The sequence below is a fragment of the Oryctolagus cuniculus genome, chromosome 1 (genome assembly GCF_964237555.1).
Source record: "Oryctolagus cuniculus chromosome 1, mOryCun1.1, whole genome shotgun sequence".
Classification (NCBI taxonomy): domain Eukaryota; kingdom Metazoa; phylum Chordata; class Mammalia; order Lagomorpha; family Leporidae; genus Oryctolagus; species Oryctolagus cuniculus.
In genome coordinates, this window is record NC_091432.1 from 117706403 (window position 1) to 117778491 (window position 72089).

At 39.7% G+C, this 72089-nt stretch overlaps 2 protein-coding genes and 1 pseudogene across 2 annotated transcripts; 2 read left to right on the forward strand and 1 right to left on the reverse strand.

Annotated features, from left to right (window-relative positions):
• Nucleotides 1–38414: 38414 nt before the first annotated feature.
• Nucleotides 38415–43549, reverse strand: LOC100359103 (olfactory receptor 8B12-like). Its single transcript, XM_002708776.3, has one exon. It carries the CDS (start codon nt 41771–41773, stop codon nt 40739–40741), a length of 1035 nt encoding a protein of 344 aa, XP_002708822.3. The 5' UTR covers nt 41774–43549; the 3' UTR covers nt 38415–40738.
• Nucleotides 43550–58157: 14608 nt separating this feature from the next.
• On the forward strand, nt 58158–59115 carry LOC100356261 (olfactory receptor 8A1). The gene has a single exon (XM_070065398.1). It carries the CDS (start codon nt 58158–58160, stop codon nt 59085–59087), a length of 930 nt encoding a protein of 309 aa, XP_069921499.1. The 3' UTR covers nt 59088–59115.
• Nucleotides 59116–71574: 12459 nt separating this feature from the next.
• LOC138847264 (ribosome biogenesis protein BRX1 homolog pseudogene) overlaps nt 71575–72089 on the forward strand; it is a 997-nt pseudogene continuing 482 nt past the window's right edge.

The following is a 72089-nucleotide window of genomic DNA, read 5'->3' on the forward strand; positions in this document are numbered from 1 at the left end:
AAATATGACGTAAATTGAATGATGGTGCAATTTTTTTCTAGAGTTCAATTTCTTCACTAATGCTACATATTTCTCTCTCTCTCTCTCTCTCTCTCTCTCTCTCTCTCTCTCTCTCTTCCTCTTTCCCTCCCTCCTGCCTCCCTTTCAAATAAATAAATATTTTTAAAACAGAATATTTCATAAAGGGAATCACACATTATTTAATCTTTGTGATTGGCTTTTTTTCATGCAGCATAATTCTCTTGAGATTTACCTAAGTTATTGTATGTACCCAAATTGTGTTCCTTTATGGAGGAAAGAGGTGTGGCTATAAAAAAAGTAATAAGCGGCCGGCGCCGTGGCTCAATAGGCTAATCCTCCACCTTGCAGCGCCAGCACACCGGGTTCTAGTCCCGGTCGGGGTGCCGGATTCTGTCCCGGTTGCCCCTCTTCCAGGCCAGCTCTCTGCTATGGCCAGGGAGTGCAGAGGAGGATGGCCCAGGTGCTTGGGCCCTACACCCCATGGGAGACCAGGAAAAGCACCTGGATCCTGGCTCCTGCCATCGGATCAGCGCGGTGCGCCGGCTGCAGCGGCGGCCATTGGAGGGTGAACCAACGGCAAAGGAAGACCTTTCTCTCTCTGTCTCTCTCTCACTGTCCACTCTGCCTGTCAAAAATAAAAAAATAAAAAAAATAAAAAATAAAAAATAAAAAAAAAGTAATAAGCAACATGAAAAATCTTTGTGGTAATTAAACTCTTCTTCATCTTGACTCTGTCAATGCCCATATTTTGGTTTTGGTAGTTTGCCATAGTTTTGTAAGATATTTACCAATGGAAAAAACTAGCTAATGGATACATAGGATCTGTGTATTGTTTCTTACAACTACCCGTGAATCTTTATATCAAAATAAAAAGTGTAGGGGTGTGCTTGGGACACTCTCATTCCACATTAGAATGCCTTGAGTCCTGGCTGCTCTGCTTTCTGATCCAGCTTCCTACTAATGTGCATCCTGGGGGCCAGTGGCATAGTAGGTTAAGCCTCTGACTACAGTACCAGCATTCCATATGGGTGCTGGTTCAAGTCCCCGCTGCTCCTCTTCTGATCCAGCTCTCTGCTAATGGCTTGGGAAAGCAGTGGAAGATGTCCAAGTACTTGGGCCTCTGCACCCACATGGGAGACCTGGAAGAAGCTCCAGGCTCCTGGCCATTGCAGCCATTTGGGGAGTGAACCAGCAGATGCAAGACCTCTTTCTCTGTGTCTCTCCCTTTCTCTGTCTGTAATTCTGTCTCTCAAATAAATAAATAAATCTTTTTTTAAAAAAATGTACACCATAGGAGGCACCAGTGATGGCTCAAGGGCCTGGTCCCTGTCAACCACATGGAAGGCTCAGATGGAGTTCCAGGCTCCTAGCTTCGGACTAGACCAGTCCTGGCTGTGGCAGGCATTCAGGGAGTGGACCAGCAGATGGGAGATCTCTCTGTCTCTTTGTCTCTTCTCTCTCACTCTCACTTTCACTCTCTCTACCCTTCAAATGAGTAAAAATAAAAACTAAAATTAATATATATATATAGAAAGTTTAACTAAAGATAAATAAATTCAACAAAACAGAGTGATTCCTTCTATCTGGTGGCCCCATGCCTAAACGTCAGGACCATGACCGAGCCACAAACACAGAAGCCAAACCTCCAGCTCAAAGATGCCTTGAACATCAGACATGAAATCTCCAATACCACAGAAAAAGCAGATTTTGAAATCAAGTCCATTTGATACCGGAATACAAAAGGAACATGAGCAAGATGTAAGTGTAACATACAGAAAAACAGCTGTGAGACTGACTGCACACCTGGGAAGCACTGGTCTCTTCTTTTGTAAAGAAAAGGAGGAAGGGAGAAGAAGTACCAAAAGAAATTTTTAAAGCTAAACATAGTTTGCATAGGTTTTTGAGATAAAAGAGCCCAAAAATATGGAGATATTAGGAGTCTGGGAAAAATGAAATGTTAAGGGGTAAATCCCAAAGAAAATGAAAAGAATCTACCAAAATTCAACAGCTATTCATGATTTTTAAATCTTTATTGAATCCAGAATAATGGATACTCCATTAAGATGACAAAAGATACAAATCTCAGCCCCAAAGCCAGAAACTAAAGTTGAAAACACTAGTCATTCCTAAATAGAACTTACGATTTCTAAAGTCTCTACTGTGATTTAGCATTGTATTAAAGACACAGAAAATGCCTTTAAATGGGAAAGAGATAAAAGGCAAAAGAATCAAAAAGATAAAAGTCAAGTTTTCTCCACTTATAGAAGACTTTATTATGTATTTGGAAATTTGAAATAATCAATAGAAAAAAATCTCTAGAAATCATAATAGTTACATAAAGATATACAGTAATCAATAGAATTCATATATTTAAAAAATCAGAAGATCTAATGAAAGATGTCATTTTAGTACAAAAATAAAATAAAATTCCCAAGCATAAATCTAATAAGAAATATGCAAAGCATAGATGAGGAAAATAATAATACACTCCCACATGATACTAAAGTAGACATGAAAAAAAAATCACTTCTTGTTCAGAAGACTCAAGATGAAAAGATGCTGATTCCCTCAAAATCTACTTACAAATTTAATATGCAATATTAAATGCATCTATGCAGTGAATATGTCATCAGATTTTTTTCTTGGATCTAGAAAGATTGATTATGAAGTTATAGTTAAACACGAATGATCAGAAAAAACCCTGAAAAAGAAGAACAACATGTAGGAAGTTACTCTCATGATAGGAAAACATATTGGAGCCTCCACAGTTAAAGCAGTGCCATTGGCTTCTGGATAGACTGATAGACCAATGGAGCAGAATGGAGAGAACAGAAATAGACCAGCTGCTCAAAGACATTTAGCATGTGATGCAGGAAGGCGTTCAAAAGCAGGGAAAAGACAGGCCTTGTTATACATGGTGATAGAACAACTTGATAGCCATATGGGGAAAGATAAAGTTGGATCCATTCCTCACACCATACATTGTTACAATTTCTAAATTAATCAGGCATCCAAAAGTAAAAGAATGAAGTCATTCAAGCGTTATGAAAAAATGAGTGAATTTCTTCATAACATAAGAGGAATTAAAACGCTTTTAACTATGAAAGACACTTAAAAGCTTCCATGGAAATGTGTATTATGAAAACACTAGGCATGGATTTCAAAATTTTTTGCAAAATTTTTCTCAAAGTCAACATATTTTAATTACATTTCTCAAGAAGCTTTTTGAAGTACTTTTGTATGATTAAAACGCCAGAAATTGGGGGCGGGGGGTCAGGAACATGACCTGCTGGTTAAGACGACAGTAAAGGCACCCACATCCTACACTGAGGTGCCTATACTCAATTCCAAGCTCCAGCTTCACGTTGGCGTTAACCCTGGCTGAAGTGGTTGGATCACTGCCTCCCACTTCAGACATGTGGATTGAATGGTTCCTAGTTTCTCTCTTCGCCCCATGCCATCCTGGCCATTGCAGGAATTTGAGGAACAAATCAGTTAAAGGAAGTGCTCTTTCTCTCTCTCTCTCCCCTCCTTTCTCTCTCACTGCCTCTCCAATAAAATAAGTAAATAAATAAAAATAAAGCATAAGAAATAATAAAAAAGTAAACTTAATTTAAAATAAATACACTTAAAATCATAAAAAAGTCAATGGAAAAATTACAAACAGGAAAATATATGCAACCTGTACTTCAGACAAAAACCCAATTTCTTGGGGCCAGCGCTGTGGCACAGTGGGTTAATGCCCTGGCCTGAAGCGCCAGCATCCCATATGGGTGCCGGTTCTAGTCTAGGCTGCTCCTCTTCCCATCCAGCTCTCTGCTATGGCCTGAGAAAGCAGTAGGAAGATCGCCCAAGTCCTTGGGCCCCTGCACCCGCGTGGGAGACCCAGAAGAAGCTCCCGGCTCCTGGCTTCAGATCGGCGCAGCTCTGACCTTTGTGGCCAATTGGGGAGTGAACCATCAGATGGAAGACATCTCTCTCTCTCCCTCTCTCTGCCTCTCCTCTCTCTGTGTAACTCTGACTTTCAAATAAATAAATAAATCTTTAAAAAAAAACAATTTCTTAAAATTCTCCTAGTAACTTAGAACATCAAAATTCCAACAAAAAAGATATGGAAACCAGTCCATATAAGAATGTCAATAGCCACTAAATACCTGAAAACATCCCTACTCTTTCTTGTAATCAGAAAAATGCCAAATAAAACAACACCCAAAGTATTTCTCATTTATCATTTTATAAAAATTTTTTAAAATTTTAGAATATGCTATGGTGGAGAGTGTAAGAAAGCAGGCACTCCGATTTTTCGCTCAGGGGATACAAATGTCTAGTCTTCCTCCAAAATCCACAGATTCAAGACAATTCCAGTTAAAATCCCAGCCAGGTTTTTACCAGGAATTTATGGGTTAACTAAAAATTAATATAGAAATCCAAAGAATCTAAAATAGTTTAAAAGACTTAGTAAAAGGTGAATGAAGGTAGAGAATTTACACGAACTGATTTCAGCAATTATTCTAAAGCTAACCTTAACTGGTGTTGCTGCCATCAAGATAGACAAAGAGATCAGATGAACAGAACAGAGATAACAAACAGACATACACAAATAAGATCAACTGACTTTTGAGAAGAGGAAACAATCCCTGGAAAGCTATGTGCAAAAATAAATAAATAAAAAGACCCAAAAACCCACTAACTTTTGTCCATACACACACAATGCACACACAAAATTAATTCACAATGTAATGTAGACCCAAATGTAAAAATGTATAAAACTTCTAGAACAATATATAGGGGAACATCTCTGTGATCTTTTCTAAGAAAAAGTTTTTGAATATGACAACAAAATTATAACTCATGAAAGAAATAAGTGATAAATTGGACTTCACTAAAATTAAGAATCTGTCAGCAGGCCGGCGCCGCAGCTCAAAAGGCTAATCCTCCGCCTTGCGGCGCCGGCACACTGGGTTCTAGTCCCGGTCGGGGCGCCATATTCTGTCCCGGTTGCCCCTCTTCCAGGCCAGCTCTCTGCTATGGCCCAGGAGTGCAGTAGAGGATGGCCCAAGTGCTTGGGCCCTGCACCCCATGGGAGACCAGGAGAAGCACCTGGCTCCTGCCTTCGGATCAGCGCGATGCGCCGGTAGCGGCGCGCCGGCCGCGGCAGCCATTGGAGGGTGAACCAACGGCAAAGGAAGACCTTTCTCTCTGTCTCTCTCTCTCACTGTCCACTCTGCCTGTCAAAAAAAAAAAAAAAAAAAAAAAAAAGTGGACCATGCCAAGTATTGATGAAGATGAACTGAAAATTTCAAATACTATTCCAGGAAGTGTAAAATGCTACAATCACTTTTGGAAACAATTTGGCAGTTCCTTAAAAATGTTAAAAAAAGAAAGAAAGAAAACATAAACACTTAAGAAATGATTGAACCATCCATTTCTTTGTTTCACTCAAGAGAAGTGAAAAGATATGTCTATACAAAAGCTTGTAAATACATGTTCATAGTAATTTTGTATGTAGTAGCCAAAAACTGGAAACAATCCAAATGTCCAACAAGTGAATGAATAAACTAATTTTTGGAATATCCACACAGTAGATTATTACTTAGCAATGGAAAATGATCAATGAGTGATACATTTGTTAGAACCTCAAATACTTACAACAAGTGACAGGAAACAACAGTTTTGATTCCAGATTCCTGCCACTGTACACACTTGTAAAAAGCAGGTGATAGCTCAAGTACTGGGGTCCCTGCAATCCACAAAGGGAACCTGGATTAAGTCCCCAGCACTCATATTCAGTCTGACCCAGATCTGCCTGTTGCAGTCATTTGGCAAGTGAACCATCGGATAATCAATCTCTCTGTGTCTGTCTCTCTATGTTTCTTTGCCTTTCAAATACTCCTTATACCCAAAACAAAACAAAAAAAACACCTCAAATCCTATCTTCTCGGTTTTCTGAAGACAAATTTACAGTACATTAACATTACAGTCTTTTTTTTTTTTTTTTTGACAGGCAGAGTGGACAGTTAGAGAGAGAGACAGAGAGAAAGGTCTTCCTTTGCCGTTGGTTCACCCTCCAATGGCCGCGGCGGCCGCAGCGCTGCAACCGGCGCACCGTGCTGATCCGAAGGCAGGAGCCAGGTGCTTCTCCTGGTCTCCCATGGGGTGCAGGGCCCAAGCACTTGGGCCATCCTCCACTGCACTCCCTGGCCATAGCAGAGAGCTGGCGTGGAAGAGGGGCAACCGGGACAGAATCCGGTGCCCCAACCGGGACTAGAACCCGGTGTGCTGGCGCTGCAAGGTGGAGGATTAGCCTAGTGAGCCGCGGCGCCTGCCAAGATTACAGTCTTAATGTGCAACAGAACCCCAGAACTTCTTACTGCTATATACCTGTAACTCAGTGCCCATTAATCAACCTCTCCTATTCCTTCTTCCCCTCTTCCCTCCTTAGCCTCTGGCAACCACCATTAGACATTTAAGTTCTGTGAGATAACCTTTTTGTTTAGACCCCTCTTATGAAGGGACTTAAAAAATGTTTACATCAAAATAAACTTACTTTTTAATTCCACTTTCTTTGAAAGTTTTGCAGTACCATCATACATAAAAAGATATATGTATGTAATGCATGAATATATAGTATAAATATATATTTTCATCAAATATTGTGTATCCTACAATTCTCCAAATCAGTAGGGAAAAAATAGCACCCTTATTTTTATATAGTTACTTTTCATACAATGTCCAAACAGCCAACAATGATGGTGAATAATGGATATTCTACATCATTACTCATCAGCAAGATGAAAATTAAAACAGGAAAACATTACATTTCTTACAACAGGATGACTATAATAAAAATACCAAGAGTTAATGAAGATACAGAGTAACTGGATCTTTCAGACATTGTTGATGGCGATGCAAATTAAATCAAATATTTAAAAAATAACTGTTGACGGTATTTATAAAATAAACATATGCAACATATGCTTACCCTATTTTCCAGCAAATTAACATCTGGTTATATACCTAAAAGAAATGTTTTCATAGTTCAACCAAAATAATGCTCAAACTCTTCATGTAGGGATGTTTAACCTATCAGTTGAGACACCTGTGTTCCAAATTGGAGGGCCTGGATTCAGTTCCCAGGTCTAGACTCCAGTTTCTCACCAAGCAGAACCTGGGGGCCAGCAGTAATAACTCAAGTTATTGGGTTTCTGCCTCCATGTGGGAGCCCTAGAATGAATTTCAGTTCTGGTTTGGCCCTGACCCCACCCTGGCCATTGTGCGTATTAGGGGAATAAACTAGCACATGGGGACTCTCTCATCCTTTCTCTCTTTCAAATTTAAAATGTTTCCTAGATTTGTACTAACAATGGGAAAAAATGGGAAAATTTCTGTTTATTAACAGGATAAAAAATGCATACTCATACAACTGACTACACAGCAATAAAAAATTAAACAATAATATCCTCACATATAGATGAACAATATAGGCTGTATGTTGGCCAAAGAATCCAGAGAAGATACAGTCATATGCACAGTGGCTGGCTCTGGGGGTGGGAAGTTGATAAAAGGCAGAATTTACTGAAAAGAAGCAGGAGAAAACCTAGAGTGGATGGAAATGCCTTGCATCTTGATCTAGGTTATGGTTACATAGACACATGCATATGAATAAGTTTGTTGACATACATACTTAATATCTGTGTACTTTGCTACTAGAGTACAAAATTTTTAAACAAGTACCCATCACATTCCCAAATTCTAGGTCCCCTGAATTCAGTTATCTATTCCATTTCAGCCACAAAACACCTCCCCCCACCATCATATGCTTATTGTTTTCACTTCATCTGTATTGGGAAAAATCATTCAAACTGGGAAACTAAACATTCATCCACACTTCACTTATTTCCCAATAGAAGAGGACTTTACTGTGGAAAGTTTCAAGACTAAATATAGCCACACTTCACTTTTCATTGTTTCTCAAAGAGATTTTACCACTAATCATGGGTTTAATCAAAAAGTTGTTCTGGGGGCCAGCGCTGTGGTGTAGCAGGTGAAGCACCAGCATCCCATATGGGCGCCAGTTGGAGTCTGCTGCTCCACTTCCAATCCAGCTCTCTGTTATGGCTTGGGAAAGCAGTAGAAGATGTCCCAAGTCCTTGGGCCCCTGCACCCACACGGGAGACCATGAAGAAGAAGCTCTTGGCTCCTGACTTCGGATCAGCACAGTTCTGGCCGTTGTAGTCAGTTGGGGAGTGAACCATCGGATGGAAGATCTCTCTCTCTCTCTCTCTCTCTCTCTCTGCTTCTCTTCTCTGTGTGTAACTCTGACTTTCAAATAAATAAACAAATCTTTAAAAAAAAAGTTGTTCTGATCATTTGTATAAAACTTTATTTCCCTTTACTCTATAGTGTGGATTTATTGACTTATCGAGAGATCACTATCACCTCACCATAAGTCCCATATCATGGTCATCTGCAATGCCTGAAAATTATGTAGTAATTGCATCTCCTAGCAAGCAATTGCCTGGTGTGGTGCTGTCCAAAACTATCTCCACTCTGTTATTTTCTCTAGACAAGTGTCATCCAAGAGAAACATTATTCAAGTCACATAGGTAATTTTAAATTTTCTACCAGATATTTTTTAAAACTAAACAGGGAGGAGTAGGTATTGTGGTACAGTGAATTAAATCACTGCCTGGAAGCCCGCATCTTGTATCAGAGTGCTATTTCCAGTTTTGGCTACTCCAAAACCACATCCTGGGGAATAGCAGATGATGGCTCACGGACTTGGCCCCGCCACCCATGTTGGAGACTCACACAGAATTTAGGGATGTTGGCTTCCACCTGTCCTAGCCCTGACTATTGCAGGCTTTTGGTGAACCAGTGGATGTAACATCTTCCTGTCTTTCTCTTTTGCTCTTTCTCTGAAGACATAAAGATAAATGAATAATATATTTAAAATTAAACGATGAATTAATTTTCATATTTCATTTGACATAATAAATCCAAAATGTTTTCAATGTAATATTTCACATTATTTTTACATTAAGTCTTCAAAAATTCAGTGTGTGTTGTACACTAACATTGTGCACTAACAGTGTATCTTGATAGGAATGTCCTCATTTTAAGTTCCCAAAGGCAGTCATGGTTGGTGACTACCATACTGGATACTGTAGCTTCCAGTCACCTTGAACCACTTACTTTCACATCAGACCTCTAACATCAAGTTAACCCTTGATCTGAAACTCCAAATTCTTTCTCTGTTAGTCTTGAAATATCTCCATCCATTATCTTTGTACCTTTGAAATTTTATGTCACTCTCTTGAGAGTTCTAATCAACTAGACTTTGTCCCTAGGGTTCCACTTACCAGGTCAGTAGGCATCATGCTTGCTTCTATATGAAAGCTAACATATTTCCCACATATACACTATAAAATTCATCAAACACTGATCTTGTCCTTTTGCCAAGACCAGCTTAACAAAATGTTTCACCTCCTACATTCTTGCAAAGTGTGATATATTATAATTGTCCTGTGAAAAATAGCATGAAACTGTTGTGAATATATTCATAACTTAAATGTGTTAGTTCAAGTTACATGTGAAATGAAATCTTTCAAGAAAAAGATGAGACCAGAAAACACGGCATAAAGAAAAACAAAGTGGATTGGGATTTAAGCTGGGATTCAGTTCCAGCTCCGGCACCAGGTAGCTTTACATTCCTGGGTAACTTATAAATATTTCCTAATCTCCAGAGTAAGAGGTATTAAGTATTAGGTAAGAGAGGGCTGGATATAATGGTTTCTAAGCCCCATTTAAAATTGAGTATTCGACATTATAGAAATTATTTTCACAAAATAAAGAAGGGCTAGGCATGAGGGTGTAGGAGAATAAATCCATTTGGAAAAACACCCACTACATATAAGGATAGAAACTGCAAAAACTTGGGTTCCTTTTGAAAAGATAATGGTAATGAAAACACCTAATAAAAATCATTGAATCTCTTTTCTCAATTTATAAATACTTTTTTAAAGGTTATTTGGGATCAAGTTTTCTACAGAGTAAGTTTGACATCCTTACTCCTTAGGCTACAAATTAATGGATTGAACATGGGCACAATAATGGTGTGGAATAGGTAGGACACTTTCCCGTGGTCAAGCTGGTCTGAGGTACATATAAGTTTCCAACCCAAAGGAAAGAGAAACTACAATTACATGTAGACAGCAAGTAGCAAAGGCTCTGAACCTGCCCTCAGTGGAACTAACCTGCAGAATGCTGGAAATAATGAAACCATCGGTAATAAAAATAACAATGAGAATTCTAGTACCAGTGAACACAATGATAAAGACCACCAGCAAAGTTATAAAAGATAATTTGTAGGGCAGCTCAATGAGGGGAATGATGTCATAGACACAGAGATGCACAAGGTAGTCTGCATAAAGGTCAGAAAAATCATGTTTTCTTAATGGGCCACAGTCCCCAAACCATTATCCTGTACACATCCCACAATGTTTTACAGACAGCAACAAAGCAGTCACATGCCATGGATGACAGGAGGGACTCAGAAAAGACAAACATACGAGATAGGAATATCACAGAGAGACATGGATCCAAAAGTTCATGTTTGAGACACTTAATAAACTTTAAGAAACACCTGAGAATACAGGCAAAAGGTGTTCCAAAGAATTAAGGCGCCTTTAATAAAAGCTCCAACATTAGGAATCCCTAAGCAAGCCATTCATAGAAAGATCCTCTTCAGATCAGTTGCAGCTTAAATGGAAGGGACCCTCCCAGGTGCTACTGTGCACAACTACCCCAGTAAAATTAGCGTTAAACTTCTACCTCGTTAAGTCTTCACAGGTGAACTTAAAAGACGCGCCTGATTATTCCTGTAAGCCAATCAGAGATCTTAAGACCCTGTTCAAAGCAAAAAGATCAGTAAAGCTTTTTCTTTCATCACATCAAGACTGCTGCACCTTAAGACAGACGTACTGTGCCTGCCTCCTTTTTTGATTCTCTCTGGGAACTGTTATTGACAATAAAACTCTTAACGGGTTCTTCTATTATAATTCTCTATGCTCAAGCTAAATAGGTTTATAATTTACATAAGGGTAGCCTATCACCACCCACTATCTGGGAATCTGTAAGATATGTTCTTTCCTTCTTAAGGGGCACACCACTCACAATTGGTTTTGTTCCAGTTTAGCTTATGCTAATTAACAAACTTAAATGTTTCACAACTCAAAAACTTCTGGGAATAACTGACCATACAGGGGACATAGCTGCTGGTGGTGACTGAGACTACTACAGCTCATAAAGTGAATTCATTAGATGAGATAGGTAGAGACTTCCAGACCCAGGACAGGCAGGGCCTGTGCTACGCCCCCAATAAGCAGGAAGCGGCTATAGAAGATATGATCATTCTACGCCCTTCAACATCCCTTAGGATAAAGGGACTGGAGTCTCTGAAGGGAGAATGATGTAGGCAGGCAGATAGGATAAATTCATTAGGTGTGTGAGCTGGAAGACCACACCTTCACCACGCCCCTGTGTGATCTCATGCCCCTGTCTGATCCCACCTGTAAGCCCACCTGCCAATCAGCCTATGTAACCACGCCCCTTTGGAAGTAGATAAAAGGTTTGGAGCACGGTGGGCCCCTCCCTCACTGCACTTGCTGCCCATGCCTTCGGGGCACATGGCCTTCAGGCCGCCCACTCCCTGCTTTCCTGCCTGTACACTTACCCCACATGGCTCCTGGCCCACTCTCAGCTTTGTATGGACCCAACTTAGCCTCTAGACTTTTCTTTCTCCCCTGAATAAAGCCCTTATTCTCATGCACATTTCTCTCCGAATAAAAAAGCTTAAAAGCTAAAAAAAGAAGAAGGAGAAGAAGGAAAAGAAGAAGAAGAAGGAGAAGAAGAAAAGACAAACAGAGCTGAGTCACATACCCTGCACAGGAAATTATGTTTTTGGTGGTTTTGTTTTTTTTTGTTTTGTTTTTTGTTTTTTGTTTTTTTTGGACAGGCAGAGTGGACAGTGAGAGAGAGAGAGAGACAGGGAGAAAGGTCTTCCTTTTCCGTTGGATCACCCCCAAAATGGCCGCTGCAGCCGGCGCACTGTGCTGATCCGAAGCCAGGAGCCAGGTGCTTCTCCTAGTCTCCCATGCGGGTGCAGGGCCCAAGCACGTGGGCCATCCTCCACTGAACTCCCCGGGCCACAGCAGAGAGCTGGACAGGAAGAGGAGCAACTGGGACAGAATCCGGGGCCCCGACCGGAGCTAGAACCCGGTGTGCCGGGGCCGCAGGCAGAGGATTAGCCTAGTGAGCCACGGCGCCAGCCGGAAATTATGTTCTTCTTGGAGATAAAACCAATTAGAATCTGGGGGACAGCAGTATTAAAATCTGTAAAGGACAAGGTGAAGAGGAAAAAGTGAAGAATTAGGCTCAGTCAATGCTATTAAGTCCGAGTTTCCCAGCAAGGTGATAATATAGAAACCTAGAAACAGAAAGAAGAGAAAGATCCAGAGCCCAGCTGGTCAGATGAACCTGGGAGGATGATCTGCCATGGAGGAGAAGTACTCTGCAGCTGTCCTTGTCTGTGAGAAGCAGAGATTTGAAAGAAGAGAGACTGAAAAACACAGAAGGCTACACATCGTGATAGGGAAGGAGATAGAAGGGGAAGAAAAGAGAAACCTTTACTCGGCACTAACCATGGGAAAGGCACTATTTTAACTCCTGGGTTGATACTATAAATATCCATATTTCACAGATGAAGACTCTGGGTCTAGTAATTTACACAAAGTCCCAATGCTACTGAGTTGCAGCAACAGAAGAACGCAAACTGCCTGACTTCTCACTTTGAGCAGGACACAGCAGGTCAGGCAGTCACTTACCTCTCCACCTTGGAGTCACAGCACTACTGCCTGTCATCCATATCTTTCACGGAGACACAAATGGCCCTAGGGAAAAGCAGGGGAGACTTTGGAGCTCAGACCTCTCTGCTTCTGCACGTTCAGGATCAAAACCTCCAGTTTGGGGGCCGGCGCTGTGGCACAGCAGGTTAACACCCTGGCCTGAAGCGCCAGCATCCCATATGGACACTGGTTCTAGTCCCAGCTGCTCCACTTCCAATCCAGCTCTCCGCTATGTCCTGGGAAAGCAGTAGAAGATGGCCCCTGCACCCACGTGGGAGACCCGGAAGAAGCTCCTGGCTTCTGGCTTCAGATTGGCCAGCTCCAGCCATTGCTGTCATCTAGGGAGTGAACCAGCAGATGGAAGATCTTTCTCTATCTCTACCTCTCTCTGTAACTCTGTCTTTCAAATAAATAAAATAAATCTTTTAAAAAAATTATGTCTGATTATAGCTTTGCCTTGAGGCACCTTTGAGCTTTCAGGAATGGGATTTTCTCCTTTCCTTAAACGTAAGATAATAGGAAGCCAAAGAGTTTTTATTTTGGATAGAGATCTCATTGCACTAGTTCTAGAGAATTCTGAAGGACCATTACCCACAAACCACTTTTCCCCAAGGAAAGATAAATGCTCATTTACATCATTGATAATTCTTCATGTGGCTTTTAATAAATCTGTTCTTTCATGTTACATCTTTGTAAGCAGAATCAAGAGCAGATATGGGGGGGGAGGAATCTTGTTACCTTGTACTGAGCACTCACTGTGTACCACAGAGTCTGACCACCCCCAACCCCATACAGACATCGAAGATTCAAAAGTAATGTACAAATGGTTTTGCCACAGCTATTACTCATAACAGCCTCATAGATTGGATCTGTAACTGTCCTGATTCCATTCTTGAGTAATCTTCGGTGTCCCCCACTCCACTATGCAGAGTCTTAATCACAGGCTCTCCCACCACCTTGGGAGTGATAATGGTGTTCCTGAAGCACCATTTTTACTGACAAGGACCTCAAGAGACTACTCAAATACAAAAACAAGGAATTCTAAAGACATATAAAAGGTGTCAGAGCCAAGAAAGGTCAAATTAAGGGATGTCAGCAATGACTCAAAAGAGCCTTCAAAGCATTGCTCAATTAGAACAATTTTCTGCGAAGCCTCTGGGTCTTCAGATATTAACACAGTGTTGTGGGGAAGACGCCCAGCTAGACTTAGTCCATTGTCTTGTCTCCACCCATGAAAGAGTTCAAGGAGGAGATATAGATCAAGATGAGCAGGAAAGCAAGACTTATTTAAAGGGAAAGGGAGAGTATCACTCGAAAGTGTGGGCAACCTCATTGGTTACCTCACTGCAATTTATAAGATCTGGGGTCCCCATTTTACAGGCGAGGGGTGATGCCCAGAGCAGGCCTTGACTGAATATTCAAATCAGGTGAGTTTTGGATGGGATTTGTGTCTTGCCCATTTCCATGCCCTGTTTTGGAAATCTTGGCAGTGTGCTAGTGTTTGGTGCACAATGGGGAGTGAGTGTGTGGGAACTGCAGCCATGTTAGATATTTCTAGCCAGCACAACTCAGTTTTCAAGGAGAGGGTGGGGTTTTTGCTGCTGCACAGGGGGCTGCAACACCTGTGAGGGCAGTCCTCATCTTCTCCTTGTTACCTCGCTGCCTACATCAAGAGTATCCCTCTAAGTCACCACATTTATCTCCCTCACATGAAATGCAGTACCTTGAACCAGATTACAGGCTCTAAGTGAGAAAATGCTGAATGAAGTAACAGAAAATAAGAGATCTGGCTGAGGATTTAGGCAATCTCGAGTCACACAATGTAGGTTATTGACAGAGATTAACACTAAGATTAATAAACCTTTGAATAGCAACTTGCATTCCACACCGCTTACCAGAGTTGTATTTTTTTAAATATATTTAAGGTAAAAAATTTCAATAAATTAGTCTATATTGGGGGAAATTTCAGCTCCAGTTAGCAAATGGGTCAGAGTTAAGGGCTAGAGTCCTCTAGGAGAGGTTGTAGATTCATAACACAAAAGGGCAGAAGTCCATCTTCCCCCAGGCAAACCCAACTAAAATCACTGTAGCCAGGTCTGTGTGTGTTGGTGCTGTCCCAGTGATTGACGTAGACTTAGAACTGTCCACATCCCACAGCATATCTAACGAATCTTAACCTCTATTCTCTATCCCACTGCACAAAGTTACAAATGGAGAAAAACAGTTCATTAAAACAAGCCCATGAGGCAATCTCTCCCTGAGATCTAAGTGCAAGGGAGACTTTGGAGGTGCACTGGATGCTCCAAAGGGAATTTGTCTGTTACTTTAGAGACAGTTGCCATGGCAACTTCATTTCCAGACACATTCTTAAGCAGAGCTTCTCTAAAGCCACGTTGCCTGATGACTTGTTCCAGTACAACGAGCAAAAAAAAAAAAAAATTATTTTGATTTCTTCCTATTTGGTACAGTACTGTCAACTTCCAAAACTCTGAATGTTTGAAAAATGGCTTCTCACTTGTATTTATTTCTAATTTAAACTATGCATTCTACATATAACATTATGGAGGATGTGGAAATTTACACAGAATAAAATTTCTGGGACTGGTGCTGTGGTGCAGTGGGGTTAAGCCACTGCCTGAGATGCCAATATCCCATATGAGCACTGGTTCAAGTCCTGGCTGCTTCTGACCTAGATCCCCGCTAAAACATGGCCAAAGAGAGAAGACATGGCTGTTGAATGGTCTTCATTAAAATAGTTTCAATTAGTGCCTGGGAAGGTAGACAGGTTACTCTATCAGCAGTCTGCATGATATTTAATGTTAAATTAATTTTAATAAGCATACATACTGAATAACGTAATATAACAGGTCATGCACATAAAAGGCATGATCCATGCCAGAGTCTAATAGAGGTATATCCCATTTTTGCTCGTCTTCCCACCTCTTCTCCTGTGTGTTTCACATTTACCAAGGTTCAGCTCTTAACCTTCCATGCTTTCACTGTTTCCTTAAAATTGTGTTGAGCTCATGTGTTTTATGGCTTCAGCAATCCCTCTTTACAGATGACTCCAAAACTTGGGTTGTTGTTCTCAAACGTCTTTTAAGCCCCTCTCCTGTGTATCCAATACATTTTCTGGATATTATCCCAAAAAAGCTGTTCTAGGGTCATCCTCGAACTTGTATACAAAGATGACATATCTGTTTTTCTCAAAAAGTAGATGTCCTCTCTTTACTTGGGATAATCAAGGGAGAGGAAGTAGGTTGCAGAATTCATCAAGTTGTGTAAGTCCTGTTTTTCCTGTGGCAGTTCCAGTGTATGCTTATCATCTCAGAAAAATTACTAACAACTCCCATTTCACTCTGAATGGTGTCCTCATTGAACACAATTTGTGTTCAGAGCATGAACTTTGGAATCTGGCAGACCTCAGCACAAAGCCAGCTTGGCCATATACTAACTCTGTGGTCTTGGGAAATTTGTTTCACGTTTCTATGAGTTTCTAATTTTTTATTGTAAAATGATGACTAAATAACTAAAATTCAAATGATTATTTTAATGAATAAATGATGCACTTTTTAGCAAAAGAAGACACAAAAAGCAGTTATGAACTATTATTCATATTAGTATACAAATAACAATATATGTCTTAAGTATATTACTCTTATTTTTTAATTAAATAAATTAAATATATTCCTAATTAGAATAATAATAATAGCTATACCTTTGGATAAAAGTAGTTTCAGGGACTGAACCAGGAAGATGTTGACGGGAGGGAAATCAGTTCAAAGGTTTTAGACAAGCAGTAGAAATAAAAAATGAGGAACAGTGAAATTATTGATGATATTATGAGAAACAAAGTAGGATTTACTATCCGTGGTTTTTATATGGGTCTAGGTATCTTAATGTTAAGTCCAGACTCTTTTGCCCTCACAGAGATAAGAATTCAAGGTGGAGGATTTTATGTATCGTGTACAAGTTAGAGCAGAATTTATTTAAAGGAGAGAGAAAGAACATAAATTCACACATCAGTGTGGGTCACCCCCATGGAGAGATACCTGTCTTGAGTGGGGCAGAAAGTTGGAGAGAAAGTGAGAGGAGGAGATACAAGAAGGCTCTCCAAGAATAGTCAAGAGCAAAAGAAGACCTCTTCCCCCATGATCAGTTTCTTTTATGAGGTAGGAGTTGTGCCGTATTTGAATAGACAGAGTGTGGTCTTGGCCACGTGCAAAGCTTTCTGGGATTTTTATGGACCCTTACATGGGGTTTAACCTCCATGAGGCTTTCATAATGTCTCCTTCCTGATACCGGATGAGACACAAGTGCATCCTTCAAATATAGGCATATCAGACTGACAGGTAAAGGAATAAAGTTAAAATACAGGGCTGGCAAAAAGCCCAGTTCATTTATTTCTGTATAACTCCCTGCCTACCATCACCCCTATCAGTTTGAGAGAGAACAGCAGAGAAGAGGCATAAATAAAACTTGATTACATTTTCAGACTCAGGGAAAAGGCGCAGGATTAGAGGAATGGGGAAATAATATTGGATACACAGGAAAGGCGCTTAAAAGAGGTTTGAGAGCTAAAACCCAAGTTTTGGAGTTATCCACAGAGAGGGATTGTTGAAGCCATGAAACAAATGAGCTCACCACAAGTTAAAGAAACAGAAAAAGCAGTAACAGTTAAGAGATGAACCTTGGAAAATGTGAAATATGCAGGAACAGAGGGGAAGAAGAGCCAAAGTGGGAGCTACCTCTATTAGACTCTGGTAAAAAGATAGATACTAGAAAAAATCATGAAATTTTGCAAGAACCTCCAAATAAGAAAGAATCGAAGATCAGTGCCTGGGTGAGAGAGATACAATTACAAATTGGGGAAACATCTGAACAGAGGTTATTACAGAAAACTTGGGGAATTTTTTTAAGAAGAAGAGTTTAAAGATAGAATAATCAAGGACAACCATTGAATCTCGAAAATGCCAATAAATACATAATGGAGGGAGGAAATTAAACAGGGGAAATGTCAAAGAAAAGGCAGGTGTAGCAATGGAAAGTAAGAATTTGAGATAAACCTGGAATTAAATCCCATCTATATTAATTTCCTTGGTAAACCTAAGTTACTTAACCTAATTAAAACAGTGCTCCATCTTAAAAAAAATATGGTAAAATAATACCAAATCTGTGGGTGTTGGTGAGAATTGAACTACTGCAAGCAAGTGTGTACAATTTGCGCAAACATGGGCACAGGAACACAGGCAAAAATTCTAGAACAGGTGCTCGCAAAGAAAAGAAACTCAGGGGCAGAAATTCCAGCACATTCTTTAGCTAGAGAGTTGTCAAGTAACTTAAATACTCCAAAACTTAACTATTTTTCTTAAAGGACTTACAGTTGGGGAAATGCTAATTAGTAGAGCAGAGTTGTGTTAATTAACACAAAAATATTGTAAAATCTTTCACATACAAGGAGGGTATAAAGGGTACAAAAAAGTCAAGCCTGTGCTAGAAAGTACTGTGTGTATGGGATTAATCAGGACAACCTTTAAAAAATACTTTCAAGTGTAATTTCTGGGAAGATCCATGGTTTGATGAATAGAAAGGGAGGTTACTCTTTTTTTTCCCCCTTTTCGACAGGCAGAGTTAGACAGAGAGAGAGAGACAGAGAGAAAGGTCTTCCTTTTCCATTGGTTCACCTCCAAAATGGCCGGCGCACCGCGCAGATCCAAAGCCAGGAGCCAGGTGCTTCCTCCTGGTCTCCCATTCGGGTGCAGGGCCCAAACACTTGGGCCACCCTCCACTGCCTTCCAGGGCCACAGCAGAGAGCTGGACTGGAAGAGGAGCAACTGGGACAGAATCCAGCGCCCCAACCGGGACTAGAACCCCGGGGTGCCGGCGCCGCTAGGCAGAGGATTAGCCTAGTGAGCCACAGCACCAGCCAGGAGATTATTCTAAGTGCAATGAAGATATCTGAATTGAACAATGATTAAATTGAATTCAATGCTTTATACAAGGATACTTCAAAATGTTCCCGGAAAATGGAATTAAAAGATAATGTTATTAAGGTGCAAACAAAATTTAAAACCTATGCATAGCTTTTTTAATAGTTCACATTTTCCTTAAACTTCTGAAGGACCAGGGTCAGTGCTATGGTGCAGCAGATTAAGGCGCCATTAGCTGTGCCTACATCCCATGCAGGAGCAGGTTCAAATCCCGCTGCTCCACTTCTGATCCAGCTCCCCGCTAATGTGCCTGGTAAAGCAGTGGAAGAAGGCCCAATTGCTTGGGCCTATGCACCCATGTGGGAGACCTGGAGGAAGCTCCTGACTTCTGGCTTTGGCCTGGCCCAACCTGGGCCGTTTTGGTTATTTGAGGAGTGAAGAAGCAGATGGAAGATCACTCCCCCTCTTTCTTCCCCTCTCTCTCTGTAATTATGTCTTATAAATAAATAATTTTTAAAATTTTTTGAAGCACCCTCATTTGTGTAAAGAAACTAAGCAACGTAAAGACAGAAATTTAGTAAATTCCTCTTGTTGGATAGAAACTCCTCTGTAATGCTAGTTCCATTATGGAAGAGGCTATCTGCAATTTCTGAAGATTTCTGGAATGGAAAGCCACACCCTGTATCAGTGATGTGTTCCAGCATTTTATAAATCTTTCCCTGGGAATCTTGAGCCTGATCACTAACTTAAAACCAAAGGTGGGGCCGGCGCCTCAGCTCACTAGGCTAATCCTCCACCTTGCGGCGCCAGCACACCGGGTTCTAGTCCTGGTCGGGGTGCCGGATTCTGTCCCGGTTGCCCCTCTTCCAGGCCAGCTCTCTGCTGTGGCCAGGGAGTGCAGTGGAGGATGGCCCAAGTGCTTGGGCCCTGCACCCCATGGGAGACCAGGATAAATACCTGGCTCCTGCCATCGGATCAGCGCGGTGTGCCGGCCGCAGCGCGCCAGCCATGGCGGCCATTGGAGGGTGAACCACCGGCAAAGGAAGACCTTTCTCTCTGTCTCTCTCTCTCTCACTGTCCACTCTGCCTGTCAAAAATAAAAAATAAATAAATAAATAAAAACCAAAGGTGGGGCCAGCACTGCACCTGGCTCCTGGCTTCAGATTGGCACAGTTCTGGCCATTGTGGCCATTTGGAGAGTGAACCAGCAGATGGAAGACCTTTCTCTCTGTCTCTCTCTCACTGTCTGTAACTCTGCCTGTCAAATAAATAAATAATCTTTAAAAGAAAAAAAAAAACAAAGGCAGGGTCATGTTCTAAATGAATTTCTAGGCTTGGAAGCCCAAAATATAGCTCCAGTCATCTTACTAGTCATCTTACTGAAGACACTATTCAGTTGTCTTTGCCCGGAAACCCCTCCTCTATGAAAGGAAAATAAAGCCTGCCTTAAATGTACCGCAGTATCTTGAACAAACAAACCAGATGGCTGAGCTCCCAGAACACTTTGCAGGCCTGTCACTTGACACAGGTGACAGCTAATTCTTTCCTGAGTTCCTCAATATCCTCTCCTTTCACAGCACAGCACCTTTCCATCCTCCCACTTCTGGCCACTTCTCCTTCAAAAACTGAGGACTGACACTGCACAGGCTCCACCCTTAGCCTTCTTCCTACGGCATCCTGTCTACTCTCTGAGATGTTTTCTTCACTCATGCCTTGTATTACCCTCTGCTGGTAACTCCTGAATCTGTTTTTGTCCTCATCTGAACCCATCAGACACCTAAAATTCAGCCCATTAAAAAGTGACATCAAGGCCGGCGCCATGGCTCCATAGGCTAATCCTTCGCCTTTGGCGCCGGCACAGCGGGTTCTAGTCCCGGTCGGGGCGCCGGATTCTGTCCCTGTCACTCCTCTTCCTGTCCAGCTCTCTGCTGTGGCCCGGGAGTGCAGTGGGGATGACCCAGGTCTTTGGGCCCTGCGCCCGCATGGGAGACCGGGAGAAGCACCTGGCTCCTGGCTTCAGATCAGCACGGTGCGCCAGCCGCAGCACACTGGCCCGCAGCGGCCATTGGAGGGTGAACCAATGGAAAAGACCTTTCTCTCTGTCTCTCTCTCTCACTGTCCACTCTGCCTGTCAAAAAAAAAAAAAAAAAGGTGACATCACTACATTTCTTCAAAGACTCTCTTCTCCTCTTGTATTTCTTGTCTTAATGAATGACACTGTTTTCCCAGATGCTGAATCACTTGTACCAATAACAAAGCCAAACTGACTTTAACTTTTAAAGGAGTCAGGTCAGTTCCTTGAAAGTTAATTCACTGAAGCTAATTTACCAACAGGCCAATTTACCAAACCAAATTCACTGAACAGGCAATTTGCAAATCTTCATTGTTCCTTTAAACAATTTATTTTTGTAAGTTCTACATGAATATTTTAGAAAAATTACAGAATATTTGTTAACATAAATCAGGATATAAAAACCAACATATTCCTACCACCCATAAATAACCACTGTTCAGATCCGAGTGCATAATGAATGTCAGATTGTATATACTACCTTGAAAAATTTTTAGACTCTATGTTATTGGCATCTTTTCATGTCAAATGAACTTTAACAGCATTATTCTGAATGGTTTCACGATGTCTTTTCAATGGAATTACCATCATTAGCATGTCAGTTCCTTCTTGGCATTTTATTATGTCCAATATTCACTACAGTCAAAACCACTGCAATGAATGTGCTTTTTGGAAGCATATTTATTTATTTTCTGAGGATAAATTCCTGGGAGTTAAACTGCTATATCTAAAGATAGTGTCTTTAATGAGATTTCTGAAATGTTCTCACAAAATTCCTTTCAATTATACTCTTTCCAGCACTATACCTATATGAGTATGTCTTTTTCTTTTTTCCTTTCTAATGTTTCCTAACATCTTAAGCTAACTTGATGCTTCAAATGCCATCATAGTTTTTTTAATTTATATTTCTTTGATTGCAACTTATGTTGGGCTTTAGGATTTATTTTTATGTTTTTTGCCCTTGACTATTTATATGTCATATCTTAATATTTAAATCCATTTCAGTCAGGTATAATTGAAATAAAAAAAATTAACTCAATTATTGTGTACAGTTTAACATTTTTTGACAAATGTGCACATCCATACAATCATCACTGAGTCAAAATCTATGACTTTTTCATTACTTTAAAAAGTTCTCTAGTATAAGAAATGACCTTTCTACCTTTAGTCCTAGAAACTGATGCCTGATTTCAGAAACTGTATTTTCTTTTTGTCCATTTTAGAATTTTATAAAAATGCTATCCAATATATATACTTTTGTGTCAAGCTCCTTTTTTAGTCAGCATAGCATTTTTTAAAGATTTATTTATTTATTTATTTTAGAAAGCTTTTATTTAATGAAAACAGATTTCGTAGATACAGCTTTAGGAATATAGTGGTTCTTCCTCCCATTCCCGCCCTCCCACACCCACTCCTGTCCCACCTCCTACTCCCTCTCCCATCCTTCTTCATTAAGATTCATTTTAAATTATCTTTATATACAGAAAAGCAACTCTATAATAAGAAATATTTCCATAGTTTGCACCCACACAGACACACAAAATATAAAGTACTGTATGAAGACAAGTTTTACCATTAATTCTCATTTTTTTTTTTTTGACAGGCAGAGTGGATAGTGAGAGAGAGACACAGAGAGAAAGGTCTTCCTTTACCATTGGTTCACACTCCAACAGCCGCTGCGGCTGGTGCGCTGTGGCTAGCGCACCACGCTGATCCAAAGCCAGGAGCCAGGTGCTTCTCCTGGTCTCCCACGTGGGTGCAGGGCCCAAGCACCTGGGTCATCCTCCACTGCACTCCTGGGCCACAGCAGAGAGCTGGCCTGGAAGAGGGGCAACCAGGACAGAATCCGGGGCCCCGACAGGGACTAGAACCTGGTGTGCAGGCGCTGCAAGGCGGAGGATTAGCCTATTGAGCCTCGGCGCCGGCTCCTATTGTTGATTTAACAACCGACACTTTTATTTATGACATCAGTGATCACCCAAGGCTCTTATCATGAGCTGCCAAGGCTATGGAAGCCTTCTGAGTCCACAAATTCTGTCAGTATATAGACAAGGCCATAAGCAAAGTGGAAGGTCTCTCCTCACTTAAAAGAAAAGTACATCTTTCTTTGATGGCCACTTCTTTTCACTGGGGTCTCACTCACAGAGATCCTTCATGTAGATCATTTTTTGCCACAGTGTCTTGGCTTTCCACCAGCATAACATTTTGAGATACATTCGTGTTACTGACTGCACCTATATTTCATTCTTCTTTATTGCTGAGTAGTATTCCATCATATGGCTATCATAAACAAGGTAGAGGCTATTTGTCACTTGAAAACCATTACTTGAGAGACAAGAGCTCATGCATGGAAATCAGGTTTATTCTGGATGCTGGTGATGAGGAGATGATGGACATATTTGTCATCAAGGCCATCTCTGGTTCTCAAGTTAGCAAGAAAGTTTTTGAAGAAATTCAAAAAAAAGGTAAAAGGGAGTGGAAAGGAACAAGGGGGACAAACGACAGGACCAACTGCACACTGGGGCCAGGTACTAAGGATTGGTGAGAGTCACACAGTTATTAGCCCACATTTATGTGTCGAATCCTTTACCATGCTGACTGGGGCCACATTACTCTGCAACTTCAGCCAGATATTTCAAGACCAGTTTCTGGAACTCTCAAGCAACGCTTTTTTATCTGTTAAGTTAAACACAAGCTTAATTAGTCACAAAATCAGCAGTTAGCTGAAATAGAGTCACCCAAACTGTGGCTAAATTATGGATATCCTATAATGTATTTATTCTCTCACAAACTGGATTATTTCTAATTTAGAAATAATATAAATAAAGCTGCTATGAATTTCTATACATGAGTTTTGCCATATATATATGCTTCCATTTCACTTGGGCAAAACTTGAATGAAATTGCTGAGTCATATTAAAAATACAATTTTAATTTTACAAAAACATGTATGTCAAAGGAGGTCTGCTTCCAAGATGGCTGAATAGATTCCCAGCATGCGTCTCCTCCACAGAGAAGAACAAAAACAGCAGACATATGACTGCATTTTGAAGTCAGCAGCTGAGAGCGAGCACCAGAACTCAGCAAGAGTGAGACAGGAACACTGTTAAGGCACAGAGACTTGTGACTGTCGCAAGCAGGAGAAACAAATCACACAGACAACCTTGACCAGACCAGAGGACTCCTCTGTGAGCAAGAAAGGGCGAGCAGGAGGGTCCCGGTGGATCCCATGAGGGCAGATGTTGGCAACCCCTAGACACAGGACAGTTACGGGAACTGCCTGCAGCAAATTGGTGCATACATCAGGAGCTAATTTCTTCTTTTCTTTGTTATTATCTATTATGTAAATATTAAAGAATAAGTTGTTAATCCATTTTCCTAATGATACACATTTGGATCATTTACAAGTTTGATGAAAATAAAGCTGCTGTGAGTAATCTGGTACAAGGCGTTTTGTGGACCTGTTCTTTGCTAGTACAAAAATAAACAGTAGACTTTGTAAATTAACTGTGCATACTGTGACTTTTAAAAAGTTTTGTATTGGGGTTGGCGCCACGGCTCACTAGGCTAATCCTCTGCCTGCGGAGCCAGCACTCCGGGTTCTAGTCCTGGTCGGGGCACCGGATTCTGCCCCGGTTGCTCCTCTTCCAGGCCAGCTCTCTGCTGTGGCCCCAGAAGGCAGTGGAAGATGGCCTGGGTCCTTGGGCCCTGCGCCAGCATGGGAGACTGGGAGAAGCACCTGGCTCCTGGCTTTGGATCAGCGCAGTGCGCCGGCCACAGCGCGCCGGCAGCAGCAGCCATTGAGGGGTGAACCAACAGAAAAGGAAGACCTTTCTCTCTGTCTCTCTCTCTCTCTCACTGTCCACTCTGCCTGTCAAAAAAAAAAAAAAAAGTTTTGTTTTGGGATCCGTGTTGTTGCGTAGCAGGTAAAACTACCACCCGTGATGCCAGCATCCCAAGCAGGCACTGGTTCCTCTCTCACTACTCCACTTCTGATACAGCAACCTGCTAATGACCTGGGAAAGGCATCAGAAGATGGCCCAACTGTTTGTGTGCCTGTCACCCACATAAGAGACCCAGAAGAAGTTCTTGGCTTCAGCATGGCCCAGCCCCAGGCTTTGTTGGCCACCTGAGGAGTGAACCAACAGATGAAAAATCTCTCCCTCTCTCTATCTCTCTCTCCCTTTCTTCTTCTTCTTCTTCTTCTTCTTCTTCTTCTTCTTCTTCTTCTTCTTCTTCTTCCTCTTCCTCTTCCTCTTCCTCTTCCTCTTCCTCCTCTTCCTCTTCCTCTTCCTCTGTAATTCTGTAGGGATTTCAAATTTTTTTGCATCACAATAAACTTATCTTTTAATTCTATTTTTCTACAAACATTTTGAAGGACCCTTATAAATTCTTGCTAATCTTTTGTCTACTTGTTCTATAAATTAGTGAGACAAGAGTTAAATATCCAACTATAATTGCATATTTGCCTATTTCTTATTTCAGTGCTGTCATTATTTACTTCATGTATTTGAAGTTTCATTATTAAGCAAAAACACTTTCAAGATTATTATATATTTTGATTAACTGATCCTTTTATTATTATGAAATAGCATCATTTATCTCTGCAAAGATCTCAAATTGACTATCAAAAATTAATGTAGCCAAAATTGCTTCTTTATGATTAATGCTTAAATAGTATATCATTTTTATTATTTTACTTTTAAGAAATCTAAATCTATCTTTATCTAGACAGCATATGGTTGTGTTTTCCTTTGTTTCTATCTTTTCATTGTATCATTTACAACATTTACACTCATAGTAATTTTAGATATTGTTAGTTAAATCTACCATCTTGCTATTTGTTAGTTTGCAGCACTTTGTATTCCTTCCATCAGCTTAATAAATATACCTCTTTATTTTTTCAAGACTTCTATCATGCTTAGCACAACTGTACACAATTTCCAGAGTGATTAAGAGACTTACAAATGTCTACTTCCATTTCATTAAGTATCTTCTATGCTATTGTGGCAGTACATTTTATTTTGACATATATTATAAACTTCACATTGTTACAGAAATCCGAGGTGGGAAGACTCCCTTTGTTCAAACAGGCACCAAAGACAGTGGAGGATCAAAGTAGTTTATTACACCAGTGGGCTCAGCTGGAATCATGTCCCGAGACCTGAGAGACAATCCCAAGTTTCTTACAATATTTATAGGTTCATCAGCATCATACCTTAGCTGTTACAGTATTGGTGGGTTTAAACTGCAGCCTACATGACTTAGGACCACACTTCCAGTGGTCAGTGGGCCTGGTATGTTTGTAGAAGAGATATCAGGGGCAGACTTATTAGGACAGATTTATGACTGGAGTTTACAGAAGCAGAACTTAGGACTTCTTCCCTCCATAGACAAGATCACAGTGGGCAGCTGCTTCACTAGTTAATTGCGAGCAGCCACTCTTTCAAGGTCTGTGGTGGGAGGAGGGGTCTGCTTTTCTTTCTTTGTCTCTGGTTGTGGCCATATTTCTTCTACAACACTACATCATCATAATCTTGGCTATAAACAGTTATCTTCTCTTTGATTGTTTTTATGATACTTTGTTTTTGTGTAATATTAATACAAACAGAACAGATTCAATGTAGTTCACAGATACAATTCTAACAATATAATGATAATCCCTTCTTCCCTTCCTATCCTTTCCTCTCTCCTTTCTTGCTTTCTCTTTTTTCTTTCTTCCTTTCTTTCCTTCTTTTTTAGTGTTTGAGATAATATATTTTAATTAACATTACAGTCAAAGGATTAATGCTCCACTGAATAAAGAGATCAGCAAGTGAAAGTTATCATTTTAAAATTTTCTAAAGGAAAAAGCAAATTAATTTATATTTAACCACATATTTAACTTTGTTAGCAATCTTCATTCTTTTGTGTACATCCAAATATCCATCTGGTATCATACGTCTGGCAAAAATAATTTCTTCACCTTAATTTTGAAAGATTTTCTCTGGATACAGTTCTGTAAAGACAGAATTTTTTTCAGTGTTTTAAACACATGGTCCCATTATGTTTCAGTACTGCATTTTCTATGACAAGAAGACAACAGGCATCCTTACTTTTGGTTCCCATTATTACAGATTGGTTTTAAGATTTTTCTTTTTAGCACTGAATCTGAGCAATTTGGTGATTATACAACTTGATGCACTTTTCTGTGTGTTTATCCTGTTTGAGACTCACTGACTTCTCCCGTAGGCTTAGATTTTTCTTCAAACTTAGAAATGTTCAGCAACCATTATTTCTATTTTTTTGTCTCGTTCACTTTTTGAGCCCAATTAAAGCACTTTAAACCACTTGATATTGTACCTCAGAACACCAAAGCTGTTTATTTCTTTAATCTTTTTTTCCTTCTCTGTCTCACTTTGAATTGTTTGTTTGGCTAGCTATCCAAGTCTCTGATCATTTCTTTTTTTTTTTTTTTTTTGCAATTTATGAATATGGTTTATTACCATGGTTACAAACTTTCAGAACAGGCCTCTGAGACATTGGGCTGAGTCTGATCATTTCTTTTACAATGTGCATTGTTCTGTCAAGATCATGTGTAATTTTTTTCATATAAAGTATAATCATATCTACATGTCCCATTGAGTTTCTCATAGTTTCCATTTCTTACTGTTATAGTCATATTTTCATAAAGCCTTTGAGCACACAGTTTTTTGGGGTTTTTTGTTTGTTTGTTTGTTTTGACAGGCAGAGTGGACAGTGAGAGAGAGAGAGACAGAGAGAAAGGTCTTCCTTTGCCGTTGGTTCACCCTCCAATGGCCGCCGTGGCCAGCGCGCTGCGGCCGGCGCACCGCGCTGATCCAATGGCAGGAGCCAGGTACTTATCCTGGTCTCCCATGGGGTGCAGGGTCCAAGTACTTGGGCCATCCTCCACTGCACTCCCTGGCCACAGCAGAGAGCTGGCCTGGAAGAGGAGCAACCAGGACAGAATCCGGCGCCCTGACCAGGACTAGAACCCAGTGTGCCGGTGCCGCAAGGCGGAGGATTAGCCTAGTGAGCCGCGGCGCTGGCTAGCACACAGTTTTTTAGAGCCCTTGTTGACCAACATTTCTGACACTTCTGATGTTTCCAAAGACCGACTGTTGCTCTGGCATGGTTTACATTTCTCTACTTCTAGGAATATCTACTAAATTTCTACTGTAATCTAAACATTGTGGGGATTACAACATCAAGTCAGTACTCAGCATTTCCCACGCCTCTCACTGCCCTCCTAGCATGCCAATCCCTTCTGAGCCAATGCATCTGTGGTCCAGGGCCGTGCTGTTCCAAGGGGAATGTAAAACACTGGTGTTTTCCTCTCTTAGCCTCTTCCTTGCACTATAGCAGGTGCAAGGATAACAGCTTCATTGTTACGGTCAGTTCCATGCATTGTGATACAAGTGGGAGCACAGGCTTAGCTCCAACTTGGCACCTTTCCTTGAGGCCTTAGACTAATTTGCCCCATAGGGGAGGATGCAGTCAGCAGATGACTGGGGCACAGCCCAGGAGGAGAAGCCCTCTCAACCAGGTTAAGTAGGCCACCACAGATGCATGTCCTTTCCCCAAGTATTTGACCTTAACTTCTCTCCACCTATGCCCCTATACCCAGACTAGTTGAGCCTACAACTGAAATACGAATTAGCATTTGCCCTTCATGTTACAAAGCTCATTGACACTCAGTGTCAGTCAAGCCCATGTTCTTGGTAGGTCATATAATTGTCCCATTTTACAGATAACAAGTGAGAAATTGGCACCACTACCCCATATCTTAAACTGTATATTCCAAAATTCTTTTTTTCTCTTTCCTCTACTACTCAACCCTGTCATGCATTTCCCAGCTTGGCGGAAAGATCTAATTTGGTTTAAGCAAGAAGTTTGGGATGGGAGGATTTATCACCCAATGTAGAGATGTAAAAAGAGTCAGGGCCCAAATATGAAACTCACAGTAGAAAGAATAAAACACAAGAACAAGTAATACCCAGCAGGATCTCAGGGTTCCATTCTCATCCCAAAACACAAAATGAGGACCTGTGGTTAACATAAGCAAATGATCAAATTCCACATGGATTACTTGGAATATTTGGTCTCATAGCTGCCTATCTTCACACCATCCAGCTACAAAGAATTCATTAACAAGAGGACACAGCATGAATCCCCAGGGTTCTATCTGCTCAAACAGCCCTAGAAAAGCAGCTGACACCAACTCCAGTGGAAGGTCAGCCCTCCTCCACCCAAGACCCACTCAAATTAGGCCTCTCACATTTCTAGCATGAATGGACCAGTACCTGGTACATTATTGGAGAACCATCCCTGCTCCTGGCACAAATAAACACAAGTCTGTGGCTGTGCAGCCAACTTCCTACAACTGGCATGCTGCTATTCTGTCTGTCACATGTCCCATTCAGCCACTTGTACACCCCATGCTGGCCAGCATCACATCATTCACACACACACAGCAACAGAGCACAGCTCTCAGATGCCCTGTGCCTGAACTCAGTGACCCTACCTCAAGGGGCTGCCCTGGATTTGCCATTCCTCACCTTTCCCAGCCAAATGGTCAGCTTACAGCTATAGCCACCGCTACCACCAAATGGTCAGGTTTACATCTGCAGACTTTTCCTATTTTTGTTGACATCACCAACATGTGATCAGGAGGTCTCCTGTGGTGAACTGACTCAGTGCAGTAGGGAATGTAACCTCCTCATACAACTATTCGTGCAAGTTTTGAAGCAAGAGAGCTCCAAGTACGAATCTACCCTTCATTGAGGAGGGTTCCTAATTTGGAGCTGTATTTAGTTTGCAGACAAAATGTATGCTTAACACACCACCACTGTGAATAGCTTGAAAAAGTATCTCTAAACATTTACAATGAAAATTAACAAATTCTAGAGAGAAGCTACTTTAATTTCTGCAAAGGGAGAGAATGATCCAACATGGGAAGTGAGATACACAGCAGACCCATAGAATGGCAAATGTCCTAACAGCACTCTGACCTCATAATCAGCCCTTAAGGCATGTGGATCCAGCTGAAATGCCCATGAGAGTATTTCAGGCATGGAAAGCCAAGACACTCTGGGGGAAAAAAAAACCTAAATGAAAGATCTCCACGAGTGAGATCACAGTGGAAAGAATGGGTCATCAAAGAAGGAGGTACCTTTCTCTGAAGGGAGGAGAGAACTTCCACTTTGACCATGGCCTTGTCTAAATATGATCAGAGTCAGTGAACTCAGGGGGCTTCCATAGCCTTGGCAGCTCATGACAAGAGCCTAGGGTGATTACTGATGCCATAAACAAGAGTGTCAATTTGTTAAGTCAACAACGGGAGTCACTGTGCACTTACTCCTCATGTAGGATCTTTGTCCTTAGTGTGCTGTACATTGAGATTTAATGCTATAACTAGTACTCAAACAGTATTTTTCACTTTATGTTTCTGCGTGGGAGCAAACTGTTGAAATCTTTACTTAATGTATGCTAAACTGATCTTCTGTATATAAAGAGAATCGAAAATGAATCTTGATGTGAATGGAAGGGGAGAGGGAGTGGATAAGGGGAGGGTTGCGAGTGGGAGGGACGTTATGGGGGGGAAGCCATTGTAATCCATATTCTGTACTTTGGAAATTTATATTCATTAAATAAAAGTTAAAAAAAAAAGAAAAAAAATTCTGCATAAATGTAACTTTTGTGTTGTTCTAAAATCAAAACTTTTGTATTAAGTTGCATGTGGGTAGCCTCCAAAAGTCTTAATTAGGCATTGATTTAGGCAGGTTGATTTTCTTTTCTGAGACCTTACTCCCCACCTCCAGGGGTACTGATTTTGTTACCCAAGGGAAGTGCCTAGCAGTGCCAGGTCAAACATCAGGTACTGGATAACTTTCACTCATTCCCTTCTTTCTCCACTTCCCCTTTCTCTCCAAAAACTCCAGTTATACATACACAGAAAGCTGTTGTCTTCTATTTAACTCAGTAAGACCATAGCCCTGTTAAAGAGAATGTAGGGCCGGCACCACAGCTCACTAGGCTAATCCTCCGCCTGAGGCACCGGCACCCCAGGTTCTAGTCCTGGTTGGGGCGCCAGATTCTGTCCTGGTTGCTCCTCTTCCAGTCCAGCTCTCTGCTGTGGCCCAGGAAGGCAGTGGAGGATGGCCCAAGTGCTTGGGTCCTGCACCCACATGGGAAACCAGGAGGAAGGACCTGGCTTCTGGCTTTGGATCGGCGCAGTGTGCCAGCTGTAGCAGCCATTTTGGGGGTGAACCAATGGAAAAGGAAGACCTTTCTCTCTCTCTCTCTCTCTCTCTCTCTCTCTCTTTCACTTTCTAACTGCCTGTCAAAAAAAGAGAGAGAGAGGGTCATGTGGGAAATGGGGTTTCTGCTTCTCTCCCTTCACTGTGCTGATGGCTTACCACACTTCCCAGGGAGGCTCCTCATCCTGCCCACTGCCTCTTCCTCCCACTGCAAGATGAACCTAAGTGTTGCTTCTCTCCTCCATCTCTTCCTGCAGATGGTGATGGAAAGTCAGAGGCTGTCCCTCAAGACCTACTTGCTCCCTGCACCACTATTCCCCCACACTCTTCTGCTTCAGAAATCCAAGCAGAAAATCCTCTAAATGCCACCTTTCCTCTGAGGCAGACTTCACTATGGTGCCTAAAGACAAGGGCAGTAGAGACAGCCCATAGGTGGCCTGCCTGAGAGCCTAGGAGAGAAATGTGGGAGGAGGCATCTCCCACACCAGAAGGCTGAGTGGGACCATTTGGCTGGCCTGGGGCAGCAGCAGACTGCTGTCCTCTGTCACATTCTGTGCTATGGTAGCACAGCAGTTGGAGGAGAACAGATGAAGAAAATCGGGAGATTCGGTAAGAAAATGAAGAAATGGCCTCTAGAGACTCCTACATGATTATTCTCAGGCTCCTCCCACTCCTCTGTTCTTGCTCAGGGTCCCCTGAATTTGTATTCCTGTCCCAGCACCTATTTTTGCAACTTCTGTATTAAGTAGGCTGAACACATGGTCAACTCTGCAGAAGCTCTTTGGCTACTGTGATCAGGAAGAGTCTGCCTAATAAAAACAGCAGTTCTGTGGCTTCTCACGTTACAGCACCCCAGTACACAGCTCCCACCATGCAGTGGTTAGCAGAAACCAAGGCAAGGCACAGTTCCTAAAGGCAAAAACAAAAATATGTCTCTCTTCTAGCAGCCAGCTATGATGCATTTGTAGTTGCCAATGTAACAGGTTATGTATCCAGGCTGTGGATTTAGCTGTGATTCTTACCATTGGTAGGAATGTTAAAATACAGCCTTTGCGTCCTAATAGCCACCATTGCTCAAAATCAATGAGCTCCAAAATCAATGAGCTCAAATCAATCGCTCCACCTTGGGGAAAGATACTGTGTTAAACTTACTTTGGTTTCTGGAATTGTTTACATATTTCTGGCATCTGAAAATATTGAACATTTGGACTTATCTTCAGCATTGAGTGAACAAAGGATGGTAAAGAGATTGACGATAAAAGATGAGCTTTGTAACCCTGAACAGTACAATGCTAGTTCTTATAAACTACAAATCCACCTTCTGTGACATAGATGCTGATGTAGGAAGCCTGAGGTAGAGGACTTCAGTTTCACAACTAACAACTGATGCAGTTGTGATCATAAAAGAACAGTTGGTCCTTGTGTAATAATTGACCCACAATACCAGCAAACCCAATAAACTGTGAACCATCAGCAAGAGACAGAACTGCAGTATAAAAGTGAGTAGTCACTAAGGACAAAAATGCAAAATGAAAGGCTGAGTGTTTGGTGTCACATATGCAATGGCATTTTTCAGTGTCACAAAGTTCATCACCATTTTGGAAGAAATGACAGGAATAGAATAAATCAAGAAGATAAACTAAACATTAAGAAGTATGAAAGTATAAAAAAATTAAGGTGGTTTATGCCAGCTAGGTGACCAAAAAGGACAGAGAAGAGAGAAGGCTTGAGCTCTGCTCCACCTGTCAACTTAGCAAAAATATATCGAAGAAAAGAATGATAAAATATCACATTTCTAAAACAACCCAAGGGTCAAAGAAGATCCAATCATAAAGGAAATTGGAAAATATTTGAATTTAAAAAATAATGAAGTCATAACAGGAGTTGAGAAAATAATCAAAAATATAAACAAAAAATTTAACACAAAAGTCATAGGCATAACATTTTCATACTAAGAAAGCATAGGGGAGATTGATAGTGTTGTAATAGTACAGAAAAGTTTAAGTAGAATTTTATATAACTATGTGATAAAATCTATAAAAATCTTTAGCTCAAAAATGTATTGATAAGGAATAAAGATCAAGTCATAATAAATAAAAAATAACGTTCTATAGCATAAAGAGTATGATCCTTTCCTTTCTGTTCTCTGCATGATGGAATACATCTGTTAGCTCTTGCTATTTATCAACCTTACAAGGTCTGATTAGCAACACCAAGGAGACTATTTATTCCTCACAAGTATGTAAGTTGACTGTGGTGCCTCATCTGTTCTGGACATGGGTGGGCAGCTCTGGTAACCTTTCTCAGTGAGCACTGTTCCACGTGAGTTCATGGTAAGAATCAGATGGACGGGGCAGCATTTACCCAGGACAAGTTCTTCTCAAGACAAAGGCATAAGCAGGAAAGGACAAGCCCCACCATGCAAACACTTTCCAAGATCCTGCTTCCATCACATTAGCTAATATTATGTTGGCCAAAAGATAGCACATAGATGAAGCAACCACCAATGGGAAGGGAAATACACCCCAGCTCTATCAGACCATGGCAAGAGTGTCAGAGCATGAGTGATGAATTTTGACCAGTAATTCAAGCTACCACATTGAGATATTGCTAATCTTTTTTTCTTCAGACACATTTCACATTCTGAGTTTCCAACATTATATATGAATCTCTCCAAGAATCACAAAAAGAAACACTGTGTATCTTTCTTCTTAAAAATCAATTTAAAATATATATAGGAATGTGTGCTGAACCGAAAAAAACTTGCCATCCTGGTGTTTTCAACTGTCAAGAGCTCTAACTTCAGCAAAGCATCAGCCAGAGATGGAGGTGGTACAACCATGGGATCAGGACAGAAGATGGGGTGCCCAGGCACTTCCCTGTGACTGTGGGGCAGGGGTTCACAATGGCACAGCCAGGGCCAAGGAAGGCTCAGCTCTCCCTTCTCCTCAACCACATCCTGACCCATGCTTTTTCTGTGATTGGATCCTCTTCTTTTTTCCTCCTGAAATGTCCTCTGTCTCATCATCTTCCAACAGTTTCTGTTGGAAAATTCATCCTTAAAGGTCCTTTTATACAACTTTTAAAAAAAAGAAGAGGAACTGGATATATTAGGATACTTCAAAAAGTTTGTGGAAAATGGAATTATAAATTATTTTTGGAACCAACATCCATCCATGCCTATGAAGAGCCTTTTAAAAAGTTTTGGAAATGCATATTATGGGAAAAAACTGCATAGATTTCCACAAACATTTGCCCCAAAATAAACTTACCTTTTAATTCTGTTTTCCACACATTTTTGAAGTACCCTTATCTAGATACAGATATAGATGGAGAAACAGATACAGGTAGACGCAAACACATAAACAAGTGTGTGTGTAAAACAAATTTGCTTGAATATGGAAAAATTTGTAAGAAATTTTGAAACAACTGCTGTTTCTCGGGAACAGAATTGAGGAACGGAATGATTAAGTGGGAGGAAGGCCTATTTTCACCACATTAACCTCCACTGGCACTGTTAGATTTTGCCCCATGTGCATGTATTACTTAGTCAAAATATATTACTTTCAACTGAAAGTTAGAGAAGAGCTTTTTCCCCCTGATGACTAAGCAGTTTCAACAAGAAAAAGTGATTTGCCTCAGGTCATGCAAATGCTGGAGGATATGCTGATAATTAGATGAGAGAATTCTTGTACAGTGAGAACTAAAACCTCACCAGGGCCAGTCATTTGACTGGTATAGCTAAGTCCCAGCTCCACTCCTAATTCTAGCTAAATGCTGATTCATACCCTGGGAAGCAGCAAGTGATGTTTTAAGTGGTTGCATCCTTGTCCCCCACTTAGGAGACTCAGACAGCTGGATGAGAGTCTCTCTCTTTCTCTGTCTCTCTCTCTCTCTCTCTCTATCTCTCTAACTCTGCCTTTCAAATAAATAAAATTAATCTTTTTTTAAAAATCGTATGTCATAAAGCAAATGCACCAAATCAGGATCATTTTTTCACTTTTTAAAATAAAGGAAAAAATATATAGAAAGATTAAGTCACTTTACCAAAATCACACGACTACTAGACAACTGAGCCACGATACAAAACCAGCTCCACTGTAAGCCTCACACATTGCTGTTCTCCTTTACTCTCTACCTCCTAGGACCTACTGACTTCACCCACTTGAAGCTCATCCCACAGGTCTGCCTAACACCTTCTCTTGCCTTATTCAATCTGACCAAAACAAAATCTTCACACTACAAAAACTCAGTCTCATGAGTTTGGCCCCTTTGATCTGTGTCATATCAAAGAAAAAACTAAACACTCCTCCAAACTTTTCTTTTTCCACAAAGAATAAAATATACCCAAGGTAAAGTTTATAAAGTGTCTCAATATTCAACATATTAGTACTTTACCAAAGAAGCTTCCTTCAAAATTAATCAAATATCAAAATTAATCAAAATATCTGATGTACATAGGCCTCGCTGTCTTGAATGTTACAGATTTATGAATCAGTCCTCAGACAACTCATCTCTTTCCAACATACTGCCTATGCGAGAAGTCCAGCTCTGAGTGTAGCACCTTAAAATTCAATGGGAATCATCTTTCCTAAACATTTATTCAATTTCATTTTATTTGAAAGGCAGAGGGATGAACAGAGATCTCCTCTCCAGTGGTTCACTCTCCAAATGCCCACAACAACCAGGGGTGGGCCAGGCCATATCCAGGAGCCCAGAACTCAATCTGAGTCTCTCACTTGGGCGGCAGAGACCCAAGTAGTTGGGCCATCACTGTTTCCTCCTAGCAGGTGGATATTAGCAGGAAGCTGAACTGGAAGCAGAGGAGCTGGAACTCAAACCACACACTCCAATACAGGATCCAAGCATCCCAAACAGGGATTTAACTGCTGTGCTAAATTCTCACCCTGGAATTACCTCTTCTAATAATCAACTGCCTCATGCATCCTTGATAACTAACTAGATCCCCAAAATTAATTCCTGCTCTAAATCCTTTGTTGATTATCCTGAGCCATAGATTTCTCCATCATAGTGAAAACATTTAAACTAATCCTTGAAATTTTCTACATTCTGACTTTCTGAGTCTTGGAAAAACTGTGTAACTTTTCACTCAGCATCTTTAAAACATTTAAACTCATAGAAGTCCCAACTGACTATACTGAAGTCTCAGGATTTCATACATGACGTCAATACTACCTCAGTGCCACCTGTATACCACAATTGCAACACATTTGGCCAAAATTAACATAAGAAAATTTTCTGCCTCTTACACAATTGAGAAAAAATCATTTTTAAGAAATCTCCATCAAAGAAAAGCCCAGGACCAGATAATTTCACTTTTGTATTCTAACAAATTTTTAAAGAAGGGTTAACACCAATCCTTTCTAAATTATTTCAAAAAATAAAACAGGAAAGTATTCTTTCAAATTCATTCTGAGGCCAGTGTTACCTTGATACTAAAACCAGACAAGGGCACAAAAAAAGAAAGAAAGAGAGCTACAGGTCACTATCCTTGATTAATACAGTTACAAAACTCTTCACCAAAATACTAACAAATTGAATACAACAACATATTAAAAAGATGATTCACCATGATTGAGTTGGAATTATACCAAGGATGCAAGGATGGTTCAACTTAAGCAAGTCAATAAATGTAATACACTACACCAATAGGATGAAGGACAAAATCACATGATCACCTCAATAGATTCAGATACAGCATTTGATAAAATGCAACATTCCTTCATGATTAAAATTCTGACCAAGTTAGATATAGATGACACATATCTCAAACATATCTCTTTTTTCATTAATGTGTTCATCTTTATTTCCCTCTATATTCATTACAGACATCCCACATGTAGCAGGGTTAAGTAAGTCATACACGTTTTGTGTGTACCAGATGCAAAGGAAAGCCTAAAATAACATTGCAAGCAGCAGATCAGTGAGGAAACACAGGAGGATCACTGATGATTCCATGGGACTCAGAAAACAAAGTCCTGAGAAGAAGGCCTCAGCCTCCTGGAGTCTCAGGCATCACTCTCAATGGTCAGCTGGGCATTGCTTTCTCTGGCTTCTATCAGCACCCTCTGGATGTGAGCATCAGATTCGTCTATTTTCATCCTGAGTGTATGCAGAGGACAATTCAAAAGTCTCAGGCCGGTGCCGTGGCAAACTAGGCTAATCCTCTGCCTACGGCACCGGCACCCCGGGTTCTAGTCCCGGTTGGGGCGCCAGATTCTGTCCCAGTTGCTCCTCTTCCAGTCCAGCTCTCTGCTGTGGCCTGGGAAGGCAGGGGAGGATGGCCCAGGTGCTTGGGCCCTGCACCCACATGGGAGACCAGGAAGGAAGCACCTGGCTCCTGGCTTCAGATCGGCGCAGCGTGCCAGCCGTGGCGGCCAATTTGGGGGTGAACCAACAGAAGGAAGACCTTTCTCTCTGTCTCTGTCTCTCTCTTACTGTCTAACTCTGCCTGTCAAAAAAAAAAAAGAAAGAAAGAAAATAACAGAAAGTTTCAAGGCTTCATATAGCATCTTTACTCCACTAAATCCCAAAGCATTCTGGCCCAGGGTCCAGACTGGCTAGGGTCTGGTTAATGGTGAGGACAGAGAATAGTCCTGCACAGCCAAATGGAGGGATAGAACATCCCCACGACCAGAAGTTTGTCAAGTTTTAATAAACAGGACAACAGCTAATATCATATTGAATGAGGAAAAGCTGACAGCTTCCTCACTAAGACCTGGAAGAAGACAAGGACATCCACTTTTGTTACTTCTATTCAATGCAGCACTGCAAGACCTAGCATCCATGATTAAGCAAGAGAAAGACATAAAGTGTATCCAAATTAGAAAGGAAAACATCAGATTCTCACGTTTACAGATGAAATGATCTTATATATAGAAAAATCTCAAATATTCTACCCAGAACCCATTAGAACAAGTAAACAAATTCAGCAAAGTTGCAATGTATAATGTACAAAGCCAATGTACAAAAATTGGTGCATTGTTATAAACTGATACTGAATCATCTGAAAAAGAAGTAGAGAAAACAACTCCATTTCCAATAATTATCAAAAAAAGCTGTCAATAAACATTACCAAAGAGTTGAAAAATCTCTACAATTCAACTTATAAATCATTGATTAAATAAACTGACAGAACACAAAGAAATGAAAAGCCATCCCATGTTCATGAATTGGAAGCATCCATATCATTAAAATGTTCCGACTACTTAAAGCAATTTACATACCCAGTACCATCCATATTAAAATTATAATGATATTTTTCACAGAACTAGAAAAATCACCACCAATATTTGTATGGAACCACAAAAAAACCCATTATCCAAACAATTTTGAGCAAAAATAACAAACCAGGAGGCATTATTCTGCTTGACTTTAAAATCTATTACAATGCAACAATAATTAAAACAGAGTATTGGCATAAAAAAAACTCATAGACCTATGGAACAGAATAGAGATCCTATAAGTAAACCCACACACCTGCAGCCTACTGATCTTGGTAAAGGTGCCAAGAACATGCAGGGGATAAAGGATAGTCTTTTCAACATATGGTGCTGGAAAAATTGGATACGCACATGCAGAAGAATGAACTTAGACCCTTATTTCTCACTAAGAACAAAAATAACTCAAAATGAATAGAAGATCTAAATGTGAGACCTGAAGGCCTGAACTACTAGAAGAAAACATAGGGGAAACATTTCAGGACACTGGAATGGGCAAGTGTTTTATGGATCAGATCCCAAAAGCACACGCAATAAAAGAAAAAATAGACAAATGGTATTTCATCAAGCTAAAAAGCTTTTTCTCAGAAAAAGAAATGAACAACAAAGTGAAAATATAATCTAAAGAATGGGAGAAAATACTTGCAATATATCTGACAAGGGATTAATATCCAGAATATATAAGAAACTCAACTCAATTAAAAATCCAATAAAAAATAGGCAGTAAATCTAAACAGCTATTTCTCAAAGGAAATCATATAAAATGGCCAACAGGTACATGGCAAAAATGCTCACTAATCATAAGGGAAATTTGAGACAAAACCACAGTGATATATCATTTCACTCTAACAAGATTTGGCTATTTTCAAAGACAAAAAAAAAAATAACAAGTGTTGGCAAGGACATGTAGAGAAAAGGGAACCCTGGCATACTTTTTAGTGAGAAGGTAAATGAGTACAGCCATTTTGGAAAACAGTATGCAGTTTCCTCAAAAACACTAAAAATAGAACTACCAAATAATGTACTGCTTATTTACCTATTTAAAAAAAAAAACAAGGGTTGGTGTTTATGGCACTGATGGTTGGGCTACTAACTGAGACACTTGCATCCCAAGTCAGAGTGTCTATGATCAAGTATTACCTCCACTTCTGATCCAGCTTCCTGCTGATACACTTAGGATATAGAAGACAATGGCTCAAGTACTTAGGCCCTGCCACCCTCTCAAATGCTTTTTCTGACTCCTGGCTTCAGCCTGGCCCAGTCCCAGTTGTGGCAGACATTTGGGGAGTTAACCAGTGGATGGAAGGTCTGTGTGTGTGTGTGTGTGTGTGTGTGTATTTCTCTCTCTATGTCTCTCCATCTCTCTTCCTCTCTCTCCTGCTTTCCCACTCTCTTCTCCTCTCTCCCATTCTCTGTTTCACTCTGTTTTCAAATAAATAAATAAATCCATTCAATGAAAAGAATAGCCTCTAAATAAAATACTTGTAGGAAACAAGTAATTCTTGAGTTCTTTTTTCTAAAAAAAATGCAAAAATGATCTACTATGAATTTGCATTAAACTACTGTGAATAAAATTAAATTTTATTGTATTAATTTATCATACTTCAAAGGGAGATCTGCAAGGCCAGTAATGAAGCAAAAGACAACATGGCATAAAGGAAATTGCATTTCAGAGTCATGTAGACCAATCCCATTGTGGCACCCGGTATTTGCCTGTTCTTGAGCAACTAAACAATATTTCTGGGTCTCCAATATCTGTTACATGAGGAGGCTAGATTAAATTACTTATAAAGACAATTCAAGATTAGCGTATCTATGTAGAAAAATAGCATGCAACAAAGAATAGCTAAGGTGGAGTAAGTGGCAGGAAGAACAGATGTGCACTAAACACACACTCAGACATAAAGATTTAAAACTCACTGTTGAGGCCCAGCGTTGTGGCATAGTAGGTTAAGCCTTCACCTGCAGTGCTAGCATCCCATATGCACACCAGTTTGAGTCCCAGCCACTCCACTTCCTATACAGCTCCCTGCTAATGGCCTGGGAAAGTAGTGTAAGGTGACCCAAGTGTTTGGGCCCCTGTACCCACGTGGGAGATCTGGAGGAAGTTCCTGGCTCCAGGGCTTCGGCTCAGTCCATCTCTGGCCTTTGCAGCCATTTGAGGAGTGAACCAGTGGATGAAAGACCTCTCTCTCTGTCTCACCCTTTCTCTGTTTATAACTCTGCCTCTCAAATAAATAAATCTTTATAAAAAGAAAACACAGATATTAAGAAAAAGATTGCTTTTCTTTCCTCAAATACTTCTCCTTTCCTAGGAAAATATGTTTCTGTACAAGGTTTTTCTCACAGCAACTTTGACATCTTTATTCCTCAAGCTATAAATTAATGGGTTTAACATGGGCACCACAATGGTATAGAACAGAGAGGATACTTTCCCTTGGTTAAGAGGCAAAATGGAAGGTGGTTTGAGATACATGAAAGCACCAGAACCAAAGAAGAAAGAAACAGCAATCATGTGGGAGCTGCAGGTGCTGAAGGCTTTGAATCTGCCCTCATTGGAATGAATGTGAAAAATGCTGGAGAGGATGAGGGCATAAGAAATGAAGATAGTGACTAATGGCAGTCCAATGTCAATGGCCACAGTAACAAAGACCACCAGCTCATTCACATAAGAGCTGTCGCAGGAGATCTCAAGGAGAGGAAGGAGATCACACATGAAGTGATTGACAAAGCTGTCATCACAGAAAGTCAGACTCATTATGCTTCCAGTATGGGCAATGGCCCCAGCAAACCCCATTCCATAGACACCCAACAAAAGGAGTAAACACACCTGGGGAGACATAGTGACAGCATACACCAAGGGTTTACAGATGGCGACATAGCGGTCATATGCCATGGCTGACAGGATGAAGGACTCAGAGACGACGAAGAAGCAGAAGAGGAAGAGCTGAGTCATGCACCCAGGATAGGAGATGGTGTTCTTCTCTGAAACAAAGCTCATCAACATTTTTGGGGTGATCGTGGTGGAGAAACAGAAATCTATGAAGGACAAGTTGAAGAGGAAGAAGTACATGGGAGTATGAAGGTTAGAGTTCAGTCCAATCAGGATTACCAAACTCAGGTTTCCCATCACGGTGACCAGGTAGAAACCTAGAAACAGGAAGAAGAGAGGGATCTGGAGCTCTGGCTGATCTGTCAATCCTGCAAGGATAAACTCTGTCACGGAGGAGTTTTTGGTTGCCATTCTCCTCCAGGGAGAGAGAAGGGAGGTCTGGAAGGACAAAAGAAGAGGATCACACACAGAGAAAGAAACATCACTGCTACCTCCCCAGAACCTGTCTCCCATTCTTGAAAAAGTAATGCACAGAGAGAGATTTGAACTTTGATAGGTAAGTTTTTGCTATTTGCTGTGGATAGTAGCAAACTATGAAGTGACTTGAGCACAACAGGAGGCTAAATGTGTCTTCCGGAATGAGGGTTGGTTCTATTGAAGTGAGTGGCACCAAAAGTAAGCCAAATGCCTTTCAAGTCAGTCCCTTGAGTATGTCCTTTCCTCTCCTGTCTCTGCCTCAGTTACTGAAACTTGGACCTCTTTCCCACAACAAGCCCTGACAGCCAGCGCCCACCGTGGCTCTGCTCAGAGCCTCCACCTCTGGGTGATCAAGGAGATGAGGTCATTTATTTCCAAGATCTATTAGCTTAAGTGGCTGTAAGTTTAAGAATATTTTTAAGCCAGCATTCATTTAGTGATTATTGTAAGAAGCTCTAATCTAAGAGCTATAAGGCAAATTCATTACCTCCATTTTACAGATAAAATAACTGAGATTAAGTAACTAACCCTGAGTCCCAAAAGTACTGAGTTGCAACCAGAAAGTGAACTTGGGTGGTCTGACGCTCATGGTTTGTTATAACCACCACCTTACATGGCTGACTGATCAGAGTCAGGCTGTGACTCACCTTGCTTTGTTTAGAGCTATAATGCTATACTCTACTAACTCTTGTCCAAATTGTCGGGGGGAGGAAAACGATCCTTTGAATACAAGATGCTAGCTTTGAACTCTGAGCCCTCTCCTCCCAGAACACATCAAAGGATCAGAGCCTCTAATTCACCTCATTACTCTGCACTGAAGAATTTGAATTCCAGGTACTGATCTGTCCAAAGGCTCCTCCTGCTTCTAGGAAAGAGACAGCACCTTTTCCTGAGTGGTAAGTGATGGGACATCAGAGCTGTATCTTGATTACAAAGCTCAGTGATGTCATTATTAAGGCAGAGACTCCCTCCAGACCATTTCCTCAGAGATTGCTTTCCCTGTGGAAGAAGAAACGTTTGTTTATCCCTTGGAATTGGTTGATTTGGCTTTTAGAGACAATTCTTTCTTCCAACTAACATTTATCCAGTATTATTAGAACAAATTTACTGTGAAAAAATTATTATCCTTGTATTTTCTTGAATATTCAATAATGTACCTGACACAGTGTCCTTAGATTTGACTTCTGGCTGCTAAGACATAAATATAATATATGTTTACTCCTCACAATAATGACATCTATTTCATAGGCAAGTTCCTAAGAGACAATATATTTCAGAGCCCACACTCGTGTGTAGGTCTCTGTGACACCAACTCCCTCAGCTGAACCACTAAATTACACTTTCTCCTGAGGAGAACTACTGAAATTTATTAAGTAGGTCCTTGCCTTCTTGAATGTCACAGGTTTTTGGGAAATAGCAAAACAAATATTCAATGACTTTAATTAAAATCAGTAATTAGAGAAGGAAATAAACAGCTATTGTAATGTAGAATGGGCATTCAATATTCATACATATTTTACTTTATTAGCTGTTTTACTAGTTTCATTAAAAAATAAAAAGACTTATCTGATTCCATTCTCTGTTTTCACAGGAAGTGTAAACATAACAGCAACAAAGAATTATTTTTGACCTATGCCAAGAATAGTCTTTCTCTAAATTACAAGCTACTCATAATTTCCTTTCACTGCCTCTGCCTTCCACCTCCTTTCCTTTGAAGACTTCTTTCAGTTTATCTTCTAGCTGCTTAGTGCTCTCAAACTGAATCCTAGCAGATCAGTTTCCCAGTGCCAAACAATCACCAATCCTGTTCTGCCTTTGGTTTGTTTTTGAAATTTTTTATCCCCACTTCCAAAGTTCCCCTTGACAAAAAAAAAAAAAAAAAAAAAAAAAAAAAACTTGTCCTCTCTCAATCTCTCAGCACTTAGTTTATCTTTACATCAAACCCACCAACTCGGAATTTTAGACCTGATAAGTTTCAAGATTGCCTCTCACAATGTTTTTCAAACCTGGATGAGTACCACAGTTATCAACAGTATTTATTAAAATAATATCCTGAGCCAGAGTCATCAGGCAAGGGAAATAAATAAAAAGCATAAATCAGAAAGGCGGAAGTCAAATTATCCCTGTTTGCCAATTACTTGATTCAATATATAGAACCAAAGGCTCCACCAAGATACTATTAGCACAAATAATTCATAAAAGTTGCATTATACAAAATCAATAGCATTTTTATATACCAACAATGATCTTGCTGAGAAAGAATTGTAAGAACAATCCCATTCACAATAGCTACAAAGAAAATTAAATACCTTTGGAAAAATGTAACCCAAAATATGAAAGACCTTTACAAAAAATCACACAATACTAATGAAAGAAATAAAAGAAGATGCAACAAATGGAAAGGCCTCCCATGTTCATGGATTGGAAGAATTAATGTTATCAAAATGTCCATACCACTGAAAGCATCTTACAGATTCAAATGCACTCCCCCATCAAAATATCAAAGACATTCTTCAAGGAATCAGGAAAAAAAATCATTAAATTTATATGGAAATACAAAATATCCTGAATAGCCAACTCAACCTTGAATAAAAAAAGCAAAGCCAGAGGCACCATGGTACTAGATTTTAAGGCACACTACAAGTCTGTTATAACCAAAACAGCATGGTTCTGGCATAAAAACAGAAGAAATGTAGACTAATGAAACAGAGTAGAAATCTCAGAAATAAATCCAAGCTTCTACGACCAATTTATCTTTGACAAATGTGCTAAAAATTTCCCTGGAGAAAGGAGAGTCTCTTAAATAAAAAGTGCAATGAAAATTAAATTTCCACAGGCAGAAGTTTTATACAAAACCTTACTTTATACAAATGTCAACCCAAATGAATCAAGGATCTAAATGTAAGACCTGGAACTATGAAACTACTAGAGAAAAACTGAGGGGAAACACTCCAAGACATTTGCAGAAATAAAAACTTTTGGATAAGACCCCAAAAGCACAGATAATACAAGCAAAATATACAAATGAGATTATGTCAAACTAAAAATTTCACAGGAAACAATCAACAGGAGGAAAAGAAAACTAACGGAACAGGAGAAAATATTTGCAAAAGATCTATCTGATAAAGGATTAATATCCAGAATATTAAGAGGCTCAAGGACTTACACCACAACACAACAAACAATAGAGTAAAAAACTATAATGTACAAGAACAAAATTGACATACAGCCCTTGTCTCTACTGTTGAAGAAGAGTGTTTTTATCTTCTTACTATTTGTTGAATTCTTTACTAAATGGAGGGTCAATCTTATGAGTATAAAATAAGCTGAAAGTAGGTCATCATAAAAATGAAGAGAATAAGAAAGGAAGGAGAAAGGAGTGGGGAGGAGGGATGGTAGGGTGGGAAGTATCACTATGCTCCTAAACATGTTATATGAAATACATGAAAATTATACAACTTAAAAATTTTAATAGCATTTTTTTAAAAAGTGGTCAAATATTTGAATAGACATTTTCAAAATAAGAAATACACGTAGTTGTGACAATTTTCACTTTACCCATATTTTGTCACATTCAAATCAGTGATGTCCTGGTAAATGAAAATCATTTATCTAGGCCGGCGCCGTGGCTCAATAGACTAATCCTCTGCCTTGCGGCGCCGGCACACCGGGTTCTAGTCCCGGTCAGGGCACCGGATTCTGTCCCGGTTGCCCCTCTTCCAGGCCAGCTCTCTGCTGTGGCCAGGGAGTGCAGTGGAGGATGGCCCAAGTGCTTGGGCCCTGCACCCGCATGGGAAACCAGGAAAAGCACCTGGCTCCTGCCATCGGATCAGTGCGGTGCGCCGGCCGCGACGGCCATTGGAGGGTGAACCAATGGCAAAGGAAGACCTTTCTCTCTGTCTCTCTCACTGTCCACTCTGCCTGTCAAAAAAAAAAAAAAAAAAAAAGATAGAAGGAGAGAAAATCATTTATCTGAAAAGGAAAAAGATGTACTGAAAACAAAAAGAAATAAAAATGGCCAACAAACACGTAAAAAATGCTCAGTATTACTAGTCACCAGGAAAATTCAAAAAAAAAACACAATGAGGTATCATCTCACTCCAGTTAGAATGACTGTCCTCAAAAAGTTAAAAATAAGGGAAGGATCACTATCACTATGTTCCTAAAGTTCTATTTATGAAATGCATGGTCTGTATACCTTAAATAAAAGGTTTCTGGGGGAAAAATGTTAAAAATAACAAATGCTGATGAGGATGTGAAGAAAAGGCAATCCTATAATACACTGTTGATAGAAATGCAAATTAGTACAGTCATTATGGAAAATAGTATGGAGAAATCACAAAAAGAACTAAAAATAGGTCTACCATATGACCCTTCACAGCTACCCTACTTTTATGCATTGTATTCAAATGAAATGAAATCAGAATATGAAAGAGGTACCTGCACTACTATGTTTATTGCTGCCCAATTCACAGTAGCAACCAAATCAAATCAATGTAGATATGCATCAATGAATGACTGCATAAAAAGGATATTACTAAGCCATTAAAAATGAATAAAATCCTGACATTTACAACAAAATGTATGTAACTGAAGCCTCTTGTGCTAAGTGAAATAAACTAGACACAGAAACATGAATGCCACATGATTTTCTCTCATATGTGGAAGTTATGAAAAATATGTGCATTATTTTATTTATTTTATATAGACATTGATGTTTTGTTCACTGAATTATATATACCCCTTACGTAACAGCATACCCTTCTTTAGTCACGTCATGACTATATCATGAATCTTATATTATATGATACAAATGTATCAATTCCTGCTTTCAAGAAAAAACAGTATGCACACATGGATATATATATATTTACATATGAATTCAATATGAAAAAAATGCTAAAAATTATTACGTTTATGTTTTCTCATTAAATCCTTTATACTTTCTGAAATATTTTTAAATAAAAATTAAGAGGAAACACAAATTTAAAAATCAGGGTCATTAAAATGGTACTGAAAAAGTATTCATTTAAAGCAAAAGAAGGTAGTGAAGCAATAACAGAGGAATCTCTTTAGATAGGATAAAAATGAAAATAAATAGCAAAAGACAGGTATAAATTCAATTTTATTGATAATATGAATGAACTAAACATTCGCCTGAAATGGCAAAGATTATCAGACTGCATAAAGAGGCAAGATCCATCTGATAAAGAATGTTCATTCAGAATATATGATCTCTTAAAGCAAGAAGACATATAACCTAATTTTAAAAAAGGGAGCAAAATATTTGAGTAGAGATTTGTCTGAAAAATATACACAAATGGACAGCAAGCACAGGACATAGTCAACATCATTAGTCACTACAGGAATGAAAATTAAATCCATAATATTTAGTTTGGCTGAAATTATCTTGGATGTGATTGATGTAAAATACTACTTTAAATTGCCTAGAATTATCAGGAGCAAAATAGCACTCTACAAAATATTTAACAGATGTGGAGAAATTGTACCCTTCACAAATTGCTCACTAGAAAATAGATTTTTACAGTCACTTTGGAAAAAACAAAAACATTCTGGGCCATTCCCAGACCTTCTAAATCAGAATTTCTATGGGTATTTATATGGTAACTGTATTTTTTAAATCTTCATAAAGTATTTCCAAAGCCAGGAACTTATAGATCCACAGAGCTAATATTTATCCTCATTTTACAGAAAAAGACACAAAGAAGTTTTAAAGAATTTTATACACAATGATTATAAAGCAACTGAAAGTACAAAGGACATACAATAGAAAACACATACACACACACACACCTTTGAAAAAGAAAAAACACTACACACACATCACAAAATCTAAAATTCAAGATTGATAATACTAAATGTTTGTAAGAATGTGGGACAAATAAAATTCTCTCATATTGCTAGTAGAAATGTAAAATGAGGGGCCAATACTGTGGTGTAGTGGGTAAAGCTGCCACCTGCAGCGCTGGCATCCCATATGGACACCGGTTCAAGACTGGCTACTCCACTTCCAATCCAGCTCTCTGCTATGGCCTGGGAAAGCAATGGAAGATGGCCCAAATCCTTGGGCCCCTGAACCCACGTGGGAGACCTGGAAGAAGCTCCTGGCCGCTGGCTTAAGATCAGCGCAGCTCCAGGCATTGTGGCCAACTGGAGAGTGAACCAGCGGATGAAAGACCTCTCTCTCTCTCGCTCTCTGTCTCTCTCTCTCTCTCTTTCTCTCCTTCTCTATGTAACTCTGACTTTTAAATAACAAAAAAGAAATGTAAAATTGTACCATGACTTATAAAGCTGACAGTATTTAGTAAAACAAAATATGTACCTAGTCTGTGAGCCAGCAACATCTAATCTAGGTATAGACCTCAAAAAATAAATATATAGGTCCACAAAAAATCTCCAAGAATTCAAACATTAATAGCACTTTGGTCACAAGAACCCAAAAATGAAAACAGCCAAAATTGGAAATTCTTCAACAAAAGAATAAATAAGTCATTCCATTCATCCTATGGGATACAACTCATGAATTTAAAAAAAGAGAGAGAGAACAGACTATTGATACATGCAGCAACAAAAGTTCAAAAAGAAAACAAATATGAAGAGTCTAGAAAAGCTCACCAGGGACACTCTAAGAAAAATCTAGAAAGATGGACATGAGGACAAATTTTTAAGCAATGAATAGCCTCAAAGAGCCTTTGAATAACATGGTGACATTCATTGATTCATTCAACATATATTGAGGACTATGTGTCAGACATTGCTCTAGGGGATGCAGATAAAGCACAAAGTAAAAGAAGGCCATTTGCTTTTATTGAGATTTTATTCTTTTTTTAATGGTGTTTTCTCTTTTTTAAAAAAAAGATTTATTTATTTGAAAGTCAGAGTCACACAGAGAGAGGAGAAGCAGAGAGAGAGAGGTCCTCCATCCAGTGGTTTCACTCCCCAGATGGCCGCAATGGCCGGAGATAGCAGAGAGCTAGATCAGAAGTGGAGAAGCCAGGACTAGAACCAGCGCCCAAATGGGATGCCAGCACTTCAAGCCAGGGCTTTAACCCACTGCGCCACAGCACTGACCCCTCAGTCTGTGTTTTCATCCATATTATCCAGCATCCTTCTGTTATCTCTTCATACTAACATTGCAAGCCTGTTGTAATCACTATTCTAAGTTCAAAGAAACTGTTTTTTAATCTCCATATATGAGAGAACTATAGTATTTGTCTTTATTTCACTCGAGATAATGATCTCCACTTCCAGCTACTTAATTGCAGACGTTGGGATTTCATTCTTTTTATGGCTGAATACTATTCCACTGTGCATATATATCACATAGTCTTCATCCATTCAACTGTCAATTTGGCTTTATTTTAATTGGGTTGATTTTTATTAGTTAGTTGTGAGAGGTCATTATATATTTGGAATAAAAGTCTATTGATAAATATACATTGAATATATTATCTCAATCTGTGTCTTACTTTTTCATTTCACTTTTTTTTAGATTTATTTTATTTATTTGAAGTCAGAGTTGCACAGAGAGAGGAGAGGCAGAGAGAGAGAGAGAGGTCTTCCATCCGCTGGTTCACTCCCTAGTTGGCTACAACGGACAGAGCTGCGCCGATCCGAAGCCAGGAGCTTCTTCCGGGTCTCCCACGCAGGTGCAGGGGCACAAGGACTTAGACCATCTTCTACTGTTTCCCAGGCCATAGCAGAGAGCTGGATCAACAGAGCAGCAGTTGGGACTAGAACCAGCACCCACATGGAATGCCAGCACTCCAGGTCAGGGCTTTAACCCGCTGCACCACAGCGCCAACCTCAACTTCTTCATTTTTTAATGGTATATTTCAAAGAGTAGTTTCATTTTTAAATGCAATTATTGCTTTTTCTTTTATGGTTAGTATTTTCTCAAGCCAAACATCTCTTCATTTGCACCAAGATCATGAATATTTTCTACTTTCTCTTTGAGAAGTTTTCACAGTTTATTTTTTGCTGTTATGTTTTATAAAGTTCATTTTTATACATTTTGAGTATGAAAAGTATCTAAATATATACAAATACAGAGAACAATGTACTAAACTCCCATGTGCAAACACAGATCCAACAATAATCAATATTTTCTTCATTTTGTATATTCTACATCTTTTCCAAAAGATTTTTGATGTTTTAGCTAATATTTCTATCATTGATCTGATACCAAGCTCATTTAGCACATTTTTTATTTCATATATTGCAGTTTTCATTTATAGAAATACTAAATTTTTATATCTTTCATTTTTCTTTGCATTGTTTTCATATTTTATCTGAAATGCCTTTGAGACCTCTAAATATTTTAAAACAGTTTTTTCTTAATAGCAACAGATCTGTTATTTCTGTTTCTCCTGTATTTAGGATATACTTTCCCTTTTATTTAAGTGTTTTGTGATTTTTGATAGAATGCTGGACTAGAATGCTGATAGAATTTTTGATAGAATGCTGGATTTTAAAATTTTGAAATGTTAGAGATAGTCAGTTAAAAAACTTAAAACACCTTGATATTTCCAAGGTTTACTTTAACATTTGTTAAGAAATACCAAGTGTAGTTTTCATTCTAGGAGTAAGTTGGGTCTTATACTGAGACATGAACCTTCTAGACTCATTGAGGCATGCTGTAGGTGTTCATAGAAATCTCCCCACTGGATTGAAACATAAGCATCTCACAGTACTGTGAAAGCTGTGATAATTAAACATGCAATTTGAAGTTTCTATTTGTTCTTTGCCCAGCATTATGGAGATTTATCCTATTCATGCAAAGCTTAGACAAAGACATGGAACACTCATACAAATTTCTAAAGCTCTTTTTCTGCGTTTCTTCAATATGTTTCTCCATATGTTCCAGAGCCTTCAGTATCACAAAACTCTGGTCTTCATCATCTCAATGTAGCAAAAATATTGTGGTTTGTATTCCCTTTCCTTGGGCCACAATACAGACATTATGTGTAGACAAAATATCTGGACAAATACAAGATGAGTTTCATTTGTTCCTTTCACCAACACTTTTGTTCAATGTCTAAAAGATCTTGTTTTGTTTATTTTGCCAAGATTAATACTTTTTGTTGGGATTACCAGTCCATTATCATTTTTCTAATGTGGCCAAAACTAAGAAATCATAACTCTTTAATTTCAGTGGATTTTTGTGGATTTCCAAGGTCTATAAGACAGAAGGAAAAACCAAAAAGAATATATTCACAAGAAAATATATCTTTAATATTGCAAGTATTCAATAAATACCAGTCATTAATATTGTGAATATTCCTTTTCCAAAAATACATCATACTCAAAATACAAAAAAAATTCATTATTATTCCTCTTGAAAACTTCTTCCAACTGTCAAAAGAATGTATTCTTTTCACAGATACACCAACAAATACATCCTACTTATGGATACATTCCTCAAAAGACCACTCTTCCTCCTCCTCTTAATATAAATGATGACAGAATGTGGATATTTTAGAGTATTTTAAGAAGATACAGTCCCAGTTTTTTTAGCTTTCCTGTCTGCTCTCATTAAAAATCCAGAACATCTAGGGAGTAACACAATCTATGACATTTATAACAATAGGTGAAATACTTGTACCTCTCACTCCAAACACACGCAAATGGGAACAAATCATCAAACGCTAAAAATATGCCCAACATCAGTATCTATACATGATTAACAGAATGATGCACAGGACAGCTGGTAAACCTGAAAAACCCAAACTGACTAACAGGTATTCCATGTAAATACCAACAGGTCAATTTGGGAGCAGAACTTAAAACTGGAGTTTTATATGCTATACTTGTAGATAAATTTAGATGGTAAGATCTGAAGGGGCTGCAGCTGTGTGGGCACTATGAACTCTCAAAATAAACCAACCAACGCTCCCTACAAGAATAAAGTGCTAGGAATAAAATCCAAACTAGATAGAACAGGGAAAGTAGAAAGTAAAAGAATAAAAGACCCAGAGAAAAGCAGAAAGAAGACAAAGCCAGGCAATCGCAGGCAGTAACACTCCATAGAAACAACATTGTTTTACTGATATGAAGTTGGAAAAAAAGCAAATTTGATCTAAAATGAAAAATAGAAAAATAATCAAGCTGAAATTCCATTTAAAATCATTATAAGAAAAAGAAATACATTTCTACAAAATTGTGGAGTAAGCTACAGAGATGCTCAAAAATAACTACTGTAATCTTATTTCAAAGTGAGCTAAAACACCTTATGAGAATGATAAAAGAACAGGCCGGCGCCGTGGCTCACTAGGCTAATCCTCCGCCTTCGGCGTTGGCACTTCGGGTTCTAGTCCCGGTTGGGGCGCCAGATTCTGTCTCGGTTGCTCCTCTTCCAGGCCAGCTCTCTGCTGTGGCCAGGGAGTGCAGTGGAGGATGGCCCAAGTGCTTGGGACCTGCACCCTCATGGGAGACCAGGAGAAGCTCCTGATTCCTAGCTTCAGATCTGTGCGGCGCGCCGGCCGCAGTGGCCATTGTGGGGTGAACCAACGGAATAGGAAGACCTTTCTCTCTGTCTCTCTCTCTCTCTCACTGTCCACTCTGCCTGTCAAAAAAAAAAAAGAACAGAACCATGAATTATTAAAAAATCATAAACTCAATAATGCAACTCAGAAAAGTATTAGAACTAAATAATAATTTCAGAAATTAAGACACAAATAGGAGTAACAAAAGGGAAATAAACTTTATATATTGTACATTAGGAGAATGAATAGTGGAAAAGAGGAAAAAAATAGATCTACTTGACACAAAATAGGAGCCTCAAGAGAGACATCCAAACAAAGGAAAAGGAACAACAAAAACTGTATTTCGAAAAACATTTTCTACTGTTAAAAAGGTGTTTTAGTAATGACATACTAAGAAGAAACACCACATCTAAGAAAATCGTTCAGAATGAACAAAGTTATCCTAGTAAGATTACTAAACTTTGGGGTCGGTGCTGTGTTGCAGTGGGTTGACGCCCTGGCCTGGGGCGCCGGCATCCCATATGGGCGCTGGTTCAATCCTAGCTGTTTCACCTCCTTCACTCCTCTCTGCTTTAGCCTGGGACAGCAGTAGAAGATGGCCCAAGTCCTTGGGCTCCTGCATCCACGTGGGAGACCTAGAGGAAGCTTCTGGCTCCTGGCTTCAGATCGGTGCAGCTCCGGCCGTTGCGGCCAATTGGGGAGTGAATCATTGGATGGAAGCTCGCTCTCTCTCTCTCTCTGCCTCTCCTCTTTCTGTGTGACTCTGACTTTCAAATAAATAAATAAATCTTAAAAAAAAAAAAGATTACTAAATTTAAAAAAAAATTCAAAAAGGAAGGATCCTGTGAGAACAGGGTAGTCCTAAGTTTTCTCAGTCCAATTTTAAAAGACCTAGAAACAATGTCTAATTTAGCAGAGATGAGTCTCTATCACCTAATTTGTACTCTTTTTTTTTTTTTTTTTTGATAGGCAGAGTGGACAGTGAGAAAGAGAGAGACAGAGAGAAAGGTCTTCCTTTGCCATTGGTTCACCCTCCAATGGCCGCCACGGCCAGCGCGCTGCGGCCGGTGCACCGCACTGATCTGAAGCCAGGAGCCAGGTGCTTCTCCTGGTCTCCCATGGGGTGCAGGGCCCAAGAACTTGGGCCATCCTCCACTGCACTCCCGGGCCACAGCAGAGAGCTGGCCTGGAAGAGGGGCAACCGGGACAGAATCCGGTGCCCTGACCGGGACTAGAACCCAGTGTGCCGGTGCCGCAAGGCAGAGGATTAGCCTATTGAGCCACGGCACCGGCCTAATTTGTACTCTTGAAATAGCATTTCCATACTAAAAGAAACCAAATTTTTTGGAGAAATGGTTAATTCCAAATCTGAAGAATGAAATTCAGAATATCCTTTTTGTTGTTGTTGTTGACAGGCAGAGTTAGACAGTGAGAGAGAGACAGAGAGAAAGGTCTTCCTTGCCGTTGGTTCATCCCCCAAATGGCAGCTATGGCCAGCACTGCACCAATCCGAAGCCAGGAGCCAGGTACTTCCTCCTGGTTTCCCACACGGGTGCAGGGCCCAAGCACTTGGGCCATCTTCCACTGCTTTCCCGGGCCACAGCAGCGAGCTGGACTGGAAGAGGAGCAACCGGGACAGACTCCAGCACCCCAACAGGGGCTAGAACCTGGGGTGCCGGTGCCACAGGCGGAGGATTACCCTAATGAGCTGGGGCGCCTGCCCCAGAATATCTTGACATAAGAAATAGCAAGGAAGATATTAGATTCTTTAAGCACTACCCCAAAAAGATTCTAGGGACATACTGAAGCAAATTCCATAGAACAAAGATGGAAAAAATTGATAAACAAAGGGTAATAATAACTTCAATGTGTTGAAACACATAAAGTAAGTTTAAATTGAGTAGTTAGAATGCTACTGATGAAAAATAACTAGGCACTTTTGAAGGGCCTTAAGAAATCAAATAATTGCTATGAAAATTAGAAAATCAAAGTGCTATGTTTTTATTTCAAGTATGGTGGTGATTAGATGGTCCTGTGTAATTCATTAAATTGCATAAAATAAATACACATACAAATGAATAATAAAAAAAAACTTGGAAATCTGAATCAGACCAGTGGATGTTATCAACATCAATATCCTGGATGTCATAATGTACAATTGTTTTTGCAAGATGTTTCCATTGAGATAGCTTCATAAAGGGTATGACATGAGATCTCCCTGAATTGTTTCTTAGAACCACATGTGAGGCCGGCGCCGTGGCTCAATAGGCTAATCCTCCACCTTGCGGCGCCGGCACACCGGGTTCTAGTCCCGGTTGGGGCGCCGGATTCTGTCCCGGTTGCCCCTCTTCCAGGCCAGCTCTCTGCTATGGCCAGGGAGTGCAGTGGAGGATGGCCCAGGTGCTTGGGCCCTGCACCCCATGGGAGACCAGGAAAAGCACCTGGATCCTGGCTCCTGCCATCGGATCAGTGCGGTGCGCCGGCTGCAGCGGCGGCCATTGGAGGGTGAACCAACGGCAAAGGAAGACCTTTCTCTCTGTCTCTCTCTCACTGTCCACTCTGCCTGTCAAAAAAAAAAAAAAAAAAAAAAAAAAAAAAAAAAAAAACCACATGTGAATCTACAATATCTTCAAAGGAAAAGTTTAATGAAAAAAGTCTCATTAGCAATATATTCAAACATGATATGATAGAGAATACATATATAAATAGGAAAGTTCTTATGAACAAAATTCCTTTATTAGTGAGCATGTATGAATAGTCTTACTTTCTCATTCTTTCAACCTGTGCACTGATAGTATACAGTTGACAATTCAATATTCTTTACAGATTTAATACTGCTTTAATAAAATTATAGCTTTTGTAAAGTTATTGGATTTGTTTTTGCACACACTGATTAATCACTGATGATAAGTAACAAACATAGAGGTAGTAACTGATGATGATGGTGATATGATAATAATGGGCATGATGATGATGAAGATGGTATTGTTGGTGATACAATATTTCAATACTTATGTATTACTCCAAGTTTCCCTAGCAGCAAACTGATTGTGCCAATAAGAGGAAAATTAATACATCTGGGAGGAAAAAAATGATTCACAGGATGGATGTAGACCAAGATTCTAATTGGTCCTTAATGTGGATCTCTGCCTCTGGAGTGACTACATCCCAGGAGATGTTCTGCCCTGATAAAGATAAACAAATACCCACCCTCACTATCTTGGAGAGCCATTTTTTCATGGCTTTCATATCTCTTTGAGTAGATTTTCCATGAGATGTAAGTCTACCTGCTTTTGTTATTTCCTGATTGTTGAAGCCAAGGCATCCCCTACAGCTTCCAAGACAAAGTGTTCAAGATTCCCTCAGCTCAGGTATTTAATTATGGATTAAAAGCAATAGTATGAGAAAGATACTTCTTTCAGGAACTCTTGTTTGTAATGCAGGCTATTTGCCACGTTTATTGCTTTTACTTTTATCACTAGGTGCTTTTTTCTCTCTGTGCTGTTGTCTTATTGTCAGAAATTCTGAGCTTACAATGGCTTGTTAAGACAGGAGTTAGTAATTGTAGTAACTTCCTGTTTTCCTATTTTATGTTAATAGATTACAGATGTGAAACATTAAGTCAATGTTGTCTAGGATTCTCCTCTAACAGCAGTGTTTGCATTTGCACTACAAGATGGATGCTCTATGATTCTTACCAAGTTTAGAGGCAGAAATTGGGTAAGGAGATGTGTAACATTCTTTTAATCTATTGTTATCTAAAAAAAAATTTTCTCCTTTGTGATAAAGGCAAACAATCAAGATATCTTAACTATATTTAATGCTGCTAATTGTAAATCTAAATACCTCACAATTGATAATTTACCTATAAAGCTTATAATGCAATGAGGATTTTCTTGTACTAATGCTAAATCCTAGGGATTTTAAAGACTCATTCTGACAGCTGAGAAAAATAAATATTACAGTTAGTACCAGTTAGCATTATTATAGGAATCAAACTAGATATGTATTTTATAGTGTTGTTTAAAATGGAAGTTTAACCACACATGCAAATATATATAGGCATAGAAAAACTACAGATATTTACCACCAATGTCCAGTTCCATGTATCAGGAAATTTTTTTTAGTTTTGCTTATTTGTATTTCTAAGTTACTATAATTCAGGGATATTTATTTACAATTGCAAACAGTGCAGCTGAAATTAGCAATAAGATCTATCCTCCATCTAGAATACTTTAATAAATTTAGTCTACCAAATAACCTAAAAATGCAACACAAAAAAAGGGTACAACTGAAAATCCTAGTTTAGTAGAAACAAACAGACTGGTGGTCAGAAGTCCTAGGTTTTAGGTCCAATTCTGCCTGTTATTAGCTGGGTTACCTTGGGTAACTTATTTCAATGTTAGGGCTTCAATAGCCTACAAAACAAAAAAAAATGAATAACAGCAATCCTCCTCTTTCATATGCTATGCACATACTAAGATATCAAGTGTAAAATGTGTTTCAATCACACATCGCTTAGAGCTGTGGGTGTACAGATTTGTAAGGCTACATGTCTGAGGCAAAGAAAGCAATTCACGACAAAGAGAGACAAGAGGTAAATTTGCATGCACAGTACCAGCAGTCAGGTAAGTCGATTAGTGTTTGACACATCAGTTTTCCCAGTATGAAAGTGAGAATAAAATTCCTGCTCTAAAACACTCTTATCTCCATTCCTAAAACTTTTGAGATGTAATGAGATTGACCTTCAAAGAAAGTATAGAACCATGAACATTATACAAAATTTAGGAATTATGGAAGGAATTTAAGTTTTTTAGCTTAACAAATTCATCCAACAAATGAGGATATCTGTACATACGGTATCTACCAATGACAATCTATGCTTCCTAGAGACATGTCTGTCATTTGAACACTTTGTCATTGTAGATGCAATAGTGTGATGATTTGATATTATGATCAGAAAATAATAATTATATAAATACCTATAATAAGCAGTGACTAAGAACAATATTGCTATGCCAGTATCCAGGCTGTAACAGAGATCAATTTAATTAGAAATTCTGTAGGTAGAATCCAGGCCAGGATATTTTGCAAATTTTCCAAGTGGTTACAATACACACCCAGTGTTAAGAACCACTGTCTAGGACCTTAAGCCCAGCAAAAAACTAAACACAAATACTGGATTAATAATGATTAATAATGAAAACTCAGTTTTAAGAAATTGAGTGTTTGAAAAAATATTTCAAAATATGTATATCTCATATAACCTTCATATTATCAATTTCTTCATCTTTCAGAAATTGACTTGTCACTTCATGATGCATCTATAACCATCACATATTCCTAACATGGCATCATTGTGAGAAAGAAACTCATATGTTTACAACAAATATTTAGGATTGCAGAAAAAAGGAAACTCATTGCTGAAGCAAAATCCATCGCCAACTACACAATACAAAGTGTACTACATATTATGTTTAGGGTATGCTGTGGCAGACTTTAGTGTGCATCACTAAAGAGATTGTAAAAACAGATTGCTGAGTCTATCCCCAGGGCACTGGAAAGAATGGATGTTAGGGGCGGCCTTATAATTTGCACCTCTAACAAGCTCCAGGTGATGTTGATGCAGCTAGTCAGGGAACGGACTTTGAGAACCATAGCTTTATGAAATAAGAGCTACATGACAGCAGCATGAACTCCAGATCTGGCCCCCTGTACGGTCATCATCACTATCTTTGAAACACTAAGAGAAGAATCTTCCTCTTAGGCAACAGCAGGAATTGGGGGAAGATACATTAACGAAAAGCCCAGAATACCCAACTGATACCACAGGCCACAGCTGTTGTCCCTAAACAGTCCAAGGACAGATTTCAGAGGTTCTTTCCAATTCCCACAGGGCTACCAGCTAGTGGAGAATGGCTGCAGGAAATCACTCTGCAGTGACGGAGTTCACTCTTGGGGGACTAACAAGCCGCCAAGACCTCCAGATCCCCCTCTTTCTCCTCTTCCTAGGGATCTACGTGGTCACCATGGTGGGCAACCTGGGCATGATCACTCTGATTGGCCTCAACTCTCAGCTTCACACCCCCATGTACTATTTCCTCAGCCATCTGGCCCTCGTGGATCTCTGCTACTCCTCTGTCATTACACCCAAGATGCTGGTGAACTTCGTGTCAGGGGAGAACATCATCTCCTATGCTGGGTGCATGTCCCAGCTCTACTTCTTCCTTGTTTTTGTCATTGCTGAGTGCTACATGCTCACGGTGATGGCCTACGACCGCTATGTGGCCATCTGCCACCCCTTGCTTTACACCATCATCATGTCTCACCCTGTCTGCTCCCTGCTGGTGGCTGCAGTCTACATCATGGGATTCATCGGCTCAACAATAGAGACTGGTCTTATGTTAAACCTGTCCTATTGCGAGGCCCTCATCAGTCACTACTTCTGTGACATCCTCCCTCTCATGAAGCTCTCCTGCTCTAGCACCTATGATGTCGAGATGGCAGTCTTCCTTCTGGCTGGATTCAATATCATACTCACCAGTTTAACTGTCCTTGTTTCCTATGCCTTCATCCTGTCCAGCATCCTCAGCATCAGCACCACAGAGGGCAGGTCCAAAGCCTTCAACACCTGCAGCTCCCACCTGGCAGCTGTGGGGCTGTTCTATGGATCGACTGCCTTCATGTACTTAAAGCCATCCACAGCCAGCTCCCTGGCCCAGGAGAACGTGGCCTCTGTGTTCTACACCACAGTGATCCCCATGCTGAACCCCCTGATCTACAGCCTGAGGAACAAGGAGGTAAAGGCTGCCGTGCAGAGAACACTGAGGAGAAAACTGTATTGATGCATATGCTATTGCTCTTTCTCACTTTGAAAATTAGTAACTAGGAAGTCCTCTGAATGCTGACACTGCCATGGATGGAAAATTCTCATTTTTCCAAATAGTTGCATGAACAGCGTCTCTCCTTTTTCCCATATCCCATCACCTTCCCTTCTCTAATTTCTGTTTGAAATAAGCCAAATTCAGGTTTATATTTCTTTCATTTTGGCATCATTTCCCCTATCCAGAGTCATCTGATGGAACCACCATATGACCCAGAAATTCCTCTTCTGAATATATACTGAAATGAAAAGAAATTTTCACTGTGAAGATAGCTGCACCTGCACATTCACTGCAACATTATTCACAATAATTTATATATGAAACTACATATATACCCATTCAATGGATGAATATATACATTTATCTGTATCTGTGTGTATATAGATATGGACAGAACTATGTAAAGTCACATAGAAGTTCATGGACAGGATTAAAGATGTATTTGTCTCCCTCTCTCCACTCCAGTTTTCAAATAAATTAAAATTTTATGTTAAAAAATAACTAAAACATTTTAAAAGAAGGGGGGGCAGGCATTTGGCTCAGCAGTTAAGATACCACTTAGCACATCTGTATCCTATATCAGAGTGACTGGGTTCAAGACGCCACTCCATGTGCTATCTAGCTTCCTGTTAATAGCATCCTGGGAGGCAGCAGGTAGTGGCTTAGGTCTTGGCCCCTGCCACAAATGTGGGAAGCCCATATGGAGTTCCAGGCTTCTGGCTTCAGTCCGGCCCAGCCTTAGCTGTTGCAAGAATTTGGAGAGTAAATCAGCAGATGAAAGTGTCTCTCTCTCTCTCTCTCTCTCTCTCTCTCTCTCTCTCTTTCTCTTTCCCTCTCTCTCTCTCTCTGCCCCTCCCTCTCTCCCTCCCTCCCTCCCTCCCTCTATGGCTTTCAAATAAAACAATAAAACATAAGTAAATGAAACTTTGTAAAGAATGTGTTTATTGGGGCCAGCATTGTGGCATAGTGGGTAAAGCCACCATCTGCTTTATTTCACCTAGCATAATCATCTCCAATTCTGTGCACCTTATGGAAAATGTCAGGTTTCACTCATTTTTATAACTCAGCAATATTTTGTCAGATATATATAAATTTATATTCTTTATTTCATCTTCCATTTACGGGCATCTAGGTTGATTTGGTATATTTGCTGCTATGAATTTTATGGCAATAAACATAGGGGTGCTGATAGCTCTACATTCCGACTTCACTTCCTTTGGATATTATCCAGTAAGTGGGACATCTGGATCAAGTGGTAGATCTATTTCTAGGTTTTTATAGTAATCTTCATGCTGTTTTCCATAATGGTTCTACTAATTCACATTCCCATCAGCAATATATTAAGGTTCTCTTCTGCACATCCTTGTCAGGATTTGTTAATTAGTGACTTTTGGATAAAAGTCACCCTATCTAGACTTAAATGTTATCTCACTGTGGCTTTTGTGTCAATTTCTCTGATGGCTAGTCATACTAATCATTTTTTTCTTGTGTTTGTTGGCCATTTGCATTTTATTGTTTAAAAATGTCTATTCAGGGTTTTTGAGTTTTCAAGATGGTGGCATAGGGAAGGAGCTTACTGCTTTAGTCTAGGAGGGGATACTTTTTCAAAAAAAAAAAGTGGATAGAGTGCAATCTCAGGGAAGGTTTAGGGAGGAAACAGCAGAGGAAACTCCAAGAGAACTGGGTAGACACCATGGATCTATGGAGGGTGTGGACATGCACAGATTGGGACCCCAGCAGCCAAGAGACTCAGCACCAGCTTTCTATCCTACAGATACAGAATAAAATTCTTCTCATCAGTGCATGAAACTTTCTCTAGGATAGACCACATACTAAGCTATAAATCAAGTCTCATCAAATTCAAAAAAAATCAAAATCATACCATGCATCATTCCTGACCATAATGGAATGAAGCTGGGTATCAACAACTGAAGAATCTCTAGAATATATGTAAACACATAGAGAATGAATAACATGCTCTTGAATGAATAGTGGATCAATGAAGAAATCAAAAGAGAAATCAAAAAATGTCTGGAAACGAAAAAAAGTTGACAATACAACATAGCAAATACGGGATACAGCAAATGTAATGTTAAGAGGGAAGTTTATAGCAACTGGAGCCTATATCAAGAAAATTGGAAAAGGCACTAAATAAATGAACTATCAGTGCATCTCAAGAACCTAGACAAATAACAGCAAACCAAACCCATAACTAGTAGGAGAAAAGAAATAAGTAAAATTAGAGAATAAACAAAATTGAAACAAAGAAATCTGTGAAACAAAGAGCTGTTTTTGAAAAAATAAACAAAATTGACACACCATTGGCCCAACTAACCAAAAAAAGGGAGAAGACTCAAATCAATAAAATTAGAGATGAAAAAGTAAATATAACAACAGATACCACATAAATAAAAAGAATCATCAGAAATTACCACAAAGAGCTGTATGCCAACAAATTGGGAAACCTAGAAGAAATGGATACATACAACCTATCTAAATTGAACCAGTAAGACACCAAAAAGAACAATAACCAAGATAGAAACTGAATCAGTAATAAAGATCTTCCCAGCAAAGAAAAGCCCAGGACCAGATGGTTTCATTGATGAATTCTACCAGAAATTTAAAGAAGAACTAATTCCAGTTCTTCTCAAGCTAGTCAAAACAATTTTTTAACTTTTATTTAATGAATATAAATTTCCAAAGTACAGCTTATGGATTGCAATGGCTTCCCCCCCCATAACGTCCCTCCCACCCGCTACCCTCCCCTTTCCCACTCCCTCTCCCCTTCCATTCACATCATGATTCATTTTAGATTCTCTTTATATACAGAAGATCAGTTTAGCATACATTAAGTAAAGATTTCAACAGTTTGCTCCCACACAGAAACATAAAGTGAAAAATACTGTTTGAGTACTAGTTATAGCATTAAATCTCAATGTACAGCACACTAAGGACAAAGATCCTACATGAGGAGTAACTGCACAGTGACTCCTGTGGTTGACTTAACAAATTGACACTCTTGTTTATGGCATCAGTAATCACCCTAGGCTCTTGTCATGAGCTGCCAAGGCTATGGAAGCCCCCTGAGTTCACCTAATCATATTTAGACAAGGCCACGGTCAAAGTCGAAGTTCTCTCCTCCCTTCAGAGAAAGGTACCTCCTTCTTTGATAACCCGTCCTTTCCACTGGGATCTCACTCATGGAGATCTTTCATTTAGGTTTTTTTTTCCCCAGAGTGTCTTGGCTTTCCATGCCTGAAATACTCTCATGGGCATTTCAGCCAGATCCGCATGCCTTAAGGGCTGATTATGAGGCCAGAGTGCTGTTTAGGACATCTGCCATTCTATGGGTCTGCTGTGTATGTCACTTCCCATGTTGGATCGTTCTCTCCCTTTTTTATTCTATCAGCTAGTATTTGCAGACACAATTCTTGTTTATGTGATCCCTTTGGTTCTTAGTCCTATCATTATGATCAATTGTGAACAGAAATTGATCACTGGGACTAGTGAGATGGCATTGGTACATGCCACCTTGATGGGATTGAATTGGAATCCCCTGGTATGTTTCTAACTCTACCGTTTGAGGTAAGTCAGCTTGAGCATGTCCTGAATTGCACATCTCTTCCCTCTCTTATTCCCACTCTTATATATAACAGCAATCACTTTTCAGTTAAGTTTCAGCACTTAAGAAGAATTGTGTATTGATTACAGTATTCAACCAAAAGTATTAAGTAGAACAAACAAAAAAAAATACTAAGAGGGATAACATATTAAGCTGCTCATCAACAGTCAGGGTGAGGGCTGATCAAGTCACCATTTCTCATAGTGTTCATTTCACTTTAACAGGTTTCCTTTTTGGTGCTCAGTTAGTTGTCACCTATCAGGGAGAATAAGTGGTATTTGTCCCTTTGGGATTAGCTTATTTCACTCAGCATAATGTTTTCCAAATTCCTAACAGGGATCACTTTTCAGTTAAAATTTAAACACCTAAGAATAATTGTGTGTTAATTACAGAGTTCAACCAATGGTACTAGAACAAAAAAAAAAAAAACATTAAGCAAGAAAAATAAATCAAAGGGATACAAATTTGGAAGGAGGAGTCAAACTATTCCTATTTGCAGATTACACAATTCTACATATAGGGGATCTGAAAGACTCCACTAAGAGACTATTGAAACCCACAGAAGTGTTTGATAAAGTGGCAGGATATAAAATCAACACAAAAAATCAATAGCCTTTGTATACACAGACAATGCCATGGCCGTGAAAGAACTTCTAAGATTAATCCCATTCACAATAGCTACCAAAAAATCGAATACCTTAGAATAGATTTAACAAGGATATCAATTACAAACATTAAAGTAAGAAATAGAAGAAGATACAAAAAATGTAAAAATCTTCTATGTTTATGAATAGGAAGAATCGGTATCATCAAAATGTTCACACTACCCAAAGCAATTTATAGATTCAATGCAATACCAATCAAAATAGCAAGGACATTCTTCTCAAATATAAAAAATGATGCTGAAATTCACATGGAATCACAGAAGACCCAATAGCTAAAGCAATCTTACATAAAATACAAAGCTGGAAGCATAACAATACCAGATTTCAAGACATACTATAAGTCAGTTATAATCAAAACAGCCTGGTACTGGCATCAAAAGAGATGGATAGACCAATGGAACAGAATAGAAATGCCAGAAATCAACCCACACATCTATAACCAGCTTATTTTTTTTCAAAGAAGCTAAAATCAATGCCTGGAACAAGGACAGTCTCTTCAACAAATGGTGCCGGGCAAACTGGATCTCCACATGAAGTAGTATTGAAACAAGACCCCTACCTACACCTTAAAAAAAAAAAAACACTCAAAATGGATTAAAAACCTAAATCTATGACCCGACACCATCAAATTATTAGAGAACATTGAGGAAACCCTGCAAGAAATTGGCATAGGCAAAGAGTTCTTGGAAAAGACTCTGGAGGCACAGGTAATCAAAACCAAAATTTTTTTTTCTTTTTTTTTTAACCTTTATTTAATGAATATAAATTTCCAAAGTACGACTCATGGGTTACAATGGCTTCCCCCCCATACCGTCCCTCCCACCCACAACCCTCCCCTTTCCCACTCCCTCTCCCCTTCCATTCACATCAAGATTCATTCTCGATTATCTAAACATACAGAAGATCAGCTTAGTATACATTAAGTAAGGATTTCAACAGTTTGCTCCCACACAGAAACATAAAGTGAAAAATAATAGATGATTTTTTTAAATGATGATGAAATCAGATCAGACCTATTGTCATGTTTAATCCCAGTGAGAGTCAAGTTGGGAGTTGATAATTTCTTTTTTTTTTTTTTTTACAGAGGATCAGTTTAGTATGCATTAAGTAAAGATTTCAACAGTTTGCACCCCCATAGAAACACAAAGTGAAATATATTGTTTGAGTACTCGTTATAGCATTAAATCTCAATGCACAGCACATTAAGGACAGAGATCCTACATGAGGAGTAAGTGCACAGTGACTCCTGTTGTTGACTTTACAAATTGACACTCCTGTCTATGGCATCAGTAATCTCCCTATGCTCCAGTCATGAGTTTCCAAGGCTATGGAAGCCCTCTGAGTTCTCCGACTCTTATCTTGTTTAGACAAGGTCATAGTCAAAGTGGAGGTTCTCTCCTCCCTTCAGAGAAAGGTACCTCCTTCTTTGAAGACCTGTTCTTTCCACTGGGATCTCACTCAGAGAGATCTTTTGCCAGAGTGTCTTGGCTTTCCATGCCTGAAATACTCTCATGGGCTTTTCAGCCAGATCCGAATGCCTTTAGGGCTGATTCTGAGGCCAGAGTGCTGTTTAGGACATCTGCCATTCTATGAGTCTGCTGAGTATCTCACTTCCCATGTTGGATCACTCTCCCCTTTATTTATTCTATCGGTTAGTGTTAGCAGGTACTAGACTTGTTTATGTGCTCCCTTTGACTCTTAGTCCTTTCATTATGATCAATTGTGAACTGAAATTGATCACTTGGACTAGTGAGATGGCATTGGTACATGCCACCTTGATGGGATTGAATTGGAATCCCCTGGTATGTTTCTAACTCTACCATTTGGGGCAAGTCAGCTTGAGCATGTCCCAAATTATACATCTCTTCCCTCTCTTATTCACACTCTTATGTTTAACAGGGATCACATTTCAGTTAATTTTCAACACTTAAGAATAACTGTGCATCAATTACAGATCTAAACCAGTCATATTAAGTAGAACAGACAAAAAAAACTACTAAGAGGGATAATGTATTAAGTTGTTCATTAACAGTCAGGGCTATGCTGATCAAGTCACCGTTTCTCATAGTGTCCATTTCACTTTAACAGGTTTCCTTTTTGGTGTTCAGTCAGTTGTCACCGATCATGGAGAACATATGGAATTTGTCCCTTTGGGACTGGCTTATTTCACTCAGCATGATGTGTTCCAGATTCCTCCATTTTGTTGCAAATGACTGGATTTTGTTGTTTCTTACTGCGGTATAGTATTCTAAAGAGTACATATCCCATAATTTCTTTATCCAGTCTACCGTTGATGGGCATTTAGGTTGGTTCCAGGTCTTAGCTATTGTGAATTGAGCTGCAATAAACATTAGGCTGCAGACCGCTTTTTTGTTTGCCAACTTAAATTCCTTTGGGTAAATTCCAAGGAGTGGGATGGCTGGGTCGAACGGTAGGGTTATCTTCAGGTTTCTGAGGAATCTCCAGACTGACTTCCATAGTGGCTTGACCAGTTTGCATTCCCACCAACAGTGGGTTAGTGTCCTTGTTCCCCACATCCTCGCCAGCATCTGTTGTTGGTAGATTTCTGAATGTGAGCCATTCTAACCGGTGTGAGGTGGAACCTCATTGAGGTTTTGATTTGCATTTCCCTGATTGCTAATGACCTTGAACATTTTTTCATGTGCCTGTTAGCCATTTGGATTTTCTCTTTTGAAAAATGTCTATTGAGGTCCTTGGCCCATCTCTTAAGTGGGTTGTTGGTTTTGTTTTTGTGGAGTTTCTTGATCTCTTTGTAGATTCTGGTTATTAACCCTTTATCTGTTGCATAGTTTGCAAATATTTTTTCCCATTCTGTCGGTTGTCTCTTCACTCTCCTGACTGTTTCTTTTGCAGTACAGAAACTTCTCAATTTGATGCAATCCCAATAGTTGATTTTGGCTTTGACTGCCTGTGCCTCCCAGGTCTTTTCCAGAAATTCTTTGCCTGTGCCAATATCTTGAAGGGTTTCTCCAATGTTCTCTAGTAACTTGATGGTGTCAGGTCGTAGATTTAGGTCTTTAATCCATGTTGAGTGGATTTTTGTGTAAGGTGTAAGGTAGGGGTCTTGCTTCATGATTCTGCACGTGGAAATCCAATTTTCCCAGCACCATTTATTGAATAGTGTCCTTGCTCCAGGAATTAGTTTTAGATCCTTGATCAAATATAAGTTGGCTGTAGATGTTTGGATTGATTTCTGGTGTTTCAATTCTGTTCCATTGGTCTATCCATCTGTTTCTGTACCAATTCCATGCTGTTTTGATTACAACTGCCCTGTAGTATGTCCTGAAATCTGGTATTGTGATGCCTCCGGCTTTGTTTTTGTTGTACAAGATTGCTTTAGCTATTCGAGGTCTCTTGTGCCTCCATATAAATTTCAGCACCATTTTTTCCAGATCTGAGAAGAAGGTCTTCGGTATCTTGATTGGTATTGCATTGAATTTATAAATTGCTTTTGGGAGAATGGACATTTTGATGATATTGATTCTTCCAATCCATGAGCATGGAAGATTTTTCCATTTCTTGGTATCCTCTTCTATTTCTTTCTTTAAGGTTTTGTAATTCTCATCGTAGAGATCTTTAACATCCTTGGTTAAGTTTATTCCAAGGTATTTGATTGTTTTTGTAGCTATCGTGAATGGGATTGATCTTAGAAGTTCTTCCTCAGCCATGGCATTGTCTGTGTATACAAAGGCTCTTGATTTTTGTGCATTGATTTTATACCCTGCTACTTTGCCAAAATCTTCTATGAGTTCCAATAGTCTCTTAGTAGAGTTCTTTGGGTCCCCTAAATAAAGAATCATGTCATCTGCAAAGAGGGATAGTTTGAGTTCTTCCTTCCCAATTTGTATCCCTTTAATTTCTTTTTCTTGCCTAATAGCTCTGGCTAGAACCTCCAGAACTATATTGAATAGCAGTGGTGAGAGTGGACATCCCTGTCTGGTACCAGATCTCAGTGGAAATGCTTCCAACTTTTCCCCATTCAATAGGATGTTGGCTGTGGGTTTTTCATAGATTGCTTTCATTGTATTGAGGAATGTTCCTTCCAAACCCAGTTTGCTTAGAGTTTTCATCATGAACGGGTGTTGTATTTTATCAAATGCTTTCTCGGCATCTATTGAGATAATCATATGGTTTTTCTTCTGCAGTCTGTTAATGTGGTGTATCACATTGATTGTCTTGCGCACATTAAACCATCCCTGCATACGAGGGATAAATCTCACTTGGTCTGGGTGGATGATCTTTCTGATGTGTTGTTGCATTCTATTGGCGAGAATTTTATTGAGGATTTTTGCATCTATGTTCATCAGGGATATTGGTCTGTAATTCTCTTTCAGTGCTGCATCTTTTTCCAGCTTAGGAATTAAGGTGATGCTGGCTTCATAGAAAGAATTTGGGAGGATTCCCTCTTCTTCGATTGTTCTGAATAGTTTGAGAAGAATTGGAGTCAGTTCTTCTTTAAATGTCTGGTAGAATTCAGCAGTGAATCCATCTGGTCCTGGGCTTTTCTTTGTTGGGAGGGCCTTTATTACTGTTTCAATTTCTGTCTCAGTTATGGGTCTGTTTAGGTTTTCAATGTCTTCCTGGTTCAATTTAGGTAGGTTGCATGTGTCCAGGAATCTATCCATTTCTGATAGGTTTCCCTGTTTGCTGGCATACAAGTCCTTGTAGTAATTTCTGATGATGCTTTTTATTTCTGTGGTGTCTGTTGTTACGTTTCCTTTTTCATCTCTGATTTTATTGATTTGGGTCTTTTCTCTTCTTTTTTTAGTTAGTTGGGCCAATGGGGTGTCAATTTTGTTTATTTTTTCAAAAAACCAGCTCCTCGTTTGGCTGATTTTTTGGAATGTTTTTCTTGATTCAATCCTGTTGATTTCTTCTCTGATTTTAATTATTTCTCTTCTCCTACTAGATTTGGGTCTGGTTTGCTGTAGGTTTTCTAGATCCTTGAGGTGAATTGAAAGCTCATCTATTTGGTGCCTTTCCAATTTCTTGATGTAGGCACCTATTGATATAAACTTTCCTCTTAACACTGCTTTTGCTGCGTCCCATAAGTTTTGGTATGTTGTGCTGTTATCCTTATTTACTTCCAGAAAGTTTTTGATTTCACTTTTGATTTCTTCTATGACCCATTGTTCATTCAGGAGCATGTTGTTCAATCTCCATGTGTTTGCATATGCTCTAGGGATTCCTGAGTTGCTAATTTCCAACTTCATTCCTTTATGGTCTGAGAAGCTGCATGGTATGATTCTAATTCTTTTGAATTTGCTGAGACTTGCTTTATGGCCTAGTATGTGGTCAATCCTAGAGAAGGTTCCATGTACTGCTGAGAAGAATGTAAAATCTTTAGCTGTAGGCTTGAAAGTTCTGTATATATCTGTTAGATCCATTTGGGCTATAGTGTCGTTTAAATCTACTGTATCCTTGTTGATCTTCTGTCCTATTGATCTGTCTATTTCTGAGAGTGGAGTATTGAAGTCCCCCAGTACTATTGTATTGGGGTCTAAGTCTCCCTTTAAGTCCGTTAACAAATCTTTTAGATAAACCGGTGCCCTGTAGTTAGGTGCATATACGTTGATAATTGTTATATCTTCCTGTTGAATTGATCCCTTAATCATTATGTAGTGTCCCTCTTTGTCTCTCTTAACGGTTTTTGTGGTAAAGTTTATGTTGTCTGATATTAAGATGGCTACGCCCGCTCTTTTTTCATTTCTGTTGGCATGGTATATCTTTTTCCAGCCTTTCACTTTCAGTCTGTATGGATCTTTGTTGGAAAGATGTGTTTCTTGTAAGCAGCAAATAAATGGGTTTTGTTCCTTAACCCAGTCAGCCAATCGGTGTCTTTTAACTGGACAGTTCAGGCCATTCACGTTCAATGTGACTAATGAAAAGTGGTAACTTTGCCCTGCCATTTGCCAAAGATAAGTTCTAATATATGCTTTGAATTCCCTGTGATCTTTTGCTGTGAGCTTTCCTTCCTTGGTTTCCTTCCTTTACCTTCTTTCATATTGATGACCGTGTTTCTGTGTTTCTGTGTGTAACACATCTTTAAGCATCTTTTGCAGGGCTGGACGAGTGGTGACAAATTCTTTCAATTTCTGTTTGCTATGAAAAGTCTTTATTTCACCTTCATTCACAAATGATAGCTTTGCAGGATATAATATTCTGGGCTGGCAGTTGTTCTCTCTTAGTACCTGGGCTATATCTCGCCATTCCCTCCTAGCTTTTAGAGTTTCTGATGAGAAGTCAGCTGTGAGTCTGATTGGAGATCCTCTGAGAGTAATCTGACGTTTCTCTCTTGCACATTTTAGGATCTTTTCTTTATGTTTCACTGTGGAGAGTTTAATTACAACGTGTCGTGGTGAGGATCTCTTTTGGTCGTGTTTATTAGGGGTTCTGTGAGCTTCCTGTACTAGGATTTCTCTGTCCTTCTCCAAACCTGGGAAATTTTCTGCTAATATCTCACTAAAAAGGCCTTCTAATCCTTTCTCCCTCTCCATGCCTTCAGGAACTCCTAGAACCCGAATGTTGGGTTTTTTAATAGTATCCTGAAGATTCCTGACAATATGTTTTAGATTTCTAATTTCCTCTTCTTTTCTTTGGTCTGACTGTATCCTTTCCTGTTCTCTGTCTTCTAAGTCCGATATTCTCTCTTCTGCTTCACCCATTCTGTTTGTAAGGCTCTCTATTGTGTTTTTCATTTGATCTATTGAATTCTTCACTTCAGTCACTATCACAGTTTCCTGTTGTACTAGTTGTTTCATTTCATTTTGATTCCTCCTTAATATTTCATTTTCACGAGAGAGATTTTCTATCTTGTCCATTAAGGATTTCTGTAGTTCAAGAATTTGTTTTTGAGAACTTCTTAATGTTCTTATCAATTTTTTGAGATCTGCTTCTTGCATTTCTTCTATGTCATCATCTTCATAATCTTGAATTGGGGTGTCTTTTTCATTTGAGGGCGTCATGGTGACTTCCTTGTTTTTATTACCTCGGTTTTTGCGTTTGTTATTTGGCATATTGGAGATATTTGGTTTCTTCACTGTGGTGCTTTTTCTTGTTATACTATGACTCTAGATTAAGTGGACTATCTGTTTTTGATGGAGCCTTAGGCTTGAGATGGGTGTGGCCTGAGAGCTCTGTTTGGTGTGCCAAAGGTGACACTCCCATGTTAGGCGTGGTAAACCTCTCTCTCTCTCTTTTTTTTTTGATTCAAAAGGGAAGTTATTCTGCACAGCTGAACGAAGTTGGAGGTAGTTAGCAGGCAAATGATATACCCACAGGAGCCAGAGATCGGAAGCTCTTTCCCAAGGACCACACAGGGAATCTGTTCGGCCCTCAGAGTGGGCTCAAATTCTCCTTCAGTCTCCCACTGGGTTGCCAAAGTTACAGAATTGTAGCGTCTCTGGAGAGTGCTCACGTGAATTCCATGAGTTCTCTCCCCCACCGTCTGTTTTTTCACAGTCTCAGTTCAGTAGCACCACAAATTTACTAGGTCCTAATCTCCTGTTAATTCGCCCCGCCCAGAGTCAGGTTTTTCTGCTAGGCTCAGGGCCGGTGCAGACCTGAGGTCGCTCTGCTTATGACGTATGTCCAAGATGGCGCCTGCTCTTTGTCTTGCTCGCCCTTGAGAGGTGAGCGGAGAGAGAGAAACCCGTGTCCGTACCAGTCACCTTTTTTTTCTCTCTCTCTCTCTCTTCCAGTTAGCCTATTGAACTCCTCCCCCCCACCCCGGGGTCGTTCCCTCTAGTCTCCTCTCTCCGCTTGCCTGCTGGTGTCTCGGGCTATTGAGGTTCAGCTCACCTCATGTTCCAGTGCTGTTGTGTTGAGTCTGCCGCTGGTGTCCCGAACTGTGGGCTCCCACGCTCTCCACGCAGGTCCGCTGTGAATCACGCGTTCTGGAAGAGTTTCTTCTGCTGTTTCCTCCCCTACTCTTCCTTGAACCTGCAGTATCTCCACTTTTATTAAACTATCTCTCCCCGGACTATCAGTGTGCTCCCTTCCTATTCCGCCATCTTGCCTCCTCCCAAAACCAAAATTTACAAATGGGATTACATCAACCTGAGAAGCTTCTGCATTGAAAAAAGAAACACTCAGCAAAGTGAAGAGGCAATCGATAGAGTAGGAGAAATTATTTGCAAACTATTCAACTGATAAAGGATTAATAACCAGAATATATAAAGAGATCAAGAAACTCAACAACAACAAAACAAACAACTCAGTTAAGAAATGGGCAGGGCGAGGCAAGATGGCAGCCACCAAGAGGAAGTGGCATGGGGGGTTGTGGGTTCAGGCAAAGAAGCCAAAAAGAAAAAAAAAAAGATGCTTCAGGCAAAGCAGAGTGTCACAACAGAGGAAGTGGAGGAAGAAGAGAGAGACCGTATCCCAGGCCCTGTTTGGAAGGGCAAGTGGAAAAACAAGGAAAGGATTCTTATCTCTTCTTGCAGAGGAGTAAGTTTCAAGACAAGACATTTAATGCAAGGCTTGGGGATGCTGATGCCTCATTCTAAAACAGATACTGAGATGGACCATAAAGATAAATTATTTGTGATTAATGAGGTTTGTGAAATGAAAAACTGCACTAAATGCATCTATTTTGAAGATAAGAAAAAACAGGATCTCTATATGTGGCTTTCAATTCACCTCATGGGCCATCTG

What these genes read in the sequence shown, in the direction of transcription:
- LOC100356261 (XM_070065398.1), top strand. Translation starts at nt 58,158, where the DNA reads ATGGCTGCAGGAAATCACTCTGCAGTGACGGAGTTCACTCTTGGGGGA.
- LOC100359103 (XM_002708776.3), bottom strand. Translation starts at nt 41,773, where the DNA reads ATGGGAGACAGGTTCTGGGGAGGTAGCAGTGATGTTTCTTTCTCTGTG.